We start from the raw sequence: 71,322 nt of genomic DNA on the forward strand, positions 1-71,322 counted from the left end.
GGTACTGGGAGATGAAAAAGCTTGCACAGGATAGAGTAGCATGGAGAGCTGCATCAAACCAGTCTCAGGACTGAAGACCACAACAACAACAACATCTGTGAACTCGCAACTTTACCTTTCTATCTCTTAAAATTACATTATTCTTTACTTATTCGTTTCTTCTGTGGACCGTAGATGTCTTTCCCATCACATTTATAATCACAAATATGGATTTCCTCCAGATGATAGTTGTACTTTCTGTGAACATTATAATAAGGACTCGAAAAATTCTGCACCTTCACTTCATGTGACTCATGTATCTGTTAGTGAAGTGGCGCGTCGGTGCTCTAACTCTCCCCCTTAATGGTCCAGTGTATCCCACAACTGTCTCCCTTCCCTACTGGCACAGTACTCCATCATGACCTGCAAATCAAGGCTCGCTGTGTCCATGCTATCGGCAAACATGGCACAATGGATCTCATTGCTGGCTCCTAAAGAAAATTCCACTAGGCAGACAATCCTGATTGGGAACATTCATCCAGTATCTCGTTCGATGCTTTTATCCTTGTCATCTTCCATTCTGCTACTATGATCCAACTCTCACTGGAGGTCATCCACACGTTAATTTACCAGTGTCTGAGCGACTACAATAAAAGGACTAATGTGGCAAATTGGGCGCTCTCAGTTTTATCAGCATTTAAATATCTCAACATATTTTAATTTGTTTGAGTGTACCTTTCGCTAAGTGTGATGTACCAAAATTCCTCTCCTGTTCAAACACGAGTCAGATTACTCTTCCTTCTCTTCAGGTGTACCTCTGCCCATGGATGTGAGACTTACTGTAAGATCTCAGACTACCTTTGTTCTATAACCATTTGAAGTGGGAAATGTGTTGCCATCCCTTCAGTTTGCAGCTCCTGATGGGTTCGATCACTACAACATTGTCATGAATAATTCTCCTAACTCGGCACAGTCCAAAGTAGGCACAGAAAAATATGTGACTCATGATCTTACTTTTTCGTGATATTTCCTTCATCTTTAACAGAACCTTTCCACCTTCACCAAGCTTAAGCTGTCTTCTCACGCCTTTCTGATTAACTATAAATACACTTTTAACTGGCGCAGACATCCACGTTGATATTACTGCCACGAACTAATTTGTAGCATATGTTCCCCTATTTCCAGCATTTACCGCCCATTAAGGCCTCATAACTCGAATAGCATTCTCACCATCACTGTTCAGTGCTCTTTCTTCTTTCCTCTCCGTCTCAACCACCAGAACAGCTGCATTCGCTGTATCTGTAGCACATATGTTTTCCTGGTGTTTTATCATACATTCTTCGTTCACACTTTGCTACTCACCTCGAATAAACATCACCTTAAGGTATATCTAGCACCGGTTGATCCATCCTTTTGAATGAAGAAGTGTGTAAAACGTGCTAGCGGCCTTTTCTTAAATAATAAACCATACGTACTCTATCTCATCATCTTCGGAGTCGCTAGCCCAAACACCTTCCCATTTGTCGTCATCATCTTCACAACATCCTTCAGTACCTGATCCTCTTCTTCTACCGCTAATTCTGTCCTCGCCTCTGTCGTCAGAACATCTGATGAATCTGCTTCATTACCCTCGTTTTCCTCTTACAAGGAACCTCTTGACTGCCAGGTCGCAAAAGGCCAGTGATGCGTATGCCACATAATGTCTTCCATGCAAGCAAAATATTGGCTGCTAATAGCAACAGGGGTGGGACTGGAGATATACAATGACAAGACCGGCATGAGCCGATGGAGAGTAGTTGAATTGTGTAGACAACGAGTAACTCACAACAGTGCTACAGTGTTAATACAAAGCAGAACAATGGCAACGATAAGCAAACAAAAATTGCATTACATCAACAACAACAGTTGCCGAACTTGACATTTCTTCAGAACGGAAAGGAATTTCGCAGGGTGAGAAAGAAGTGGCAGATGGAATATTAGCATTTCTACGAGACGAGTTAGTAGAATATATGGTTTGTATACGCTCGATTCTGTGGCAATATCCATTAGGAACACAATAATGGTGATATGTGCTTAAGGAGTGAAAGTGATAGTGAAACATGTCGAGCCGTGTAGTTTATCATCCTTGTCGGATAGGGAGCCACAAATCTGGTGCGATACTATCTGACAACTTCCTTCGTAATTCATAGCAGTCGATAAATAAAACTCCGAGGAGTTGTATACCTCCTAACGGCAAGGTCACAGCCTATCCCATTAGACAAATGCGCTGGGTATTCCCGCCTCCACCATCGTTGCATTGATCAATTGACGGGACAGGACTACGTACTTCCACGATTTCTGCACCTTCTCTGCGCTGATCTCTTCTTCCTCCTTGGCTGCCTCAGTCATCTAGTTGATATGGAGACACCCAAGATCATTGAGGAGTCTTTCTACGCCACCTATCACCGTTCTTGCAGGGTGGATGCCTCGCACACCAGTTTCAGTTGTGGACAGTATACTGCTTCACCTCGAAGTGGATTTGCACAGACATGCTAAGAAAAAAATTAAAAATTAAATTTTTAGGTGCAGTCTTCAGGTCTTTAGAGGGCAAAATCTGTTTAAGACAAAGAGACGGATTATGCCAAAGGCTGTTCAGTTGTATGTTAGGAAAGGTAATCATGGAATGGAGGAAAAGAACAGAAGAAGGAATTAAAAACACCGCAATCTGGACGAAAGGATGTAATCTGAGAACTGATTGTTTGGGTTTTGTAAAAGATTTTGCCATCTTAGCTGAACTTGGAGATGGTGAGCAATGCAGATAAATATCGTACAAGAGAGAGCTTTAAAAGCAGACACATATATATTTTGAAAAAACAGTATATGGCAGCTGGGAAGACGGCATCTAAACACACGGAAACTAGTACAGAAGAATGAAGAAAGGTTCAAAAATGGTTCAAATGGCTCTGAGCACTATGGGACTCAACATCTGAGGTCATCAGTCCCCTAGAACTTATAACTACTTAAACCTAACTAACCTAAGGACATCACACACATCCATGCCCGACATAGGATTCGAACCTGCGACCGTTGTAGTCACGCGGTTCCGGACTGAAGTGCCTTGAATCGCACGGCCACCGCGGCCGGCTAATGAAGAAAGGCTGCAAAATTTAAATATCTAGGAAAAATAATGGAGCTGAATGCGCTGGATGAACTTTAAGCTGCATCGTGACATTCATATTACTGATAAAATCTTTGCCAGTGGCGAGTATATCTGATACGAATATCTGTTGTCGAAGTTTTCAGCAATCAGTACTGTTGATACGTCAACGTACTTTCCCATCTCCGTAAATGATAACTCAAACTTAAGATGCTACTTTTTTATGCCTACCGGAAATGGCTATTACACAAGTGATTCGGTTTGGTCGAGTTATAATCAGTGAATCACTTAATCTGTTCAGTGCTGAGTAATGTTACGAAGTAGTTTACAACCTGTACGTATATATATCAGCTGGGTTGTCTGCCTGACATTACTGACTATACGAGATGCTGAAGCTGACCCTGTTGGCTGGCCTGATCGCTGTTGCCGGGGCCCAGACGGCAGTCAACCGGTTCCCGGATGGTTTCCTTTTCGGGGCGGCCACTGCTGCCTTCCAGATCGAAGGAGCGTGGAATGAGGATGGTGAGTATAAACTAACATCTGTGTAAGAGTCTTCTTAATCGTCATGTGGTTTAAATATGAAAGATGGTGGCAAATTAAAACTGTGTGCTGGACCGAGACTCGAAGTCGGGACCCTTGAATTCTGCGGGCAGGTGCTCTATCGAATATTTTTTCTTTTTGTCTGCCGATTTCTTTTTCCGTAGACCCACTTCAGGTGTTGGCCCCTAACGCCCTTACTACCCATAAAATCTATCTAACACACAAACAAAAACAATACCTAGTGCCACTGCCGCTTTCACCCTAAAAACTAAGTAGGGGAGATGTATGCCACCCCATCAGGCTCCGTCTGCAAACTAAAAAGAGATACGCCTCCGATAGTTTTGTAAAAAAGAAAGAGGAATGAAAGAAATGGTACCACGATTTATTTTATTTTATTATGTTAACTATTTTAAAATCTTCTTTCACGGCTGTCCAGATCGTCTTCTCGTTCATCGAGGGTGAAACACCCTACAATTACCGTTGATCTCTCACATCAGCCCATCCTGTGCTATATCTTTAATCTCACACGCTGTAGCCGGTATCGGTGGCCGAGCGGTTCTACGCGCTTCAGTCCGGAACCGCGCGACTGCTACGGTCGCAGGTTCGAATCCTACCTCGGGCATGGATGTGTGTGATGTCCTTAAGTTTAAGTAGTCCTAAGTTCTAGGGGACTGATGACCTCAGATGTTAAGTCCCATAGTGCTCAGGGCCATTTGAACCAGATGAACACCCTGTGCATCCCAATGCTTTGAGGGGCGCATAAACAACGGACCCAAGTAATTAGCAGAGAGCGAACCATTCGACCCTTTGCGCCATAAAACCATGTAGTTGCTCTTTAAATAGAACCATAAATCTAATACAACCATTAAAATTGCTACACCACGAAGATGACGTGCTGCAGACGGGAAATTTAGATGACAGGAAGAAGATGCTGTGATATGCAAATGATTAGCTTTTCAGAGCATTCACACAAGGTTGGCGCCGGTGGCGACATCTACAATGCACTGACATGAGGTAAGTTTCCAACCGATTTCTCATACACAAACAGCAGTTGACCGGCGTTGCCTGGTGAAACGTTGTTGTGATGCCTCGTGTAAGGAGGAGAAATGCGTACCATCACGTTTCCGACTTTGATAAAGGGCGGATTGCGATTGCGGTTTATCGTATCGCGACGTTGCTGCTCGCGTTGGTCGAGATCCAATGACTGTTAACAGAATATGGAATCGGTGGGTTCAGAAGGGTAATACGGAACGTCGTGCTGGATTACCCTTCACGCTGCATCACAGACAGGAGCGCGCGCAATGGTGTACTCAATGACGAACCAGGGTGCACGAACGGCAAAACTTCATTTTTTCGGATGAATGCAGGTTCTGTTTACTGCATCATGATGGTCGCATCCGTGTTTGGCGACAGCACGGTGAACGCACATTGGAAGCGCGTATTCGTCATCGCCATATTGGCGTATCACCCGGCGTGATGATATGGGGTGCCATTGGTTACACGTCTCGGTCACCTCTCGTGCGCTTTGACGGCAGTTCGAACAGTGGACGTTACATTTCAGATGTGTTACGACCCGTGGCTCTACGCTTCATTCGATCACTGCGAAAACCTACATTTCAGCAGGATAATGCACGACCGCATGTTGCAGGTCCTGTGAGCCTTTATGGATGCAGAAAATGTTCGACTGCTGCCCTGGCCAGTACATTCTCCAGATCTCTCACCAATTGAAAACGTCTGGTCAATGGTGGCCGAGCAACTGGCTCGTCACAATACGCCAGTCACTACTTTTGATGAACTGTGGTACCGTGTTGAAGCTGCATGGGCAGCTGTACCTGTACACGCCATCCAAGCTCTGTTTGACTCCATGCCCAGGCGTATCAAGGCCGTTATTACGGCCAGAAGTGGTTGTTCTGGATACTGATTTATCTATGTACCCAAATGGCGTGAAAATGTAATCACATATCAGTTCTAGTATAATATATTTGACCAATGAATACCCGTTTAGCATCTGCATTTCTTCTCGTTGTAGCAGTTTTAATGGCCAGTAGTGTAATTTTGCAACGGCCTCACTAGAAATGTATGACAGCCCCATTCCTTTAACGCACACCGTGGCGTCATGTGGAGCAGCAGGGTGGTATGTGACGTCAGCATGGATCAGTTCTGTGGACTGCACGGACTGAGTCGTCCGTTGGAGCAACAATGGCAGCATGCGACGTCTGAGGAGCCTACAGTCCGCAGCCGTATCACGAACGAAGCGGTGCATGTCAAGTGTCGACAGCTGAGCGTCGGGGCAGAGAGGGTCCTCGGAAGATGCGTAATGTGGGGAAGTTTCCAGTCGTTATCACATACCACAGCCCCCCACCGTGGTGGGAAGGAAAGGCGCGTGTATGTTACTCCACACTCGCTTCCAGCCAACCGCCGGATGTCGGCGTTTAGTCAGCAAACAGTGCTCGCCGCCGATGAGCTACCCAAGTACGACTCACGACTCTCCTCACAGCTTTACTTCCGCCAGTACTTCGTCTCCTACTTTCCAAACTTCTCAGATTTCCTGTGAAACTTGCAAGACCTTCACTCATGGAAGAAAGGATTTTGCGGAGACATGGCTTAGCCATAGTCTGAAGGATGTTTCCGGAATGAAATTTTCACTCTGCAGCGGAGAGTGCGTGAACTTCCTGCCACGCTCCACCAACATACTGACACGCATATGAGTTTATCACTTCAGACAGCTGACAATATGTCTCACGCCGTTTACGCTTTCGCACATTGGTGTAGTGGACTGTACGTAAGGTATGGAAGATGACAGAAAGGCCCACGCTGGACAAGTCACGTATGTATAACATAATGAGAGAACATGATTTTTTTTTCACTTTTAATGTTCCAGTCTGAGCAAGATTTATGTGGTGTACGTACACTGATGAGCAAAAACTTTATGACCACCTTCTTAATTGCTTGTTTGTCCGTCTTTGGACCGAACTACATGACTGATTATGCGTATCACGGATTCGACGGTTCGTTGGTAGGTTTGTGCAGGTGTGTGGCATTATATGTCTAAGTAAAAGTCATGTAATTGGCGTAAATAACGGGGCCGCTAATTTGCTTATGCGTGACGGGGTACGATAGCGACCAGTTGGGTTTACACCAGAGGAATTTGGTCGCCGGGACATCAACGTGACTTCACTATAATGCTCCCCAAACCATTGTAGCATGGTTCTGGCTCCGAGATATGGACAATTATACTGCTAAATGATGACACTGCCTTAGGGGAAACATCAAGCATGAAGGGATGAGGGCGCTTTGCAGCTGTTAGCGTTCCTTCGATTGCTGCCACAGGCTCCATGCAAGTACAGGAGAATGTCTCCCTTAGCATAATACTGCTGCTACCAACCTGCGTCCGTGGTGCGCTGCACTTTTCGAGCCGTCGTTCACCTCGATGACGGCGTTTGTGGAGACGATCTTCGACCTAGTGTAGCGAAAATGTGATTCACCCAAAGAACCGACACGTTTCCACTGATCGACGGTCGAATTCTGATCGTCCCGTGCTCACTGTAATCGTAATTGACGATGTCGTGTTGACATGTGAATACGTAGGGGCGGTCCGCTGCGGAACTCCATGTTCAACGATGTACGATGAACGATGAACGATATGCTCCAGAACACTTGTACGTGCACCAGCATTGCGCTCTTTCTGCAGAGCTACCACAGATCACCATATATTGTACTTTAGAGAGAACAGAAGTCCCCTAACTCCGCGTTCTGTGGAGGGTCGTCCAACCACTAGTGTTGTTCACTGTCCTACCTCTTTCCACGACTAAAGCACGTCAACATTAGACCAGCTTCGCCGTTTTCGAGATGCTCGTTCACAGGCTCTGTGTCACAATAATCTGATCTCTCAAATGTTTTTTATTTCAGTCTCTGACCACCATATCAATTCTTTTGACGATGGCCGGTTTCAGTCAGTAATGACCATCCTCAGATCTTTTCTACACCATGTCTGAGGATGGTCATTACTGACTGAAACCGGTCATCGTCAAAAGAAATGATATTGTGATCAAAGACTGGAATAAAAAAAAACATTTGACAGTATTGGATCACTGTTCAATTATGCGACTATGCCGCAGGTGGTGGAACATGAATTCTGTCAAACTCGCTTATCTAAATGGATTTCCCCATTTTCATTCCCACAACTTCGCTAGGGTTCCCTCCCGTCCGTGTCTGCTCCGCTTACAGAATTTTGCTATCGCGCCACATGCTCACAACACCACCAGGCGGTAACCAGCATCGCTGGACTGTGGTCATGTTTTGGCCTACCAGTGTATGTGATTGCGCACTGCAGTATTGTAACTGTAACAGGGTGATTTTGTATGATTTCTGTACTGGAAATGCAATTCCTAACAGTGGGAGATACTACGAAATCCCGCACAGGCTTTGAATTCTGCAGCCAACAGCAACTGTCAACTGAAAATGATAGCGTTAAAGGCTTACACGAAGACTGTGCTGATGTGTTCAGCATCGTTACGCATCTCTAGAAGTAGAGTTGTGTTCTGCATAAAATCCAGTGTTTTATTCCTGATACCTAAAGCATGAGAGTGGCGGCTGACATCGGAGGTGGGAAATTAAGCGCCGTGGACAGTTGCAAATTACTGTTAGTTGTGCTAAAATATAATATGCTGTATATAAGACGACTAATAGACCGTCTTCCTCTACTGCGAGCTCGTTTGCCACCTCGTTCCCCCTCTGAGACACACACTGGCTGCAATATTCGATTTCCATTCGACTGGGTACGAGCCGATAATTCTCCTTTCAGAAATTTGTTTCCTCCTTTTCTTATCACTCAGTTCTTGCTCTCTTTCTTACTGCTGTCTTCTGCAGAAAACTTCTGGACTCCCTCCGCTCTCAAGCAACTGTTCCTCATTTTCTTCTGCTCTGTGTCCATCTACTTTCTCACAGTCAGGTGACAGGCGATGTAGCGAAATGGCGGTGCCAAAACAGTTTCCTCTGCGTGAGGCGACATTTGAGCCACGTGCTAATGTCCTAATGTTGCCTAGGCATCGTTCGTGGGGCGTCCGTTGGCCTGTGAAGGTCTTTGGTGACGGGTTCATACTCTGAGGTATCTCGGTGGCCCTCTGATGATAAATTCCTGTACTAATGAATCGTGTGAGAGGCGTGGGATATCAATGGTTGTCTGCTCGCAGATCATTGCAGTATGGACTCAGGTTCCTACAGCGGAGTGGAGGAGAACAGTAGCATCATTACCAAGAGCCTCCATTAGAAACTCTCTTTGTAAAACTGCTTTCCACTTAACTGTACCTTAGAAATGACATATATTATAGCAATTGTTCTTTCGCTCACAAGTCTGCTACAGTTCGTGGAATTATAGTTCGTTTGTACGCAGGCAAGGGTGAGAGCATCTGGGACCGCATGCTCCACGAACACCCGGAGTACGGCACGAATGGCGACAACGGCGACGTGGCCTGCGATTCGTACCACAAGTACCAGGAGGACGTGCAGATGCTGAAGGCGATCAACGTGAGTACTCGCTGTTACGTAAATGTGGTATTCAGTGAATCTACATTTCAGTGTCGCGGTAAGCCGTGGCACAATTTGTTGATCTTCTCCCCACATACCAGAACGTACTTCCCTCATACAGTATTTAAGCGATTTAGACTTAGCAACAACGTGTCTATCCTACTTGGTGAATGATTCCTGCTGCCATGGTAGAATACATACAAGATAATGAGTTTAAACCGATGTATCTCCTTTAGGCGTAATTATGCCCTTTGTTTATTTACCTAGAGTAAAAGTAACTTACTGATACCGCGTAAAGATTGCGTGTAGTACTTTAAATGCAATCTGCTCAACAAGTATCACAAAAATGCAGATATTGCGACGGTAAACTAATCTTATCTACCATTTACGATAAATACTTAAACAGGTGATATTGTGATATTAACTCTTCCTGAAAGTTTAAAGTTCACGAAATCTGATCATTTATTCTATCTTTTGTTACTCACGAATTAAGATAACAAAGATACCTAATCGTTTAACGGGGATACTGTGAACAAGACAACGGTTCAAAAATGGTTTAAATGGCTGTGAGCACTATGGGACTTAACTTCTGAGGTCATCAGTCCCCTAGAACTCAGAACTACTTAAACCTAACTAACCTAAGGACATCACACACTTCCATGCCTGAGGCAGGATTCGAACCTGCGACTGTAGCGGTCGCGCGGTTACAGACTGTAGTGCCTAGAACCGCTCGGCTACTAGGGCGGGCAAGACAACGGTCAACTTCAGAGTATCGTTGATAGCTTTCAGAATTCCTGTTTGCATTTTCTATTTATTTTATATATTTTTTTCTTCCATTAAATTATTTTCTATCTTGTTAATAACTTTTACCTACAGTCTGTGTATTAAAACCTATATAAAAAAAGAAACAAATTTTGAATCTTTCGTATGTAAGTACGTGAAGTGTCTTATCTTTCCCTTTGCTTACTTTGTTTGATCTCTGATCCTGGAGAAATAAAAAAGAAAGTTATTTTCTTTTGAAATTAAAGCTTTATCATTCATTAAAGTATGTTCATCGTGTTCACTAATATCAACTGGCTCCTGAATCTTTAAGACAGAATTTTATTCTTTAAGGGCTGTCTGGCAGTTTCACGTTATTGTCACTTAAGATCAATTACATGTGTTGAAATCAAGTAGTGATGTCCTAATTTAGCTTTGCCTACAAAAAAGTTAGTTAGTGCCACCACCACTTGATCCCTAAAAATTTAACAATCAAGAAAATCTCTACCATTCAGACGCTGAAGAATTTGTTACATACTCGATTCTGCTGATCTTGTTGGGCGAAGAGCAAATTAACTCGCTTGAAAAATGAATTTCCCAGTTATGCGGATGTAGTCGCCGCTGCATCAACAAAATTTCCTCTTGAGCATGTACATGCACTTGAGGTAATATATAAACAGATCCTTCACCGTCCGCGAGATCACAAACACTCTCGCTTGAAATGGTTCTGTATAGGACACCCACCCGTATTTCGCACCGGAGCTAATTGGTGCTTACCCCATTCTAATACTATACATGTTATCGATAAATGTTGTGTTTACGACCTTTTGGGGCCTTATCGATCTAACATCCTTTATTATGCAGTATCCTTAAATTGACAAATGAATCGAATTCATTTACCGAATGATAAAGGAACAATATATGCATATTACTCTTTAGAACGGCATGAACTGACTATAGACAGAAAGTTTTAAATTTACTTGACAACCTTTCCGTAGCAACCTAAAGACAACTTCTCCAGTGACTTACCCATTCTCGGTCTGGCAACTTAACTACGGCAGGATCAATATATTACTGTCATCAGAGCCATATTACAGCTCAGGAACGATGAAAATTAGACAAACGCTACTAGTACTCTTAAACAATGTTGTCGCTGCATTCGTTGGCCATGAGTGAAGTGTGCAGCGGCTGACCACACGCTTGCAGTACACCCTTCGCGACCACGGAGCTGCAACATAGGTAGCTACTCTTGGCCCCAACAGTTTGCGTCATCTTTCTCCTTCTTTTTATCTACAATGTATTTGACACAAAATTTGTACATCAAGAAATTTTCAATTTTAGACATCAGTTTTATATTCATGGAGCTCATTTCCCACGGTTTATAAACTAAGAATGGCCGTTAAATGTAGTTATTCCATTAGTTTTAAGCTATGTAAATGACTTTTCTCTTGCTAGATATGCAATTTCGAGACCACCACATTAGCAATACTGTAACCATACTTTTAAGCAGATCCAAATGAGGATGGAGCTTTATAACTAGACTTTTTGTGCCGCCTCTAATATAGTAAATGTTGTTGGACTAATCACTTTCTATACGTGCTCTAACATATGGGCATTTGACATTGGTATTTACAATAAAACCTGATATCCTGTATCTATCTCAGTTATGTCCAGAATTTGCCACACATCACACATTGCATTTAAAGAAATCTGTAGCCCTGTCTGCACTTCTTCAATAATTTTTTTTTCCACTAGCAGATCACATTCTTCTCGTGTAGCAACTATTTTCAGCGAATACTCGGATTTGTATTTTGGACTTCCATTTCCGCTTTCTTTTGCGTACAAGTAAGATATTAGCTAGACAGAAAGGCGTCATTTCTACAATAGGAAATTGTTTAAGTCCTTTTAGTATATTTCTCCTTTTCCTTGAGACCTGTGGAATAAGATGGTACCCAATCCTAGTTTGGCAATAAATATGTTTGACAGTATAGTGTGTAACAACGTTCTAGAATGAGAATAATACATCTTTGACTATAATAGGAAAGCTTATATTGTTGTTGTTGGAGCTTGTGTTAACAATTTTCACACAGTTCACAGGTAAATAATTAAAACTGTAGGCAATCAGAACAAAGTTAATTTTTCTCGGTCTTGATTGGAAGATTTACTTGTACACTGGTCAACGCTTATGTATTCTTCTTACCTCAGCAGGAAAATTGCAGAACACTGTTAATCACAGCAACTATTCTGTAAGCTGTCCAACTGTTTGCACCACACAGAAACGATAGTCACAGAATGCAGGGGAGCATAATGGAAATACTCTTTCTTGGCATTTAATACAAACAGACAGTCTTCCACAGAAGCAAGCACACCATCCATTCTATAATTACAAATCGTGGCCTGCAATCTGGTAACAGCATATTCTTTAGCTTAGGAAAATGTAAAAGTTTCTCATGCACACATATAAAGGACACTTCATAAAATAAATAGATGGTTTCTGATATAATTGTTCAGTTCTTGGCTATTGATTTGACGTATTAATATGATATTTATCTTTATTCTATAACTGGAACTCACCCACATTAAACTGTCTATTCAAAATGTCTAATTGTTGCTCACAATCTCACTGCTGTTTCCTTGGTAGTCGTCTTGCACACAGAGGTCATGGTTTGATGTAAGGTAATTACACATCTCCATTTTGTTAAAAATCCCAGAAAAATCTTGCGTTATATCCAGACCCACAAGGAAATAGTCATCTTACCATAATTGCTTCAGAACTGACCACTTAGATATCTCTTAAACGTACCACATATCTCGCTCTTTAACGTTATAGACCGTCCGTTCCCTAATGGTTCTTGGCAGTCCACTTGTACACAGCTGCAGGCCTCTGACAGCAACATGATACATGTGAAGCCCACATCTCCTGTAAAAGGAGACACAAGACATGTGCAAGTTTGAACACAATAACAAGTATCCACTTGCCTGAGAACTACACATCTGACCACCATCCCCTGACGTCACATACAAGAGACTGGGAGGAAGAAGTCTCTTTTGGACTTAACTTGGAGTTATCTGAAATGAGTGTACGCTTGTACGAAAGTGAAATGTGGACGATGAGCCTTTCAGACAAGAAGAAAATGGAAGGTTTTGAAATGTGGTGCTGAAGAAGAGTGTTGGAAATAAGATGGGCAGACCGAATAACTAATGGGTGAATCCAAAAGAGGAAGAATACTTTGCGGCACAACTTGACTATAAGAGCGGACAGGCTGATGAGACACATTCTGCGGGGTCAGAGAATCACCAAGTTGGTAGTGGAAAGAAGTGTGGGAAGTACAAATTACAGAGGAGACGAAAGCTGAATACAGTAGACAGATTCAGAAGAATATACGTCGCAGTAGCTGTCCAGAGATGACCGGGCTCACTCAGAACGAAAAGGAGAAATGGTTCAAATGGCTTTGAGCACTCTGGTACTTAACATCTGAGGTCATCAGTCCCCTAGAACTTAGAACTACTTAAATCTAACTAACCTAAGGACATCACACACATCCATGCCCGAAGCAGGATTCGAACCTGCGACCGTAGTGGTCGCGTGGTTCCAGACTGAAGCGCCTAGAACCGCTCGGCCACAAAGGAATAGGAGAGCTGCATGAAAGCTTCCTACGTTTTACTTCTCCGGAGTTACAAGAAATTTTTCTGTATGTCACGTCAATTTTTGCTGCAGTTATATCTTATTCAATAAGGTTTCTATACTGTTTCCTCATCCATCCTGATACATTCTACTTTTACTTGCCATTAACTTCGTTCCCTGGCCAGCTATAGTGTTACTTTCTTACCTCATTCATAAGATTCTTGTAATGTTTTTGTTATGTTGTTAAGATTGGGTATTTCTGCGTGATACATAACTCTTTGGAGTTTTGTGTACAAACGATGTTCTGTCGTGCCTTAATTATTTTGCTTTACTACATTTTAATTCTTGTAACTACTTTCATGTCGTTATATAGATCATTGGTCGTTACCTCATATAAATTGCACTACATTTCACACTGTCCTAATTTTGCAGCTTTCTGTTTCGTCGTATACCACCTCTCCTTTATCTTATAGAGATTCAACCTACTGCTTATCGAAGCTGCACTACGTTTTGAGTCTACTTCAGCCCCTTGGCGTGCTCTGCAGTGCAGAAACTCTCTTTTTCTAACGAAGACATACTCAACTTGATATCTTCAGTTCCCTCCTACATATCCAATGTTCTAGTCGATCTATGTTTGCTTTCCAACCACATTGGACTATACTAGTTTTTCATCCCTCTTCACAGTTTCAACAATTTCTCTGCTCATACAGAATATTTTATTAAAGTGTTCGTCATTCTTACAGCGGATAGTTCTGGTAAAAAATAAAAAAATCTTATTAACATATGACCAGAAGAAACATTTTTGAGCTGTGGAACATTTTATCGACTGACAGGCATATGTCTGTTGGCACTAGAGGAGGTGTTCCATGGATTCACTACTTATCGTTACCAGTCCGGCACCCTTGGTTCTCAAAGAATGACAGATTTGTACGAATATCTGGTTGCCTTCGGATTCGGTTACAAGCGTGCCACAGACTTTCCAGTAAGGTGTGCAAGTTGTCAGTGGATCTAGAACATGACGGTGACTTTAATCGTCCTCAGCGTTATAACTGTAAGGGATTAAGATTAGGTGAAAGGGGAGGGGACCTAATCGAGCTATAGACATATCACTACACTTTTGCGTCAGGCACTGTCACACGAGGCGCAGACAGAGCAGTGGTGCACCGTAGTACAGTAAGAGGCTTTATTGCGTGTGTTACGTCTGACAACAGTATTAGTGCTAGAAGCAGAAGTACAGAGGCACACACAAAGAAGTAGAAATGTGTAATGAACGTCAACAAGGAGGCACCCTACACCACTGTGCTTGGGCCGTTCTACGCACAAGTTAAATGGCCCAATATTTGGGCCCAACCATTTGGCCAATATTAACACGCTGAGAATGTGAGGCACTCTTTTCAAATTCCTTGTATATTACTTCTATTTTCTCATCCTCGGCTTGTTTCATGCACATAAAGGCCTGTGCAGTCGTGGCTGGTGCGCTTAGTGTCAGAGCACAAAAGAATCTTTCAGTAATAACGTATCACTTTTGAATTTAAGTGTTTTAAGGCGTCCTTTGCCATGGTGGTTATATTAGAAAGGCCACACAGATATTAATATCTTTTCTGAACCAAAGAAAGCACACGAGATACAGAAAACAGTATATACCAGTACCTAGGATCATGCCGTATTGCTCAGGGAAACGGTTTTGTTAAAAAGATCCGAAGTACCCTTTACCAAAACTGTTTCACTGGGGAAGATCGTGTTGTGGTTCCTCCCTTAAACAGTCGCATGAACTTGAAAATGACAGATATCGGGAATAGTGACCAGGGGATAGAAAGGTAACCGACACCGCTCAACAGAGACAAGGACACTGGACCTAGTGAGACAACCGTACGACATAAGGGTACGCAAAATAAGTCGCTCCTCTTCTAGCGTCTGTAGGTCGCTGGAGGAGCTAAGCGTTCCTAGTAATCGGAAGAAGAGCAGCTCATTCCAGTTTCGAAGAAGGATCGTCGAGTAGACGCACAAAACCACAGGCCTATATCTCTGACGTCGGTCTGTTGCAGAGTTTTGAAACGTGTTTTATGCTCGCGTTTTATGTAATTTCTCGTGACCGAAAGTCTGCCCCGCAGGAATCAACATGAGTACCGGAAACAACGGTCGCGTAAAAACCACCCCCTCTGTTGAACCAGGCGCGCGAGATAGTAAACAACAGGAAATATCGGTGCATCTCGGCAGCGCGGCATAATGAATGAAATACGAGCGTGCGGAATGTCAGACCAGCCATGTGACTGAAGAGTTTCCAGCAAACAGAACACTGTAGGTCATTCTCAACGAAGAGGAATAATCAGACGTAAGAGTAACTTCGGACGTACAGCAACGGACTGTTATAGGACCATTTCTTTTCACAATGTATATGAATGAATTAGTGTACAATGTCGAATGTTCCGTGAGGCTTTTCGCGAACGATGCTGTTGTATACAGGGAAGTCACAATGCTTAGAAAACCCTTGTTCCACCAACACACGAATGTTTCTCATCCGTGTGCGATGTGTACCAGATAGGGTCGATAGAGGAAACTGAGAACATCCGAAGAAGAACGGCGCGTTTCGTTACAGGTTGATTTAGTAAGCGCGGAAGAGTCACTGAGATTCTTAGCTTGTTCTATAGGCGGATGGTGCAGCAGAGGCTTTCTGCATCACAGTATGGTTTACTTTTAGCGTTCCGACAGTGCACGTTCCTGGAAGAGTCAGCCAAGATATTGGTTCCTCCTACGTACGTCTCTCGAAGTCATCGTGAAGGTAAAATTATAAAGACTCCAAATTACACGGAGGCATGCCAGCAATAGTTCTTCCCGCGAACCAATCGTGACTGGAACAGGAAAGGGGGAACTGACTGTAGTGCATAAAGTACCCTACGCCACTCACCGTAAGGTGGCGTGCAAGGTGTAGTTTTTCAATGTAATGTTCTATCACCCATATTTACTCCGACATTCATTCTTTAGGTGGCGTCATTTGACTTTTATGCCTCACAAAATGTTACGATTCTGATCCCCTGCATTGCTTATCCCAGTATTCACGCCTATCCTAACATTTCTTTCAGAAAATTGGACCTCTTTCTGTTTATGAGCTCGTACTGTATACTCATTCAAAATCAGCGTCCCATTAATCTGTCTCACAGACTGGAAGATTTGCAAATCATTAACTGCAAACTGTTAACTTTAATGGCGCGATCTGCATGCAATCCACATAAAATGCATGGTTACTCTGCTATAGCACACAGGGGCGTGGACCCAAAAATAAAGCTTGCAGTTCTGCAGCATTTACTGTAGCTCAACCATCATCACCTGTCGCATGTTCCCACTCAGAGTGACGTCTGCATGTAAATGTGATACATAAATTGCACATTCATTTGAAGATGACAATGAATAAGTTCTGCACTCTATAAGACACATTACTTAAAATACATTACTCGCCATTCAAATTGCTACACCACGAAGATGACGTGCTACAGACGCGAAATTTAACCGACAGGAAGTAGATGCTGTGATATGCAAATGATCAGCTATTCAGAGCATTCACACAGGGTTAGCGCCGGTGGCGATACCTACAACGTGCTGATATGAGGAAAGTTTCCAACCTATTTCTCAAACACAAACAGCAGTTGACCGGCGTTGCCCGGTGAAACGTTGTTGTGATGGCTCCTGCAAGGAGGAGAAAGGCGTACCATCACGTTTCCAACTTTGATAAAGGTCGGATTGTAGCCTATCGCGATTGCGGTTTATCGTATCGCGACATTGCTGCTAGCGTTGGTCGAGATCCAATGACTGCTAGCAGACTAGGTTCAGGAGGGTAATACGGAACGCCGTGCTGGATCCCAACGGCCTCGTATCACTATCAGTCGAGGTGACAGGCATCTTATCCGCATGGCTGTAATGGATCGTGCAGCCACGTCTCGACCCCTGAGTCAACAGATGGGGACGTTTGGAAGACAACAACCATCTGCACGAACAGTTCGACGACGTTTGCAGCAGCATGGACTGTCAGTTCAGTGACTATGGCTGCGGTTACCCTTGACGCTGCATTACAGATAGGTCCGCCTGCAATGATGTACTCAACGACGAACCTGGGTGCACGAATGGCAAAACGTCAATTTTTTCGGATGAATCCAGGTTCTGTTTACAGCGTCGTGATGGTCGTATCCGTGTTTGGGGACATCGCGGTGAACGCACATTGGAAGCGTGTATTCGTCATCGCCATACTAGCATATCACCCTGCATGATGGTATGGGGTGCCAATGGTTACAGGTATCGGTCACCTCTTGTTCGCATTGATGGCACTTTGAACAGTGGACGTTACATTTCAGAAGTGTTACGGCCAGTGGCTGTACCCTTCATTCGATCACTGCGAAACCTGACATTTCGGCAGGATAATGCACGACCGCATGTTGCAGGTGCTGTACGGGCCATTCTGGATGCAGAAAATGTTCGACTGGTGCCCTGGCCAGCACATTCTCCAGATATCTCACCAATTGAAAACGTCTGGTCAATGATGGCCGAGCAACTGGCTCGTCACAACACGCCAGTCACTACTCTTGATGAAGTGTGGTGTTGTGTTGAAGCTGCATCGGCAGCTGTACCTGTACACGCCATCCAAGCTCTATTTGACTCAATGCCCAGGCGTATCAAGGCCTTTACTACGGCCAGAGGTGGTTGTTCTGGGTACTGATTTCTCAGGATCAATGCACCCAAATTGCGTGAAAATGTAATCACATGTCAGTTCTAGTATAATATATTTGTCCAATGGATACCCGTTTGTCAGCTGCATTTCTTCTTGGTTTAGCAGTTTTAATGGCCAGTAGTGCATCATACGAAACACCAGTTGCAATCCTGTTGCCTTAAACCCTTTATTGCCATGTCATGTAATATACATTGTAAAGCTATAACGTGAACTACGTTCTCAGCTATCGACCTAGATGCTACCTCGTCGCTACGTATGAAAAATATACGCTACCAGGAAGAAGTCATGTCGCTGCTACCAAAACAGCTCTCCTCTCTCTTTAGAGTACAAACTTGAGATTCGTTTACAGTAGTATGCCATTCCTCTTTTGTCTCTTCCCTCCTCCTCACTTCCGAGTATGTTGTGCAACCCCACACCATTCATAACGTGGTGCATGTGTGACATCCTTGGGCGTCCTCGACTGTTCTTCCCCTCTATAGCTCCTGCTACATAGTTCCACTGATATTATTGTGTTTCAAAATGTGCCCTACCAGGTTGTCTCTTCTTCTTTTGAGGTGTCTCCAGAGAGATCTGGTTTCTTGTACTCTTGTCAGCACCTCTCCACGGGTAACTCGGTCTTTCCAGCTGATCTTTATCAGCCTTCTACAGCACCAGATCTCCAGAGCTTCTGGCTTTCTTCTCTCCTTTGTACATCAATAATATTTTATGAGTCGCCATTGAATGTACCTAACCACATGAACCATGGACCTTGACGTTGGTGGGAAGACTTGCGTGCCTCAGCGATACAGATAGCCGTACCGCAGGTGCAACCACAACGGAGGGGTATCTGTTGAGAGGCCAGGCAAACGTGTGGTTCCTGAAGAGGGGCAACAGCCTTTTCAGTAGTTGAAGGGGCAACAGTCTGGATGATTGACTGATCTGGCCTTGTAACACTAACCAAAACGGCCTTGCTGTGCTGGTACTGCGAACGGCTGAAAGCAAGGGGAAACTACAGCCGTAATTTTACCCGAGGGCATGCAGCTTTACTGTATGGTTAAATGATGATGGCGTCTTCTTGGGTAAAATATTCCGGAGGTAAAATAGTCCCCCATTCGGATCTCCGGTCGGGGACTACTCAAGAGCACGTCATTATCAGGAGAAAGAAAACTGGCGTTCTACGGATCGGAGCGTGGAATGTCAGATCCCTTAATCGGGCAGGTAGGTTAGAAAATTTAAAAAGGGAAATGGATAGGTTAACGTTAGATATAGTGGGAATTAGTGAAGTTCGGTGGCAGGAGGAACGAGACTTGTGGTCATGTGAATACAGGATTATAAATACAAAATCAAATAGGGGTAATGCAGGAGTAGGTTTAATAATGATTAAAGCAATGGGAATGCGGGTAAGCTACTACAAACAGCACAGCGAACGCATTATTGCGGCCAAGATAGACACGAAGCCCATCCTACTACGGTAGTTCTAGTTTATATGCCAACTGGCTCTGCAGATGATGAAGAAATTGATGAAACGTATGATGAGATAAAAGAAATTATTCAGGTAGTGAAGGGACACGAAAATTTAATAGTCATGGGTGACTGGAATTCGAGAGTAGGAAAAGGGAGAGAAGGAAACATAGTGGGTGAATATGGATTGGGGGAGAGATATGAAAGAGGAAACCGTCTGGTAGAATTTTGCACAGAGCATAACTTAATCATAGCTAATACTTGCTCCAAGAATCATAAAAGAAGGTTGTGTACATGGAAGAATCCTGGAGATACTAGAAGGTATCAGATAGATTATATAATGGTACGACAGAGATTTAGGGACCAGGTTTTAAATTGTAAGACATTTCCAGGGGTAGATGTGGACTCTGACCACAATCTATTGGTTATGAACTGTAGATTAAAACTGAAGAAACTGCAAAAAGTTGGGAATTTAAGGAGATGGGACGTGGATAAACTGAAAGAACCAGAGGTTGTACAGAGTTTCAGGGAGAGCATAAGGGAACAATTGACAGGAATGGGGGAAAGAAATACAGTAGAAGAAGAATGGGTAGCTCTGAGGGATGAAGTAATGAAGGCAGCAGAGGATCAAGTAGGTAAAAAGGGATGGGCTAGTAGAAATCGTTGGTTAACAGAAGAAATATTGAATTTAATTGATGAAAGGAGAAAATATAAAAATGCAGTAAATGAAGCAGGCAAAAAGGAATACAAACGTCTCATAAATGAGATCGATAGGAAGTGCAAAATGGCTAAGCAGGGATGGATAAATGTAAGGATGTGGAGGCTTATCTCACTAGGGGTAAGATAGATACTGCCTACAGGAAAATTAAAGAGAGCTTTGGAGAAAAGAGAACCACTTGTATGAATATCAAGAGCTTTGATGGAAACCCAGTTCTAAGCAAAGAAGGAAAAGGAGAAAGGTGGAAGGAGTATTTAGAGGGTCTATACAAGGGCGATGTACTTGAGGACAATATTATGGGAATGGAAGCGGGTGTAGATGAAGGTGAAATGGGAGATACGATACAGCGTGAAGAGTTTGACAGAGCACTGAAAGACCTGAGTCGAAACAAGGCCCCGGGAGTAGACAACATTCCACTAGAACTACTGACGGTCTTGGGAGAGCCAGTCCTGACAAAACTCTACCATCTGGTGAGCAATATGTATGAGACAGGCGAAATACCCTCAGACTTCAAGAAGAATACAATAATTCCAATCCCAAAGAAACCAGTTGTTGACAGATGTGAAAATTACCGAACTATCAGTTTAACAAGTCACAGCTGCAAAATACTAACGCGAATTCTTTACAGACGAATGGAAAAACTGGTAGAAACCGACCTTGGGTAACATCAGTTTGGATTCCGCAGAAATGTTGGAACATCTGAGGCAATACTGACCCTACGACTTATCTTAGAAAATAGATTAAGGAAAGGCAAACCTACGTTTCTAGCATTTGTAGACTTAGAGAAAGCTTTCGACAATGTTGACTGGAATACTCTCTTTCATATTCTAAAGATGGCAGGGGTAAAATACAGGGAGCGAAAGGCTATTTACAATTTGTACAGAAACCAGATGGCAGTTATAAGAGTCGAGGGGCATGATAGGGAAGCAGCGGTTGGGAAGGGCGTGAGACAGGGTTATAGCCTGTCCCCGATGTTATTCAATCTGTATATTGAGCAAGCAGTAAAGGAAACAAAAGAAATATTCGGAGTAGGTATTAAAATTCATGGAGAAGAAACAAAAACTTTGAGGTTCGCCGATGACATTGTAATTCTGTCAGAGACAGCAAAGGACTTGGAAGAGCAGTTGAACGGAATGGACAGTGTCTTGAAAGGAGGGTATAAGATGAACATCAACAAAAGCAAAACAAGGATAATGGAATGTAGTCGAATTAAGTTGGGTGATGCTGAGGGAATTAGATTAGGAAATGAGACACTTAAAGTGGTAAAGGAGTTTTGCTATTTGGGGAGCAAAATAACTGATGATGGTCGAAGTAGAGAGGGTATAAAATGTAGACCGACAATGGCAAGGAAAGCGTTTCTGAAGAAGAGAAATTTGTTAACATCGAGATAGATTTAAGTGTCAGGAAGTCGTTTCTGAAAGTATTTGTGTGGAGTGTAGCCATGTATGGAAGTGAAACATGGATGATAAATAGTTTGGACAAGAAGAGAATAGAAGCTTGTGAAATGTGGTGCTACAGAAGAATGCTGAAGATTAGATGGGTAGATCACATAACTAATGAGGAGGTATTGAACAGAATTGGGGAGAAGAGGAGTTTGTGGTACAACTTGAGAAGAAGAAAGGACCGGTTGGTAGGACATGTTCTGAGGCATCAAGGGATCACAAATTTAGCATTGGAGGGCAGCGTGGAGGGTAAAAATCGTAGAGGGAGACCAAGAGATGAATACACTAAGCAGATTCAGAAGGGTGTAGGTTGCAGTAAGTACTGGGAGATGAAGAAGCTTGCACAGGATAGAGTAGCATGGAGAGCTGCATCAAACCAGTCTCAGGACTGAAGACAACAACAACAACATTGAATGTATGCATAACGTAATCCACGGTAAGCCGTTTAAATTCGCGTACTCTCAGGTAGACGTGCTAGCAGTTCTCTGACAGAGGGTTTATAGCACCCTTTACAGCAAGACGTTTGCTGGAAATAGGGTCGTCGAACGTTTTCGGTTTGTTGATGTAATAATTTTCTCTGACAGAATGTCCGAATAAAAAAAAAATGTAAAAATGCTATTTCTTTCGGGACACTGTTCCTGTTTCGTTATAACATACCTAACCGTGATTTTTGTTATCATTGTCACATGCCTGCTCCATTCTCCATTCTCGTGAAGTGTTTCGTCCCTTTGCTCAAAGATCAAAATGTATTCTCAACTGTACTCGACTCTCACACGTAGTGTACTACACGCTCTTGTTTATTTATCTATGTCATTTGAAATTTATAGCATAACTTTTGAAAGAGACCTAGAGTATGATTAATATATTCGTACATTCTTCCCGTACTCTTAGAATGAATTGGTCAACAAGGACAGCGGAGCTGTTTTCATAAACTTACTTACGTATTTTATTCTGTTTTGTTTACGGACAGGCGGACGTGTACCGTTTCTCCATTGCCTGGACACGCATCCTGCCCACTGGAGACCTCGACGTCATCAACCAACCGGGCATCGACTACTACAACAATCTCATCAACGAGCTGCTCGCGAACGGAATCCAGCCTCTGGTAAGAGAGAAGCATACATGCAGGTGTGACCAAAGAGTCGTTATGCAATTATAGGTTTCCATATGTAGTCGAACGTTGTTATAAAGTGGTTTCTTTGTCTGTCTACACTGGTTCATTTGTCTTGTGCTAGTAATGCAATGGTACATTAGCGCAAATAATACTGGATCTAGTTTACTGGCCATAAGTATGTAAAAATTAGGGGAGAGGTGGAACTTTCGGGCACATTGTTGTCTTAGATTCAAGTGGTTCAAATGGCTCTAATAACTACGGGACTTAACATCTGAGGTCATCAGTCCCCTAGACTTAGAACCAAGTAAACCTAACTAACCTAAGACATCACACACATCCATGTCCGAGGCAGGATTCGAACCTGCGACCGTAGCAGCCGTGTGGTTCCGGACTGAAGCGCCTAGAACCGTTCGGCCACCGCGGCCGGTTTGTTAAGTCATAAGCTCAAAACTTGTCTATATAGGACACAACGTGTTCTTTCGCAATCTCGGTTACGTGCTATGCCCCATTCATGGTTCGAGTAGTGTGAATCACGTGCCCAGATTTTATTAGACGCCAGTAGAAGATGACCGCTAGGCAACATGAAATTAGGTACTCAGTGTTGTTTAGACCACGACCATGCTTGGGGTTACTCTAAAACAGTGTAACGTTCCAAGTGTACGTTACATGCGGGAATTGCTGGTATAAGAACTGATCCACAAGTAATGTAAGACTTTGGTTTCGTCACTTCAAATCACCTTTCGAAGAGTGAATTGAGGACGAGTTGTCAGTGCCATGATTTGAAGGCAGGAGTGACAGCTTCACGATTACAAGTAGTCTGCGTAAACCAGTTACGTTGGCCAGTGATGCGTTGTGTCTACGGATGGTGTTAAGCCCTTCAGCATCACTAAGGAATGAAGATAGTGCATTGTACCGCCGAAACTGCTAGCCAACAATAAATGACGTCATAAAGACGGCTGTAGGTTTTGAAGAAATCAGGTTCAGCATCAAGTTGCAGTCGTTGTAAGTATCGATCGTAGCAGGATTACCACGTGCAGAGACTATAATCAAGAGAAGTCTATAAAATCATATCATATTCTGCAGAAATATGCTCAAGTCAACAAGTAAGGTTAAGATAATGAGGTGAGCCAGCATTTAGACCCATTTCTGATTGTCTGGTCTAGTCCAGATGACTATTTTCTCTGTGAGCGTCCTGACTCAAGCTGCAATCTACACACTGGTAGGCCATACCACCTTTGCTGCGAAATCGTAATTGCTAGTACACAAAGAGAGAAAACGTGAACAACAACCTGTCTCGAAACGACCGGCCGGTGTGGCCGCGCTTCAGTCTGGAACCGCGAGACCGCTACGGTCGCAGGTTCCAATCCTGCCTCGGGCATGGAAGTTAGGTTCAAGTAGTTCGAAGTTCTAGGGGACTGATGACCACAGATGTTAAGTCCCATAGTGCTCAGAGCCAATTAAACCATTTTTTTTGTCTCGAAACATCGCAATTTCGTTGAGTTCCATGGAATGCATTTTGTCCTCCTATAATAGACATATACAAGGTGATTTTGACAAAAAAAGATAAATTGGAAGAAATGATCCTTGATACGATATAGAGCAAAATAGAATATGAACACTTCTGACGGGAAATTCGCACGAAGAGAAGTACACCCAATTGAAGCTAGAGATAAAAATATTTGACTGTGTAGGTTACAAAGACTGAAAACGTACACGACAATACATCACGGAAGTGGAAATGTTCTGTTTGTACTAGTGTTTTGGATCCACTCTCAAATACGCATTATTTCCAACTTCATGAGAGTGTCTCTCCCTTGAAACGCACTTTTGGCCATGTGTCCACATGACTTCTTGTCCTCTCAGCCATAGTTTCCTGCAGTTTGTCTCCAATTAGCAAAACCACCCTGAACGCTGAGGTAAACCTGATTTTGGAATGGACAGGTAACCACTAGATTTAAGACTGAAAAATGTAATCGATGGACAGCAAGTTATGGGATCTGGAATTTAAGTTCACGAAGCAAACTCGTTGTGCAGGTGACAATGTACCACTGGGACCTGCCGCAAGCGCTGCAGTACATCGGTGGATGGCCAAACCCAATTCTCGCTGACTACTTCGTGGAGTATGCCAGAGTGCTGTTTGAAAACTTTGGAGACAGAGTGAGTATCGATGGCTCCAGTGTTTCTCATATCGGTTCCTGCTCACTGTGATTACGCCTCTGACGGCTGTCGTCTCGCAGGTGAAGATGTGGACCACGTTCAACGAGCCGGAAGTGTTCACCATCGGCTACGCTTCCGCGGAATTTCAGGCTCCGTCACAGAACGCTCCGGGCATCGGCGACTACCTGGCTGCACACACCGTCATCAGAGCACATGGACTCGTCTACCGCCTCTATCAGGAACAGTTCAAGGCCAAGCAGAATGGTATGTTTCTCACTGTTGTTAGATCCTGCACGTATCACGCTTTCTCGAATTAATTCAGTCCGTCAACCTGATGATTACTTTTCGTGGATCATTCACGACTGTTTCCGCATCCTACCAATAGCTCATCTTCAGTGACTGTTTTCATATCGCTGGATTCGAGGAAGGCGGCCTACACCATCACCGAATGGTTCAATAGATTTGACTCCCGTAGTTTCTCTCTGGAAAATTATAAAACTGTTTATAAGGACAAATCTACTATAGTAGATGATGTAAAGGGCCGTATTCCTACTGACTGCGCAGGAACTTCCGCTGAAGTGCTACCGTGCTTACTTCAGGCTTCCAATGACAGACTGGAGCCTTGTAATGAGGCTGGTGGTGGCGTACTGAACACCACACTCGAAGGGCAAACTTCTTTCTTCTTCAGAATCCAAAGTATTTGTTTATTCAGTTTTTTTCGTAAGTTAGTGCTGACACATGGAACAGTATTTACAATTTTCAAACTACAGTTGCTCGTGGACTGCTACCAGAGGAATCCATAACACGAGCACTGACATTCTGTTAATGTCGATGAGCAAGTTCCATTTGAAAATATATACCGTACTGGGTGAACAAGAACTCCACCAAAAAATTTTGGAAGTTGTTAGGAAATATTTTCCAAATATTTTGGTACAAGTTATCTGTGTTCTCCTTACAGGCTAACAACATTTCATTTGCTATCTTAACCGTTGTATCGGTATTATGGTGAAAATTTGCAAGGCAATGCAAATGTCGACGGTATTTCACTCACGGTACTTGCTGTTCACAACAGTAAGGTCTACTTTAATCCTGGTCCTCAGGCTTGCATTCAGTACTCCTCTGTCCAATCTGGGATTTGTTTCTCTGGTAGTGGTAGTTGTACATTAACAGCGGTACATAGCGGCCTGGGCGGGTTTACTGAGGAAGAATAGGCCAATGTGCTTATCTTCTATGGGTTCACTGAATGCAGTGGAAAAGCAGCTATGTCCAGCTGTCCCCACAGTGACAGCAAGCATATCAGAGTAGTTTTGCGTAAATTTTCGCATCCTTTCATGCTACTATGTTTTGCTGATTGTGTATTGTAGGATTTTTCAGTGTTGTGAAAGTATTTTCACGGAAACAAACATAATACTGCTCAGAAAGCTGAATAAATCATAATTATAATATTCTGAACAAGCCATCAGAAACCACAGGTGCGATTTATGTGTGGATGTATGTCCAGCAGAGGGGGTGCATTAGATGGACAGAGGGCGGGGAGGGGGAGTAGGAGATGGAAAGAGAGACAGGGGAGGAAATGTGTTGTATGGATAGTATCGGTTATCGGTATGCTTTGCACGGGCTACACATGCAGATGAGCAAGGCAGAGCAGAGACAGCGGGATTGGGGGAGGGGGGGGGTGGAGGAGAAGAGAAGGAGGAGGAGAAGGAGGAGCTAGAAAGTGAGAGAGGGGGAGAATGAGTAGGACAGAGGAGGTGGATAGAGGAGATGAATAGTAAAACAGGGAGGGGGAGAAGATGAACAGAGAGAGAGTGGATGAGAAGATGGACAGGCAGTGAATGAGAGGATAAGATGAACAGAGAAGGCAAGAGGAGATGTGTGTGAGGAGACTGTAAAGAGGGGACAAACAGACAGGGAGAAGGGGAGGAGAGGGAGATGCAGGAGGCAGGTGGAAGGTGTAGTGGGGTAGTGAACAGGGGATAAGAAAGACAGAGAGAAGGATGTAATAGAGTGAGGGGAGAGGGGGAGTTGGACACAATGAGGAAGGAGGAAGATAGGCTTGGAGTGAGGAGCTGAGGAGATGGAGGGGGAGGACATGGAAAGATAGAGAAAATGAAGAGGAGGATATGGACAGATAGAGCTGGGGAAATGAGGTGGACAGAGATGGGGAGAAAGAGGTGGACACAGTAAGAGGGGAGGAGGAGACATGTGAAATTATGTATCAGATGTGTATGTGGCGAGGGCAGAAGGTATACAGGATGTCTCTACCAAGGGTCGTCTTGCAAATTTTCTCAATTTCGTTTTTGCATTGTGTAGTTGGAGTCAGTCCAAACAATTGCTGCTCGTCTCGTCTTTAATACGATGCCCTTTGTCGACGGAAAGCGTCAGTTTGTTTCCCATTACAAAAAAAATTATTTTTAAACCGCAATTTTACGTGCCCGCTAGATCGGGCGCTCCCAAATTAGTCTAGTCGGATACTCGTTTTATCGACATGTATTAAGAAGGCCAGTAAAACTCTAACTGAAAACAGCAATCCAGGAGCGACTCAGTAGAGCTACGTGGTTGGCGGTGGCTGTAAGCGGGTGCCAGGGTTGTGCTGTCGCTGATGGAGAACTGGCTACAACAGCCAGTTGGAGACATGTCTGTCAAATGCCGTTCCTTCAGTTTGGCCAAAGAGGAAAATATCAGTGTCATACTTAAGAAAAATTAGCACTCCGCAATAAGCTTACTCCTTACGTTTAACTGTATTTGTATATAAACTACGAAAGGCTGCAAATTTTGCAATATTAATTTTTTTCATTCAGCAACCATCAAATAACTAGAGAATGTAATATTTTGATACTTTAACCGTTTTTTTGGAGAACCATATACGAAACCATTTTACTGTAAGTACGCTCAAATTCAATGTATAGTGAATTTTGGACTAATGAAAACAATGAAGAAAATCCCTTCACATTGCAGTCATAGTATTGCTATATTAACTTGACCTTCTAAAATACTCAGAATATCAAACTTATTACTTTCATTTGTCATTATCACTTTCTTGTTTGACGAAAGCTGGTTGCTGCGGCTGCAAACCTCTCTTGTATCATCTCCATAGAGTTCCACGTTGAACAGTTGTTCCACTTAGAAGTAATTTGTGTTGCTGTCTTACAGTGCATGCGTTTGACAGGTTATTGATAGCTTGTAGTAGCTGCTATTTAGTAAACCTACAACTGCCACTAGTTTATTTTGGCAACTTAATCCACATTTTTTGTAATTAATGGTACGATACTTGCAAACTTTCTTCACTACACTACGATGAGCTTCATCAATATGATAATGGAATAATGCACTTTACATTCGTGCACTTCTAAATAATGTATAACTTCCTTCATGCTAAGTACAAGTACTGTATTTCATTATTTTACTAAGTGGAAATCTGTTTCAGGCACCGTAGGAATTACGTTAAGTATAACGGGAAGAAAACCAGTCTCAAACTCCAGTGAAGACTTGGAAGCAGCTGAGAGGAAGTATCAGTTTGATGTAAGTATGGTAGTGTGATCGCTCCTGGGAAAAAAAACTTGAACCCTCATATCTAAATATAAATGCATGATTTCTGAAAAACTGAAACTTTTTGTGAGGGCTGCATTTCTCGTGAATAACATCTTTTCCAATCCGAACCAAGAAGAGTGGAAACGGAGCAGAGTAATCCCAGATGAATAATACTTTAAAGAAAATTTATAGCGACTACAAGCTATTGTTCAGCAACAATAAGTGAACCTTTACAATGACGTTCATGTGGGCGCCTCAGATTCTGCAGACTATTTCATATGTCGGGTACTGGCCTACTTCAATAGCTTACAAATATATCAAAAATAGTACAATTCCGAGAGGTGCCGGTATCCTTTTGCGCAGTAATGGAGTAATTTTGTAGAAGGATTTTGAACAGGCTAGTCATCATATTTCTTAATATTAAATTTTAAGTTAATTTATGATTCTTTTTAAAAAAAAAACTCCAGTCGACAGTGGTAGGATCCAACCCAACGTGACAAAAACACACAAACTCAGAATAAAGTCCGTACTGGACTCTTGAGAACATTGAAGATGTCAGCCAAGGAGAGGAGTAACACGTATACAGCTCCTAGCATTAGTATATCTTTTCATTTTTCATATAGAACTTTTTGCTATGACTGAAATAGTATCTATGACGTGTAATAAGTTTATAAAACTTCTATATACATTTAAAAACTGTATAGCTACTGCGAGATTATAAGTTCATCAGTCATGTAGTCTATCTACGTTTTATTATGTGCATCAATGATACGTTTGAGGAAAGTGCGCTGGTAGTGACAACCGTTTGTCTTGATATTGACCAGGTTGGTCACTACGCACACCCTATCTTCAGCCAGGAGGGGGATTACCCGGCGGTGGTGCGTCAGAGGGTAGACGCTAACAGCGCAGCAGAGGGGCGTCCCCGCTCACGGTTGCCAACTTTCACTCAGGAAGAGATTGAGTACCTCAGAGGTAAATATGCACCCATTAGCAGCGTCATTTCCTTTAAAGCGGAATGTAGAACAACTCATGCTGTGATTTCTTCCACAGAACATAAAATTTAATGAGATTACTTTTTGCGTGTAGTTGCTCTAAGTTTGCACCTTCTTCTATATCTACATATATACTCCGCTAGCCACCAAGCGGTGTGTGGTGGAGGGTACTATTCACGCCAAAGTCATATTTCCTCCCCTCTGTTCCACTCACGGATCGCTCGAGGGAAAAACAACTGTCCGAACTCCTGAGTACGAGCGCTATTTTCCCTTATCTTTGAATGGTGATCATTGCGCGGTTTGAAAGTTAGAGGTAATAATATATGCTCTACATCCTTGGCGAAGATCGGGGTTTTGGAATTTAGTGAGCAGCCTCTTCCGTTTAACGCGTCGTCTATCTGCAAGTGTGTCCCACTTCAAACTTCCTGTTGTGTTGGCAGAAGAGCCAACACCGTGTTGCTAGAGGAGGCCGAAATGCACGCGTTTTAGCTCACGCCAGCTGGCGTGAGGAGGGAAGGACTATACTGACGTGAGGTCTGGAACAAGACAAGGAATTAGAATTCAGAAAGCGGACGTAATTACTTTGATACTTAACTTTAATCCATTAATGATGAACGTCGCGCTTGACGGCACGTGATTCACAATATTATCTGTTAAGAATAGTAACTGAATATGGCGCCTTGCTGGGTCGTAGCAAATGACGTAGCTGATGGCTATGCTAAACTGTCGTCTCGGCAAATGAGAGCATATGTAGACAGTGAACCATCGCTAGCAAAGTTGGCTGTACAACTGGGGCGAGTGCTAGGGAGTCTCTAGACTAGACCTGCCGTGTGGCGGCGCTCGGTCTGCAATCACTGATAGTGACGACACTCAGGTCCGACGTATACTAACGGACCGCGGCCGATTTAAAGGCTACCACCATGGAAGTGTGGTGTCTGGCGGTGACACCACACTTTCTGTGAGATTTGCAGCGCTCTCGCGATGTCTAAATGTACCAGTCACGAATCTTGCCGCTCTTCTTTGGACCTTCTCAATCTCTTAAATCAGACCCAACTGGTAAGGTTCCCATACAGGCGAACAATAAGACTGGACGAACCAACGTATTGTATGCAATTTCCTTCGTTGAAGGACTGCATCGCTTCAGGATTCTACCAATAAACCGCAATCTAGAGTTTGCCTTACCCGTTACTTGTGTAATCTGATCGTTCCATTTGAGATCATTTCGAACAGTCACACCCAGATTCTTGACGGACGTTACCGCTTCCAAAGACTGGGCATTTATTTTGTACTCGTACATTAATGGGGATTTTCGCTTTGTTATACGCATTAGGTCACACTTAATAATATTGAGAGATAACTGCTAGTCATTACACTACGCATTTATTTTCTGCAGATCCTCATTGATTTGTTTATTCTTCTTCTTCAACCTCTTCTTCTTTTTCTTCTTCTTCTTTTTCTTCTTCTCCATCTGTCTCTTTGGAATCAATAGCTATGCTTTCTCAGTATGAGTTGTTCTCAACGACAGTGTTCCACATTAATTGACTGTAGTATGACCTAAAGTATCAAAAAATAAAAGCACGTCACTGGACTGAATGTAAAACATACACTGATGAACTCGTCTAACAGCGTTTGGACCGCCTTTGCAACGTACCTCACAGCAGCAGTCCTGTGCGGTTCAAATGGCTCTGAGCACTATGGGACTTAACTTCTTAGGTAATCAGTCCCCTAGACTTAGAACTACTTAAACTTAACTAACCTAAGGACATCACACACATCCATGCCCGAGGCAGGATTCGAACCTGCGACCGTAGCAGTCTCGCGGTTGCGGACTGCAGCGCCTAGAACCGCAAGGCCACCGCGGCCGGCGTCCTGTGCGGCATGGATTGTAAAAGTTCTCCAAAGTTTTCTGGAGGTATGTGGAAGCAGAGGTGGCATGATACCTGCTGGCTCGTAGGTACAGAGCTGGCGCCCAATAGCGCCCCAGAAGTGTTCCACGAGGTTCAGACTAGGTGAATTTGTTGGTCAAGACTACCAGTTCACTATCATGCTCCTCAAAACCAGATGAGCATGATTCTGGCTGCTTGTCTGTAACATTTATCCTGCTGCAAGAGGCTGGCGCCCCCTGTGGAGACATCAGGCACGAAGCGATGAAGGTGATCCACAATAATGATCATGTAGTTCACATCTGTCATGGTCCCTTCGATTACTGCTACGAGTACCACGGAAGATCAGGTGAATATCCCCTGTAGCACTAAAGGCTATTTCCCTATATTAAAAATATGGTTCGGATTGTTGTTACTTTGTAATTAAAGGCCAAAAGTCATTAAATTCCAAGACTTGGTCGCATGATCGAAAACGCACTGTTATTGCTGAAGCTCTGGTGACGTCACACGCCAGGAGTAACACGAAGCTCTATTTGTGTTACGAGAGTGTTAGCCGTAGTTACTGGTACACATGTACATGAAATGTCTTCGCAGCTGCGAATATGAACAACCGTCGGCTGCATAGTGGGATGACTTCAATGAAAATTTGAGCCGATATTTCCCACTTATCGCCAAGCGGTCGACCAACCCTCGGGCTACCTGAGCACGACTCACGGTGAGACCCAAACTTCGGTATGTCGTCAACCACACATCTACAACCTGTACTCGTACGTCCATTATGTGTACTCCTGTACAGGGGCGACATTTTACTTGAAAGTCACTTGCTCAGTGTCGGCAGATAATTACGATACTTGACTGTTTCCCGGAAATCGTCTTAACTGGTTAATTATGTCATCGTATGTTCAGAACACGTTTATGTGATGCCGCTGACGTCACTGTCTAGTACTTCCGCTGCTTATTCACCTGTGTTACTCCGAATTATGATGCAATGTTCCTTGGAACATGCATCGTATGGAAGTTTCTAGTGTTTTTTTTTTTTCGTACGTTTTTGCAAACGGTGTAGTTATTTAGTGATGGAAAATGCGTTTCCAACTTCTAAGTAAAAGTGGAAAGGAATTTTGTGAAGACTGACTGCGGAATCCTTCGGAAAGTTGATGCGTTTATGCCCTCTTCGTTCTTCTAAACAACCCAGATAATCAAGTTCCGGAAATAAGAAACATGAAAACTGCATTGCATGGTGACTGGTAAGGAAGTACTGTGACACAGCAATAAGTTGCAGAATTATGTTAAAAGTGCGGGAATCTGGAACTGTGTTATTTGTTCCGACCACGCTAAAGGTTTTCCAAGGCTGCTTGTGAAAGCCTGCTCAATAAGACACGTTGGAAACATTTTCATTCAGAGGCTAGTTCTGGCAGTTAAAATTTGTAGTTGTTGCCAGAACGACTACTGTTTTCCAGGTACCTCTTTTCTCAGTTTTCAAATTTTCTGACAGCGTCCTAACACTCGTGGGGATCCGCAGAGCACCGTCGGCTTACATACTGCCATGTTCTGTTCCTCCGTGTCATTAATTTAAATCACCGGAAAATTAGCTCTACGAAATATGCAGTTTACGCAGTAGAACCTTGAAGTATCCATTATTTTACTGCATATGTAATTGATGCTGAAACACTGCGATCTAAAGCTGCTTAAGCAGGACCGACTTTCACTTTTTTATTACATTTCCTCGTCGGTTCCAAGCAGTGTTCAATTTTTCTCTTTGACAGAATCACACAACTTTACAACAGGTTAAATGAAACCTGTTGTAAGTGACAAATTACTGTCTTCAACGACTTGTTTGGGAAGTATAACGCGGTCGGAAGATGTTAAATGGTGTTCCAGAGTCATCTGAACGAGAGATACCTCACGCACGAAATACGGTTTCTTAACTCCAACTTTGTGATGTATCTCAAACTGACCAGGTGTAAAATGTAGTAAATGACAATTTTACTGAAATGTCATATAGAATTTAAAGTTCCTACATAACTGTATTACGAATAAAGTAAACTTAAAAAGACGTCAGTGAAGAGAAGAGGAGGGGAAAAGAAAAACAAACTTTCTCCGAAGGAGAATCGGTCTTGAAAATATTGCATTAGACTTTCAGCATGCTATTTATTAAGCTACAGGCTATAATGTGTTCATACAGATGATGATGATGTTGATGATTTTTGCTTTGTGGGGCGCCCAACTGCGCGGTCATCAGCGCCCGTGTTCATACAGAGTGTCTACTTACATCAAAATGATGCTTACAGAAATAAACTCACGTACTGAGCATTTGATCTTTATGAGCGAGTTGCTACCAAATTTTACTTATCTTCTCGTTCTTTGGAACGCTCAAAAGCAGTTTTTTTCAGGAGCTTTATACTGTAGATGTATTTGTTCAATGGGGTACTACCAACTCAAAATTCCAAAACAAGGCATCACTGCGAATAAGCAGCGGAAATACTAGAGAGTGACGTCACAGGCATCGCATAAGCGTGTTCTGAACGTACGATGACATAAATAACTAACCAGTTAAGACGATTTCCGGGAAACAGTCAAACACCCTATTGTGCCCACAGCGGCCAGTGTCCGTGGTATTTAACACTTTCAGTGCTAGTTTCGATGCTATTCTCAATCATTCCTTTGTAAATGCAAGTAGAGATTCAGGACTTGAGAATGCGCTTCCGACCCTGAAATTAGTCGGAAAACTTTTTGTATATGTGTTTCGTTACTATCGAACAATATGAGGCCACGTACTTCGTCCTTTGACATGCCTTCATTAGGAACGTTATTTGTAGTAGAAGAAAATGGATTCACAACGACATTCAAAGTACCGCGTCAGATTTGCCACAGGGCTGAATCTCCTCTCCCCCTAAGAAATGGAAAAATGAAACTGTTAAAATATACATCATGGGAGAGGAAAAACTGGAGGCAGATCGAAGGTATGATTCTGAAGCGTGAGTAAAGTAAGGTGTAGTACTGAACCTTCAAAGAATGATTCAAGAACACAATGAGCTCATCCGTTTTGGTACATTCTTCGTGAATTGAAATGAAGGTTGCTTTCAAAACTCCTCGACTTTTCATTTAAATCCACACTCTTGAGATAATCAAAATTTAAAAATAGAAGTAATGTCAGTGAACGTCAAGAAAAGAAATGAAATACTTACAGCATCCTATTTCGAGTTTAAAAAGTGGTGTTTATTCTATTTTCACATCCAAAAAGTTGAACTATTGCCCACGATTTTTGATTAAACAATATTCAGCCTACACTGCAGTTTTCCACTGCATTCGAATGAACTTTCAGGGGAAAACCAATAAAGATGAAGATGATATATGAGCATAAATATATATGTGAAATATGTATGTCTGTATGCTGCGAAGCCACGGGCAGAAAGCTTGTTTATTCAAGCTCCTTTATATGCCACTGGTGCCCAGTGACCATGACAGGTTCCACCTTGACTGCTTGTCTGATGTAGAAGAATGGTTTGAGAATGGGTCTAAGACCTGGAAACTAGTAGTAAAGAGAGAAATATAAATATAGAAAATAAATACAACAAACTCTAGGAATGGAACTGTTACTTCCAGAAACATGAAACTGCATTTGTCGCCACGAATTCTGTAACTGAGAGTGTTGTGTCTTGGAACACCTTCCACACTTCGTCTCTAGCTAATCTTGTAGTAGAAGCCAAATATCCTTTCCCACTCCATTTTGAAATAATAGCATACAATTTATGTAAGCTATAGCTTTTTTCTGAAATTGCAAAACTTACCTCCTGGAGTAAAGTTTCGTCTAAATGTGAATAACGGATTCAATGTACAACTTGATCGTATGCCTAAGTACAAACATTCTATTTAAATTTAAAAGCGTTGCAACCGAGAAAATCTTCCCAGTACTGTCTTGCATTATTAATCTGTTACGCACCAATAATCACTTGGAGAAATCAAATTGAGGAAAATTATTATCAACATTTTGAAACGGAAGCTATTGGCAGCCAGCACAGACTTCCACTTTCAAGGCAGGAAAAATTGTTAAGACATTAGAAAGACTCATTTCATTTGCAGAAATGTTCCATGATAGTGCACCTTCTGTTTCGAGGTACAAGATGGTGCACGGTCGACGACATGCAGTGTAACAGCCGACGCGTTATTCAACTACTTTCAGAAATGTACAGAATTTTAATCGCCATGAAACTCTGTAAACAAAGAATTAACAGTATCTTCCGAACAGCACTAATACATCATACAACACTTAAACTACCTATGCAAAGGTTGCACGAAACACAACCTCATGTCTCACAACAGCAGAAACAGTAGAGAGTGTCGGAAGCTTCTTCTGGCTGTTTCAAATGCGCATTTCTTTAACTGGTTTAAAATCAATCAGTGGATTGAAACATGGACGAGAAAACATCACGAGTTGCCTGGTACACTATCCTCCACGTACAACTGTTTCCCCCAACTTCATTTTCAGTGCTGCCTATCTTTGCAATGCGATGTTAACGTAATTATTGTATTTTACAACATTAATAACTGACAATAAAACTGCAGGCTTCATGACAGTGTGAACCATTTCATATTTTTATATGTGGAACAGTTCAAAATCAGGATGTCCAAATCACTGCAAGTGTTATTAAATTATGGCATGCCCCTCGTTCGTTTTCTTCAGCGTTTACTCAGCCTATGGGAAGATGCACTAATGACGGATGTTTGGAATTTCCTGCAACTGGAAACTGTTTTCGGATTACATCTTTCGCCAGACGCCCTTCGTGGCGCCACAAACGTCAGTCACCCTAAGATAGGGACGATGTGTGTACCACTACTTTGGAAAATGTACTGATATTGTGAAGTGTGCTTTCATATTACAGCTCTTCCGGTGTCGTGTTTTGGAGGTGCAGTTAATCTTCAGAAAAGTGTGGAAAGCCGCCTGAAATCGACCGTTAGGTTTTTGGGTGTACTGGAGCAACAGCCTTTCATCAAGCGCGTGGAATACCCCTGTCCCACAAGTCAACCTCCTGCGCATTAAGTTCGACAAGGCTCTCGAATTACTCAGGTCCATTTCACAGAGTGCTGTGTGTAGCTGTATTGAGTTTTAATTCCACTGCGTTCATCAATGGAGCATAGGAGGAAAATATATACATGGCTCTGTACGAGCTGTTGTTAATATCATTTTATCTTTACTGTCATTAGGGAAGTTAAACGTTGGGTGTAGAAGATTCTGTTGTTAAATTCTACCCATATTCAAACTGCCCAGTAACTATTCACGAGACACTTTCATACATATGAATACGTTCAGCGCGACGTGTAGGTCCAAACTGGCGTGGGTCCATGACGGCGGCACACCTTCATAGCATAACACCGGCCTCCTAACGTGGACTCTGACAGCATGGAGCTGCTAGCGTGTAGCCCGGAGCGCGCGGTCAAAGTGATGTTTCAGCTTATTACCTGGCGGAATTTTGGCGTGAGAGGTATTTCCAAACGATAATTCGGAAGAGGGTAGAGTTGTGCACCTTCGCAGCAGCTGAATGGTTGCTGGTTCTCAGGATTCAAGGTATTTAGAGGATACTTCTAGCAAGCGTCGAACGGAATTACTTTTCAAAATGGTGGATTACGTTAGAGGATTTAGTGTAGGGTCTCTGTAAGCAGCACTTGAAATTCATTTTAAGACTTTGAGAAGTGATTTGTCTCATGTTGTTTTACACAGAATCAAGTCCAAAATGTGACTGCCATCCACAGTTTTACTTATAATTTAAGACTGTTAACAATTTATTTCGCCTACCAATTGAATGACGTGAGAGCTCAGCCACAAAAACAACCGCGAAACGAGGTGAAAAGTTTTGCGGTAATTTTATGAGGTAACAGCTGCGTTCCTCGTAGATTTGGTAAACTTTCAGCATAGTTTCAGGATATCTTAAAACTATTATCTTACCTCGTTTTAAGAGGGCTGAAAGTGCCATTTCAAAAGTGCTTGCATGATTTACAGAATTAAGTTAGTGTTGTGTACATACTTCCGCATAGTCAGCACGTACACAATTTTCCCACTAGAGCGCGCCCCGCTAAGCACAACAGCGCAGGCGCAGTGCTCATCCGTCTCTGCACTACGAGATGGCGCTGCCGTAGAGACGGACCAAATTCTGCTTCCGCCGATCCGCGTATTAATGTGTAACGCAGCCAATGAGATTGCTGCTAACGTAGAACCTTTTCTCCTCATGGATCACACTCGCGCAGTGATACATGAATGTGCGAGGTATTATAACGGGTGTACAGACCTCCGATTAGTCAGTCGGCATTAGTCTGTACCAGTCTGCATTAGTCTGTACCAGTCTGTAGTCAAGTTTCAGTCTGCGCCTAATAAGATTACCAAATTCCTGTACATAGCCATGAAGATAAATGTATAGACACTTTTGTCAAGTATCAGAGATATATGTGAGAATAAGATTAACGTACCAATACCAAAGGAACTTCAGATTGTCAATTGTAAATAGGGTCCAGAACCAAGTTAAGTAATTTTTATGGTTGTTATTATTTTAATAAATGTGTGGGAAAATTAATCAAGTTCTGTTTAAAGTTGGTCACCATCAGTCTGCTACTCTAAGCGTGCAAGTGGCATTTCTATCGTCTGACCTAACGGCAGAAGATAAACACGCCACGATAAGACCACGAGACATATTGCTGACACTCACCTACTTCGTTAGAGCGACAAGTCAAATAATCTGATGGTCTGTGTACCGAAGGTCTTACAGTACGCAGACCACAGTTAGTGATTTTATTATTTGTAGATATGTTTAAAAGTCCGGAAAATGTGTTCATCTATCAGAAATGAAACTCTGTTGCAGGTGCATCTGACTTTTTTGGAGTGAATCATTATTTAACGAGCTATGTGAAACCAAGCGACTTTTGGAGTTCTCCATCCAAATGGCACGACGCTGGTGTCGTCAGTGTCAATATTGGGGTAAGTAAGCTGTAGAAGTCCGGCACAGCGTTTCCAGCCGTGGTTTGGGCGATTTGTAATTTTAAGTGGTGTTCGGTGTTGGCTCAGTTGAAATATGTTACGTACTGAAATTTCGTCTTAACACCTGTCGTCGATATGTTACGACGTCACATCTACGGAACAGTACAGACGCTGAACAGACAACACATTATGACCACGTTCTCAATAGTGCGTGGGACCACCTTCGGAACACAAAACAACAGTGGTTCTGGGTCGCCTGCTTTCGACTGGTCCTTGGACGTCTACGTACAAATCACGGAAATATCGTGAACTACGGTTTGTGGGCGCAAAGCTGGCGTCAGAAAACGTCGCAGGCGTCCTCCATTTCGATCAGACGAATTAGACGGCCAAGTTATCGACGTGTGTTGACTGTCTTGCTCCTCGAAGCACTGAAACACTGTTCTGGCCTCATGATATGGACAGTTATCTTACTGGAAGATGCCGTCGCCGTTGGGGGAAGACATCAAACGTGAAGGGATGCAGATTGTCCGCAGTAATGTTCAGGTAGTTTGCAGCAGTGACAATGGAGGAGGAGGAGGAGACTAGTGTTTAACGTCCCGTCGACAACGAGGTCATTAGAGACGGAGCGCAAGCTCGGGTGAGGGAAGGATGGGGAATGAAATCGGCCGTGCCCTTTCAAAGGAACCATCCCGGCATTTGCCTGAAGCGATTTAGGGAAAACACGGAAAACCTAAATCAGGTTGGCCGGAGACGGGATTGAACCGTCGTCCTCCCGAATGCGAGTCCAGTGTGCTAACCACTGCGCCGCCTCGCTCGGTCAGTGACAATGCTTTCGCTTACTACGACATATCGATTTGAAGCCCTGGCTGGTGCTCTCCATATCATAATACACACATCAAGAAAAGTTATACATCACCCTGGTTCCCAGAACTCCTGGAGATAGACGTTGACTGTGGATGTTGTATCACAGACACAGTCCCTTTGACTGTTCAGAATTGTCACTAAACCCGCCCAAAGATGTAAACATCCTTGAATGAGCAGCGCCTATTAGACGGAGGGGGTCCGATAGTCGGTCGGTTCTAGTCATTCCACCAGGAAGATGGTACGCGGCTCGTGTTGTCTGTAGTTCAACCATGCCTAGACGGTCAATACATGGAGGAGATACAGAGAGACAGGAACTGTTGTTGACATGCCTCGTGGAAGGCACCGTAACGGCTGTACGATACGTGAATGCCATCCTCCGACCGATAGTGCAACCATATCAGCAGCATATTAGCGAGGCATTCGTGTTCATGGACGACAATTCGCGCCCCCATCGTGCACATCTTGTGAATGACTTCCTTCAGGATAACAACATCGCTCGACTAGAGTGGCCAGCACGTTCTCCAGACATGAACCCTATCAAAAATGCCTGGGATGCATTGAAAAGGCCTGTTTATGGACGACTTGACCCACCAACCACTCTGAGGGATCTACGTCGGATCGACGTTGAGGAGTGGGTCAATCTGGACCAACAGTGCCTTGATGAACTTGTGGATAGTATGCCACGACGAATACAGACATGCATCAATGCAAGAGGACGTGCTACTGGGTATTAGAGGTGCCGGTGTGTACAGCAATCTGGACCACCACCTCTGAAGATCTCGCTGTATGGTGGTACAATATGCAATGTGTGGTTTTCATGAGCAAAAAATATGGCGGAAATGATGGTTATGTTGATCTCTATTCCAATTTTCTGTACAGGTTTCGGAACTCTCGGAACCGAGGTGATGCAAAACTTTTTTTTGATGTGTGTACTACCGAAATCGGCCTACGTTAGTAGGGCGCTGTGTCTTTAGAATAGCCGTTCTCCTGCATGACAGTGAATCCAAATACGAGCGTCAATCTGTAGCCTATGAGTCATCATTTCCATCGATCCACGCTTCACTCCCGACGATACGGTGAACAAAATTTCAGAAAAATGGCTGTTCAAAAAGAAGTAATTAAAGCGCTCCAACCAAATAACATTACGCCAGAGGAAAACGATGAAAACCAGTGCATGAAGCTCACAGTTTTTATCTATTTTATTGAAAGAAAATAACCTATCAGACCGGTAAGATTTTACAGAAATGTAACATCAGATGTCAGGTCAAGCCATCAGATTGGGAAAGGATAAACGTTCTTCCTTGTCGGTATGTGGGGCATGCAAAATTACTTGTAAGTGTGATGAGTCAGCATTGGAATTAAAAAGAGAAGTGTAAATATGCCTTTGAAGTAATACAAAAGTTTTTGTCTACTAGGGAAAGGAGAAAGATCAGCTGTAGCAGAACACGCTCTTCAGGCTGGAAACCATGATGGTAAATTTTCCGAGACAAAATTTTATCTACATTGACGAACTATAATCGACAGTTATACAAGGTGTTCATAAACTCCCGTTACAAACTTCTAGGACTTGTAGAAGAAACTGAGTACGTAATAAGAGGGTCACTCCAAAAGAAATGCACACTACTTTTTTTTAAATCCATTATTCTACATGTTTGAAAGTTTTACAGTGTGTAGATACATCCTTTAGGAACAATATTTTCATTTTTCCACATAATTTCCATCCCTCTCAACTGCCTTACGCCATCTTGGAACCAGCGCCTGTATATCCACACGGTAAAATTCTGGACCAATTTGTTGGAGCGACTGTTTGGCAGCGTGCACAAGGAAGTCATCATCTTCAAACCTTGTTGCATGAAGAGAGTCTTTCTGTTTCCCAAAGAGATGATAGTCACATGGAGCCAGGTCAGGACTATAAGGCGGGTGTTTCAGTGTTGTCCATCCCAGTTTTGTGATCGCTTCCATGGTTTTTTGACTGATATGTGGCCGTGCATTGTTGTGCAACAGCAAAACATCCTACTTTTGCCGATTTGGTCGAAAATGACTCAGTCGAGCTTGAAGTTTCTACAGTGTCATCACATATGCATCAGAATTTATGGTGGTTCCACTTGGCATGATGTCCACAAGCAAGAGTCCTTCGGAATCGAAAAACATCACAAGCAGGAATGATGTATCTACACACTGTAAAACTTTCACACATGCGGAATGAAAACAGTATTTTTACAAAAGTAGTGTGCATTTCTTTTGGAGTGACCCTCGTATTTAGAATAGGAACCCATGTCGGACACGTTATCCAACTACGCTACGGAGCGTCAAATTTATAAGCACCGGCGCCTGTAAACGTATGTATATAAAGGGTGATTCCGTGATGATGTTAAGACTTATAAGGATGATGTAGACGGATGAATGTATCAATTTGAGTTATGGGTCCCTGTACCGAAAACGAATGAGTCGACAACTACAAGCGAAAATCGTACTGATATCTCTGACAGTGGAATATATGTACCGGTGTTTTTGTTACTAAGACTGTAGGGTAGGGAACTTCCAGAGGTGGTAGTATGGACCAAAACAAGAGAAAATGTCCGTTAAACAAGGGCTCTAAGATGCACAGCTGAGAAGCCATGAGCACTTGTTCATCTTCGCTAGAGCGTAACACATCTCCTCTATAGAACAAATGCTCACAGCTCTCAACGAATGCATTTCAGAGCCCATGTTTACTGCACATTTTTTCTTGTTTTGATCCCTACTGACCCCTCTGGAAGTTGCCTATCCTACAGTCTTGGCAACAACAACACCGGTACATATATTCCACTGTCAGAGGTATCAGTACGGTTTCCGCTTATAGTTGTCGACTCATTCGTTTTCGCTGTAGGGACTCATAACTCAAAGTGATACATATATACTTCTCCCTGATACTGCAAAGCTTGTAACATCATCACGGAAATACCCCTTGTACACATACATACATTTCAAGCGCCGCGCCTGACGCTCTGTAGCGTCGCTGGATGACGTTTCCGGTCAATGGTTCATATGAGAAATACTATGTACGCACTTCCCTTCAAAAGTCCTAGAAGTCTGTAAGGGGAATTTCCGCACACCACGTGTACAGAAGCCCTCTAAAAACAGGGCGCAACGGATATAAGTGCAGATATTTTTATATGCTTTAATATGTACTCACATTATTTTGCTGGTTATTTTTTCTCTGCACCGGACAGTCTTCCCACAAACACGTCACAAACTCTACGACCCGATCTTTTCTGCACCGTCGAAATCGCATCATTAAATGGACTACAGCCGTCAGTACATACTAAAGACTAAGAACTGTGCATCCACGCGTCCAACATCTCTTCTGCTGCCCAGGGGAAAATATGCGTTAATGGTCTTCTTGCCACATATACTTGGAGGTACTAACCAGCCTAAAACATAGCTATACTTATTAGTCTGCAAATAAAATAAATACCGATGTAATGTTTTTCAATACCGAGTGCTCAGTGAGCAATAAAAAGTCTGCACTTACATCCATTACACCCTGTATACAAACACGGCGACAACTCAGATTTCACAGAAAGGAAGAAGCCATGAAACTTAGTGATGTATGGACAGCGGATCTCCAGTATCTATTGATAAGTTTTATCTTTGTCAGTCCAAAGTTCCATAATTAAGTTTTATGTTTGACTAGGATTATCTTTGCCTATCATGTGTAAATCTTTACCGCAGCTCCTTCGCGTGATATTCATATAGCTCTCCATTGGCCGACTGGCCAGTCGCCAAGACTCAGGAGAACCAGGAGTACCTCTGATGATGTTCAACGTAGCTCTGTACAAATAGTGTGGAGCGAAAAAGTTTCATGGACGACGATCATACAACCCATAAGACTGCACCAACAACAAAGACAACCGCTCATGAAAGCCTCCATTGTACGGTGTTGATAAATCCAACAAGTTTCACACCGAGCAGTTCACTAGTAGAGGCTGATGCACGTGGTGAAATAGAGCGGCTGTTATTAATATATGAAAAGGTCTAGAGTGTGAGTCAAGTGGCCGGGGATGGTGATGAAGATGGGGGTGCTTGTAGTGAGGCTATGAGCATTACGTACACAAGCACCTGTCTGATATCACACCTGTGGAAAAATTTGAAGCATCCAGTGGCCTTTCCGATAAAGCCAGACGCAGAATGTGAAGGCCGTGTAAAGTTGTAGATCTGGAGGGGGACAGATATCACCCTCATTGGATAACGGAGATCCTTCATATAAATTCCGAATGGTTCCCTGATGAACATTCCAGCATTCTTATTAGAATCACGTACCAAAATCATCAAGTAGGTGTATCCACACTGAAGCCCCAAAGAAACTGGTATAGGCTTGCTTATTCAAATACAGAGATATCTACACAGGCAGAATACGGCGCTGCGTTCGGCAGCGCCTATATAAGAAGATAAGTGTCTGGCGCAATTGTTAGATCGGTTACTGCTGCTGCAATGGTAGAATATCAACATTTAAGTGAGTTTGAGCGTGGTGTTATAAACGGCGCTCGAGGTAGCGATGAAGTGGGGATTTTCCCATACGATCATTTCGCGAGTGTACCGTGAATATCAGGAATCCGGGAAAACGTCAAATCTCCGACATCGCTGCGACCGGAAAAAGATCCAGCAAGAATGGGACCAACGACGACTGAAGAGAATCGTTCAACGTGACAGGAGTACAACCCTTCCTCAAACTGCTGCAGATTTCAATGCTGAGCCATCAACCATTCAACGAAACATCATTCATATTGGCTTTCGCAGCCTCTTGCTCCCTTGATGACTGCACGACACAAAGCTTTTCGCCTCGTCTGGGCCCATCAACACAGACATTGGATTGTTAATTACTGGAATCATGTCGCCTGGTCTGACGAGTCTCGTTACAAATTTGAACGAGCGGATGAACGTGTGTGGGTATGGAGGCAACCTCATTAATCCTTGGGCCTTGAATGTCAGAAGGGGACTGTTCAAGCTGGTGGAGGCTACGTAACGGTGTGGGGCGTGTGCAGTTGGAGTGATATGGGACCCCTGATACGTCTAGATACGACTCTGACAGGTGACACGTACGTAACCATCCTGTCTGATGACCTCCATCCATTCATGTCCATTGTGAATTCCGAGGGACTTGGGCAATTTAAGCAGGGCAATGCAACACCCAAACGTTCAGAATTGCTACAGAGTGGCTCCAGCAACACTCTTCTGAGTTTAAACATTGTTGTGTCCCTACACATGGACATTACTGAGCATATCTGGAATGCCTCACAATGTGCTGTTCAGAAGAGATCTCCACCCCCTCATACTCTTACGGATTTATGGACATCTGTGCAATTTCCTCCAGCACTACTTCAGACATTGGTCGAGTTCATCCCACGTCGTGTCACGGCACTTCTACGCGTTCCCGGTGGCCCTACACGATATTAGGCAGGTGTACCAGTTTCATTGGCTCCTCAGTGTATAATGCGCTAGTCGCTCGACAACTCATTAGAATATTCGTCAGCAAAGTCCATGTTCGACCAATGGCTATGGCTATCTTTACAATGGCTTTCGTATGCTATACGTTAATGGCATGTCCAGGTTCATCGCTACAGCCACGATCGCATTCGGTTCAAATCCCTCTCCTGTCACCCAGATTTAGGATCTCCTTGATTTCCCTAAATTGTTTCAGTCAAATATTGGTAGGGTTCCTTTGAAAAGGGCATGGCAGATTTGCTTCCCCATCGTTTCGTGATGTTCTCCATCTTTTATGACCGCACTGTCGACAGGACGTTAAAATCTAATCTTTCTTTCTTCTTTCCTATCTTCTGCTAGTATTTCTTTCAACAATAGTTTCCAAAAGTATTACTTAAAAACAGACAATGGGCATTAAAGGACAAGAGACTCAAGTTTAAAAATTAAGATTATTAGATACGAACTATGTAAATAATCAGACCTCCTGACAACGAAGATGTAACAAAAGAAAAAATAACTGAACTTTTATAGCTCAGGAAATAAAATTTAACAAAGCAATTTACAACACTGGATTATAACGAACTACGCTGGTAAACCGATTGGGCAGATTAACCCTTTGACTACCGCCAGGACGTATGTGTCGCACGATAGATTATCAGAAAGCCAACTGTAATTTGTTGCATGTCATTGCTATTTATGGATGTCCCACAGGTAGAGGAAAGCCTGCCAGTGGTTAGTAGAATTTCTATAATTACAGAGTGCACATGTAGCTTGTTCTGTCCTCAAGTTTCATCGTTAACCCTCGTCACCGTATTGTCACACCGAATTACTCTGCATCTGCAGATAGGCAACCCAGTTACCAGATTCGCAAAGCGGGCCTTTGTGCCTTCCCGGACGCATCGTCTTAACGACTTGCACCCACGATTTGACGCTTGCCATATCACAAACGAAACGAATATTGAGCACCTTTAGCGTGAGCTACAATCCTGGAGAAATGGTCTGTCCTCTAATGTGTGTCTCTTCTCGGAATGTAGTTTTTGTATAGTCTTCGTCTGAAATCCTGGAGGTATTTATGAACACTGGTGTACATCCTACCCTCTCCCCTCCCCCAACCCCGCCCTCAAACCCCTTGGAAAACGAAACGGTGGGAAATACTCGTTTCATATTGTTGCTTCTGACTAAGACATTAATTAAAATAACGATACATTAATGTTTTGGAAAAAAAAATTGTAATCATAGAGATAAGACGATGATGGATGCCTGATAGTTGTGACATTATAAAATGAAGTGGAAAAACAGTGATGGGGATGTCTTTCATTTAGCCGTGCTTGGGCAGATTATCTGGTTGATTACTTTTAACGTTCCCCTGTGGATACCTGTTTCATTAAAAGGACGTATGATGTCACGGGAATGAGGAAGAGAAATTTCACACTGCGCATTCTGTGATGTTTTCTACATTCCAGTAACTGGTTTGCAAACATGGTTTCTTGTGATGTCCAATTGTTGAAAAACATTTTTCATATAATGCTAAATGTGCCTTCATTTTCTCGTGTTCCAGTACTATCCTTCGGGATTCCGCGACTTACTGAACTGGCTCGTTAAGGAATACCCTGGTTATCCAATCTTTGTGACAGAAAACGGATTGTCAAATACTGGTGGTCTTAATGACACCGACAGAATCGAGTACTTTACGGTGAGTTACGATTTTTACCTTCGGAAACAGTAAACATTAGTAGTTTACTTCCTTAAAATGAACTCCTTAATGGTTTTAAATATTCATTACAGTCGTACCTGACGGCTCTTCTACAAGCTATCCACGTTGACGGTGTTCCTGTGATTGGCTACACCTGCTGGAGTCTCATGGACGACCTCGAGTGGACGGACGGATTTACGTAAGTCCTTGTGCACGTTCAAGTTTCTTTTCGTTTCCTCTTGATCAAGGCTGAAAAATCGATAAAGCCATTAACTGATCATGGAAATGTGTTCTGAAGTTTTAAGTATTGATGACACAAACATACAAGTTATTAAAACCGTCGCCGAATTTATTATGCCATTTATTAAAGAGAACTTCAGTTTAGTTTTCGTTAGCCATAACACTTCGTTTTGACTGGAAGCAAAACCTGATTCAACGTAAGCAGACTAATAATAACCGGAAATTATTATCCTAATTATTAAAAGTTTTATATCATATTACTCATGAACGCCTACTGGAATATCTGAAGATTTATCACATCTACGATAAATGTCAATCAGGCTTCTAGAAAGCTATTAGGATAGCAGATAAATTGATCAAAGTGGCTCATGAGTTCAAACATCCCACAGATTGACGGGAGAGAGTAATTTATCTCCTTGATTTCAGTGAGGTATCTGGCACCGATGATTTTATTATCCTAATTTTGAAAACGACAGAAACGAGTTTCTCAAACACTGACTTCGGAGGTACAACCAGAAGCACAGAAAGAAACATCAAAAAATCGATTGTGGATTGTCAAAGTACGAATGTGCTCTGAGGGGTCTCTTTGGGTACATTCCTTGCCTCGTTTATTTTCCCTCTTCGTGCTACATAGTCTTTGTTATTACCACTTGCCTCCTGTCCTCGTTGGACAATCCGCTCTCAGGAGTACCCTAGAGTTCAGGATTTTCTCCGTTCATTTTGTCCTTGTGAATGAATGATCTTACCTGTTTTAATATGACTCTCCTCCTGCCGATATCCAGTATTATCGAACTGCCAATAATAAATCACCTAATAAGTCACGTTCGACTTATCACGCATGAATGGTATACTGTGTTCACCATCAATACTCCTACAACACATGGTTCTCAAATTAAACCAACTCTGTGTAACAGTGAATGCTTACCACAAACATGTAACTTCCAGCCACTGCAGTCCACCTTATGAATAATTAGCGTGGATACTATCGGAAAAGTCACAAGCATTCTTTTCTTCATTCAAACTTCTTAGTCACTGGACTCTCCCTCACTTGTTGTCGTGTATCAAATACCTACCAACATTCCGTAATTCCAGCATAAGAACTGGTACTTCCAGCATCTGTCTTGAGCGTAGGCATAGCTCCAAATCTTTCTCCATCTCCCTCTCTCATTACCAAAAGGATATAATATCTCCACAACAAAAATGGAAGTAACACTGATATGTAGATTTATTACACCACCTATCATTAACTAGGACAGAGGTGCTCTCCCAGTGAAGTACTGAGGAGAGACTTGTTCCTCGCTCTTTGAGTACACGTACGAGCGCACACGCTCTTGTTACGTGTCCCCGCTCGAAGAGCGACAACGGAACGGCCCCTCTCCACGCCAGACGTGAAGGGGTATATCTTTCAGTCTCTTCCATTACTCCTTCAGCTCAAGGTGTCAGAAACATCGTCTGCCAATCAGCATTGCTCTTCTAAAACGCGAGAATGACGTTTCGTTTAAGGCTACCAATCCAGAAATCTGTAGTATTGGCGTTTGGCGTTTGCTGTCTCCCTCTGAAAATCTCTGAAACTGCATGCTATATTTGTAAAGAATGCATAGGTTGGGCGCTCCCACACAATGTAGCGGAATTTGCTTTTAAGCCAAACACGGGGTCGTTCCCCCTTTCACTCGGGCAAACGCTGTCCGCTCCACGGGCGGCTGCCGGCCGACGTAGATAGCTCCCTGTGAGCTTCGAATAGTTGAACCACGGTGTGCTTACTTGTTATTTGCATATTGTTTACATGAATTCATACAACATTGACTTTATCTTATCGAGTTTGGGTTCGAACGAAGCGTCTTGATGTGCGGAATATGATTGTGAGGGCGGAATATGTAAGCAATGAAGGTCAGGAGACCATGACTTCTTACAAATGTAGTCACTGATCTTTTCTCTGGGACTGGTGCCATCGCATGTGCAATAAATTACAATTAGCTGAGTGCAGCACAAGCCACAGGCAAAATGTGACCAAGCAGTAAAAAAAAAGACGACCGCCAGTGGTCGAGAACGTGAGCGACATGTCGAAAGTGCAAAGTTGTTGGACATACACATAAGCCAGTGGTAGAATTGCCAGAACCAGGAGACTGTTTCTCCCACGTATGTACACGAAGATTTTGTGGGCCTGCTTGCAGTATCCAAAGAGTATCCGTGTACATTTACGTCTGTTGTTGACAGATACACTCTTTGAGTGGAAGCGACGCCAGGCAGTGGTATATCAGCAGAAACAGCAACAGGAACATTTTTAATGACTGGACTAACGGTTGCGACTGTCTAGCTCATGTCACTACGAATGAAGGGCGAAAATTTGAGTGGAGGCTATTTCTCGAACGCCACCATATGACTAGCCACCTTCTTGCAAGCAACACGGCGGCAAAGCGCGGACGTGTCACTTTAAAAGCCGCGCTTAGGCATGCACCGAGGGAACAGCTGGACCGCCGCTGTTCCACACGCCTTACTGGACCTCCGCACAGCTTTCAGATCAGACATCGATACCGGAAATGGTTTATGGGGGACACTGCACTTCCCGTCGGAGTTTTTTCGGTATAACAGCTGTCAGTTGAACCATGGCTACCGTTTTTATGGAAACAAGTCAAGATGCAAATCTCTAAGCTATGCTCTTCGCGAGCACCCAGCCACGGAAATCAGAAAGTTTTCATCCACAACGACCTTAAAACTTGCTCACATGTGATGCTAAGGATAGATGTAGTACGCCCACCGTTACGACCGCCATAATTTAGACCTTCCTTAAATGCGATGAACATATTCTGCAAATAATGTGCAACGACAAACTACTAACGGTATCGCTGGAAGCCAACACCAGACGGGAAACCTGGGACTCCACATCAACGATTTCAAACCAACCCTCCAGTTGGGCTGGTCAGTCAACCCGTGTCACGCATAAATACCCGCACAGTGTTGGCAGGAGGGGGGGGGGGGGGGGTGCGTAGGGCTACATGGGAAGGAAACATCGACTTTGGATAATAATTTAAAGTGCCGACGTTACATTTTCTCTTTGTACTTTTTGACAGTTCTTTGTTTACTTACGTTACATGCGTATTACTGAGTTATTGCCGCATGTTTTACACAGGAATCTTATAAGATGTTGTAGTTCTTATACTAGTGCATATACAGGTACGTGATGCGCAGTACATCAGTTCTTATGTCATACTTCTTTACGAACTTTTTCAAACTATTTGGGTTGTGTGAGTTTTTCGTTAAATGGTTACGCTCATACTTACTACCGTTTGGAACAGAATTTCATTTTTTCTTTCCAGTGAAACCTCTTAAAACGTGGTGTGGAGTCCAATTGTATCTGTTTTTATACCACAGACGCGCTAATAACACTCAAATGAGGGTTCCTCATCATCCGGCTACCACCAAGTTATTCTGTTTTTCTTTCTTTCTTTTTTTTCGTTGTGTTGATTGCTTGGTGGTTCTTGACCGACTGCGTCTCCGTTGTGTGCACACGCGCCCACATTTTACCATACGTCCTTTCCCTCTGGCGCGTCTGCGCCTCTCTAACACAGAGCGACTTTCTCCCTGCTATCCTCGATCTACTGGTACATCATTTTCAGTATACAGGAAACCTAAGCATGGATCCGTAATTTTCTATTCGTAATAGAAGCCAATCCACGTAACTCCCGGCACTTATTAAAAAATCGCGTTTACACTGTCATTTAGAATATTCAGTATACACAAAAGCATCGAGAAAATTATGTTATGTAAAAGTAATCTGTCACTATAAGTAGTGCTAGAATCAGTACACTTGTCTGTCAAAGCCTTACCAGTTTTAAACGTTTGCAGCAAGAAGCTAGGGCTGTACGAGGTGGATTTCGACAGCCCGAACAGAACCAGGACGCCAAGGGCCTCTGCAGCTTTCATGTCGGAGATCTTCGAGACTAAGGAGCTGCCTCAGGAATACTTGCGCTACAGTCTCCCCTGAACTACAACTTATCTTGGTCTGCTCTTTATATGACCTTATGTACTGCAAAATAAAGAACTTTGGCTAAGTCTTAATCATTGACGTTCTTTCCTTGTGTGGTAGCGAATGCAATCCGCAGAATCACAGCAGTTCGTTATTGAGACCTTCATCTGGCAGTGGCATTTCCGTTTTGAGACTATCTGAATTCTGATTCCATGTTGCTCATCCGCACATAGTTCTTAAAATTTTACTACGTGAAATGCTTTAAGATAACGAAATTAGAGTCCATGGGAAACGGAAAGCAGTGGATTACGTCTGTAAAGAAATTAAAATCGATAGTACTAAATTTTCCGTACGTTTACATTTCAAAAATTCCTTAGTAAGCATGAAAACCAGGTAACACATGTAGTAGTAACTGCAAGAAGCTAAACTCCCACATTACTCGTATATACCGTTCTATGTAATGACCTGATACAGGGACAGATGAAGCCTGACGTATTAAAATTCCACTAAGGAATAAAACGTAAAACATATTAAACACGAATGGTACGCCACAGATTTTACCAACAAAGTACGCTGAGAGCGTAAGATAAACTTTTACATTACATTCGTTGTACAAAAATGTTCAAATGAGTAAATTTCTAAGAGACCAAACTGCTGAGGTCATCGGTCCCTAGACTTACACACTGCTTAAACTATCTGATGCTAAGAGCAACACACACACCCATGCCCGAGGGAGGACTCGAACCTCCGACGGCAGGAGCCGCGCAGTCAGTGACGTGGCGCCTCTAACCGCGTTCGTTGTACACTGATTGCACGTGCATTTCAATATAATTCCATTTGCACAGTTTGTAAAATCCACGTAAACATAAGAAACTACACTAAATTGCAAGATTTCAGTAAACTTAGCACTTCGGGGTAATATTCGGAACAACGCTGATGTTCAACAAACGGACAGTGCAGATAAAGACAAGTGAAACACGAGGACTGAACAAAGCTTAACGACTAAGCGAGAAACACATGTAAACTCGTCACTCGGTATATAGAAATCAGCTGCAGCTTTAAGCCCGGTGTCACAACTTTGACATTATGAAAGACGGTGACATTATGAAAAACGGTGCGTAACAAAGGCAATACAACAATCACATGTGCTGTGAAGTGGCGTGAATTGAGGTCGCACATATGTCTCGTCTGCAATGGAAATTCCTTCGAAACAGATTTTACAGCCGACAAAACATTAAATAACAAGTAAATAATATGGAAGAAGGGAAGAAAAAAAGGAAGCTATTTAGAACATTGAAACTACATCAGTAATTAAGTAATCAGGTCCTCATGGAAGGTAAGACCGCTTTGAACGTCACAGTCTACAAATCTCACCAGGTATGTTCTGCAGGCACCAGCAGTTCAAAGTAGCTTTCAAGGAACTGTGAAGTTAGAATACTTCACACACAAAGCACGATAACAGCGATAGCAGTGTCATGTGCTAGAAAGTAAGTCGTAGGAGCAACTGGGTACTAAACACAGAAACATTTGTATCTACCACTGACCCACACTCGCACCGAACTACTCGGCCTGAAATAAGTAAAATGGTTCAAATGGCTCTGAGCACTATGGGACTCAACTGCTGAGGTCATTAGTCCCCTAGAACTGAGAACTAGTTAAACCTAACTAACCTAAGGACATCACAAACATCCATGCCCGAAGCAGGATTCGAACCTGCGACCGTAGCGGTCTTGCGGTTCCAGACTGCAGCGCCTTTAACCGCACGGCCACTTCGGCCGGCTTGAAATAAGTAGCAGAGGATCTGAAATGGCGGGAGTTAAAGTATAACGGCTGCAGAAGAATCGCAAGGTCAGAACAGGTAGAAGGCGGCAGCAAATCCTTTTGGAGCAGAAGCCATTATGTGACATAATATCAGTGATGAGCAAGAGAAAGTGTATGGGTTTACCCTAAAATTCCCGGTATAACGTATCTTGTACCAAGAATCACTGTCGCCGGATAAATTAACCCAAGCGAGCTGTTCGGAATGAACAGGAATAGCTCAAAAAACTTTTAGTGCTTGTCCATATCTGATTCCATTAAACGCCATTTTCCTCATTCTTACTGGTTAATGTGTGTTGATCGCCTTCACAGGTGAATGTAAGTCAGTTAAGTCAACCACACCAGAAATACTGCAGTTTAATTACTATGTTATGGTAATAAACATCACTGCCCCCACCCCCCGAGCCATTGACCTTAACGAATTGGGAAGCCTTTCGTGCCTCAACGAAGCAGATAGCCGTACAGTAAGTGCAACCACAACAGATGGGTGTCTGTGGGGAGGTCAGACTAACCCATCGCTCCTGAAGATTAGCAGCCTTTCAATAGTTGCTGGGGACGTACTCAAGATGGTTGACAGATCTGGCCTTGAACCTATGCCATCTGGCCTTGCTGTGTTGGCACTGCGAAAGCAAGCGAAACTACAGCATTTCTTCTTTTACTGAAGGCATGTAGCTCTACCGTATGACTTAATGATGATGTCTTCCTTTAGCGTTAAATATTTCGGAGGGAAAATAACGCCTCATTTGCATCTCTGGACTGGGAATACTCAGGAGAATGTCATCGCGTTAAAACAGGTCGGAGCGTGTAATGTTAGAACCCCCAACTCAATAGGTGCGTTAGAAAATTTAGAACGGGAGGTGGGTAGGTTAGACCTAGTGGGAACTAGTGAAGTGCTGTGCCATGGAGAAGAAGACTTCTGGTCAGGTCAGTACAGGGTTGTCACAAGAAAATTGGTTGTAATGCAGGAGTACTCATAATAGTGAATAACAGAATAAGAACGCGGGAAAGCTACCATGTATAGCATAGTGAACGCATTATCGTAGCCAAGATAGATAAGAAGCCAAGAAGGAATACGGGTTAATGAGAGAACTAGTTCCGTAGATGCAAAAGAGACTGAAAGAACGTATGATTAGATGAAGAAAATTATTAAATAGTTAAGGGTGACGAAAATTTAATTGTAATGGGGGACTGGAAATCGGTAGTGGGGAAGGAAAGAGAAGGAAACATAGGGGGAGAAGACTGTGGAAAAGGAATGACAGGGGATCCTGCCAGCTGGAAATTTGCACAGAGTATAAATTAATCATTACTTACACTTGGTTTAAGAGTCGTGAAAGAAGGCTGTACGCGTGGAAGAGACCAGAAGACACCGGAAGGTTTCTGACTTATTGTACACTAGTTACCAATAAAATTGCTACACCAGGAAGATGACGTGCTACAGACGCGAAATTTAACAGACAGGGAGAAGGTGCTGTGATATGCAAATGATTAGCTTTTCAGAGCATTCACACAAGGTTGGCGCCGGTGGCGACACTTACAACGTGCTGACATGAGGAAAGATTCCAACCGATTTCTATACACAAACAGCAGTTGACCGGCGTTTCCTGGTGAAACGTTGTTGTGATGCCTCGTGTAAGGAAGAAAAATGCGTACCATCACGTTTCCGACTTTGATAAAGGTCGGATTGTAGCCTATCGCGATTGCAGTTTATCGTATCGTGACATTGCTGCTCGCATTGGTCGAGATCCAATGACTGTTAGCAGAATATGGAATCGGTGGGTTCAGGAGGGTAATATGGAACGCCGTGCTGGATCCCAGCGGCCTCGTATCACTAGCAGTCGAGATGACAGGCATCTTATCCGCATGGCTGTAACGGATCGTGAAGCCACGTCTCGATCCCTGAGTCAACAGATGGGGACGTTTGCAAGACAACAACCATCTGCACGAACAGTTCGACGACGTTTGCAACGGTATGGACTATCAGCTCGGATACCATGGCTGCGGTTACCCTTGAAGCTGCATCGCAGACAGGAGCGCCTGCGATGGTGTACTCAACGACAAACCTGGGTGCACGAATGGCAAAACGTCATTTTTTCGGATGAATTCAGGTTTTGTTTATAGCATCATGATGGTCGCATCCGTGTTTGGCGACATCGCGGTGAACGCACATTGGAAGAGTGTATTCGTCTTCGCCATACTGGCGTATCACCCGGCGTGATGGTATGGGGTGCCACTTGTTACACGTCTCGGTCACCTCTTGTTCGCATTGACGGAACTTTCAACAGTGGACGTTACATTTAACATATGTTACGACCCTTGGCTCTACCCTTTATTCGATCCCTGCGAAACCCTACATTTCAGCAGGATAATGCACGACCGCATGTTGCAGATCCTGTACGGGCCTTTCTGGATACAGAAAATGTTCGACTGCTGTCCTGGCCAGCACATTCTCCAGATCTCTCACCAATTGAAAACGTCTGGTCAATGATGGCCGAGCCACTGGCTCGTCACAATACGCCAGTCACTACTCTTGATGAACTGTGGTATCGTGTTGAAGTTGCGTGGGCAGCTGTACCTGTACACACCATCCAAGCTCTGTTTGACTCAATGCCCAGGCGTACCAAGGCCGTTATTACGGCCAGAAGTGGTTGTTCTGGGTACTGATTTCTCAGGATCTATGCACCCAAATTGCGTGAAAATGTAATCACATGTCAGTTCTAGTGTAATATATTTGTCCAATGAATACCCATTTATCATCTGCATTTCTTCTTGGTGTAGCAATTTTAATGGACAGTAGTGTATAATGTTAAAATAGATTTTGAAACCAGGTTTTAAACTCGGCGTTCCAGGCGCATGTGTGAACTCTTTCACTGATTACGAACGGCAGATTAAAAGCAAAGAAGTTGCAGAAAGGTATAGTGATACGGAGTTAGGACTAAGATAAACTGAAGATATTATATTGTTGAGAGTTTTGCGGGACGCATCAGACAACATTGGACTGAAACGGGGTAAAGGAGTACACTGCAAACGAAACAGTAGCTTTAAGAGGAATTAGGAAGGCAACATGACACCACACGGGTAAATAAGCAATGTGTACTAGAAATTGTAACGTTATGTGTGTGTCCATCGACCGAATTTAACTGGATAAGTTCTCCAGAGAATGAAAGACTGAGTGAAATTGGAAAAGTCGTGTGATATGACGTGACCTGTTCTGGCGCAGAGCGCCAAAGATTACTATTGCGATCCGATATACTCAAAGGCGGTCAAAGTTATTTCTTAAGCTCGACCGCGGTGAAACAAAATGTGAGATACAATGTGAAAACAAAATGTGTACTAAATCATATACCAATTTCGTTTTGTCTCTCTGTATGTGTAGACGCGCGTTATTACAGTTCATTGTAATTTACAATTAAAAATATGTAATGTGAATAGTTTCGATGTGAAATGTCTCAATACATCAAGAAGTACGACATATAAAAAAAGCAATGGATATTTGCCTGTTTCTGAGGAGTTGTAATTATTAGCACAAAGGCTGGTTTATGTGGCATTGTCAGCCACGATAATTTGTGAAAAAATGTTTAAAGTAAGTTTCTCTATAGCTTTTTTTTTTTCTTTCGAATAACCCATTTGGAGGGTCCGATGAATCAACTTTGGCTATTCTTCATTGTATTAGATTTCTTCAGTTTCCAAATTTCCTTCATCCTTTTAGAGTGTTGTTCCCTTTCTTCTTGAGTCCACTTTCGTCTAGTTATTTTCTTTCTCTCCTGAAATTCTGCCTTTTGAACTGCCTTTCTGAAATGTGTTCTGTTTTCTATTGTGTCTATTGTAACTCCAGCATTTTCAATGTCCTTTTCAGTCTCTATGAACCATGCTGGCTTGGATTTGTAGCTATTGAGTAATGTGAATATCCGCTTGGTTAGTCTGTTGTTATCCATTCTGAATATATGTCCAAAAAACTGTAGTCTCCTCTTCCTCATTACATCAGTTAGTTTCTCCGTTTTCAGATATAGCTCTCTGTTTGGTCTTAACCTGTATTCAGCATTATCGTTTCTGTTAGCTCCCAGTATTTTCCTTAAAATTCTTCTTTCGACCTTCTCTAGTTTCTCAAGATCTCCATTTCTTATTAGTTTAAGTGTTTCTGCCGCATAGAGAGCTTCAGGTCTGGCCACTGTTTGGTAGTGTCTTAATTTCGTGTTCCAGGACAAGGATTTTTTATTATAAACGTTTTTGGTCATATGAAACACTCTTTCCATTTTGTGCACTCTAGTTTCTATAGCTATCTTTTCTTTGGCATTGCATGTAATCCACTCTCCTAGGTATTTAAAGGAATCTGTTTTGTGTATTGTGTTGTTGTCAACTGCAATATTTTGAGGAGCATCACAGATGTTTGTCATAAACTTTGTTTTTTCATAGGATATTTGTAGTCCTACTTTGGCTGCTTGTTTTTGTAGTTCTCTTATTTGTTCTTGGGCATTGTCTAGTGAATCTGTAATCAATGCCATGTCATCTGCGAAGGCTAAACAGTCGACAGTGATCTTCAAAAAATGGTTCAAATGGCTCTGAGCACTATGGGACTCAACATCTTAGGTCATAAGTCCCCTAGAACTTAGAACTACTTAAACCTAACTAACCTAAGGACATCACACACACCCATGCCCGAGGCAGGATTCGAACCTGCGACCGTAGCAGTCCCGCGGCTCCGGACTGCAGCGACAGAACCGCTAGACCACCGCGGCCGGAGACAGTGATCTTGTTTGGATTTCTCCCTAGTTGAATCCCTTTAGTATTGATGGCCTTCCTCCATTCTCGAACGACCTTCTCCAAGACACAATTGAAAAGCAGAGGTGATAGACCATCTCCCTGTCGAACACCTCGCACAAAACATCAGGTACCATAGTTAACAGCAAAATACTCTCTCCATTTCCACTCATTCAAATTATTTATAATAATATAAAATACCTGTGTAATATAGGAAATACTGAATTTAGCTGATGAAAGGAGGAAAGCAAAAATGCTGCAAATGGAACAGGCAAAAGGGGAATACAGATGTCTAAAAATGAAGTTGGTAAATGGTCAAAATGTCTAAGTAGGAATGTCTGGAGGATAAATACAAGGTTGTAGAAAAAAATGGCTCTGAGCACTATGGGACTCAACTTCTGAGGTCATTAGTCCCCTAGAACTTAGAACTAGTTAAACCTAACTAACCTAAGGACATCACAAACATCCATGCCCGAGGCAGGATTCGAACCTCCGACCGCAGCGGTCTTGCGGTTCCAGACTGCAGCGCCTTTAACCGCACGGCCACTTCGGCCGGCCAAGGTTGTAGAAGCATGTATAAACAGGGGAAAGGTAGATGCCACCAACAGGGGAATAAAAAAGACCTTTGAAGAATGGAGAAACGACAGCTGTGTGAATATGAAAAGTTCAGGTAGCAAGCTAGTGGTAAGCAAAGAAAGTAAAGCGAAAAGGTGGATGCAGCGTATAGAGGGCCAATATATAAAGAAAACAAACTGGAGGACAATGTTATAGATGGAAAGAGGAAGTAGCTGAAAGTGAGATGGGTGATGTGACACTGCGTGGATAATTTGACAGAGCACTGAAAGACCTAATTATAAACTGGGACCAAGTAATAGACAATCTTTCAGAATTAGTAAGATCCATGGGAGAGCAAGTTGTGACAACATTATTCAATCTTGTATGCAAGATATACGAGATCTGGGGAATGCCCTCAGACTCCAGGAAGAATGTACTAATTTCGGTTCCAAAGAACGCAAGTACTCGCAAGTGTGAATACCACCGAACCATCCATTTAACAAGTCATGGCTGCAGATTATTAACAACAATTATTTACAGAAGAATGGAAAACTGAAAGAAGCCGGCCTCAGGGAAGATCGGTTACAGTTCCAGATAAATATAGGAACAAGTGAGGCAATACTGACACTAAAACTCATTGTAGACGAGTTGTCGAAGAGAGGCAGATGTAAGTAGTGAAACAAGGGCGAGGCGGGGGGAGGGTGTTTCTGGATCAATTTGAATGTCAAATTCATATCAAATTAATTATGTAATTTAACTCATTGATCAATTAATTAACCACACCACTTTATGATGCCAAGGGTTTTCTCCAGCCGCCACGTAGGTCTCCCTCAGGCAACTCCGAGTCCCTTCACCACCCTTACACTCCCCTCTCATCCCCTCTCCCTCCCCATTCCCCTGGAAATGGCAGAAAACTAAGATTTTGACGGTAAATGTTGTGTGTTCACCTTGAGGTCCAGAGACCAAATGACCTACTTCACAACACCACCGCCAGAGGGCACTGTTGACATTGTCACATTCCCCCTTCCATCCCTTCCCCATTCCCATCCCCTTCCTATCCTCTACTACCCTCCCCCACTTGGAAACTGGCGGGAAAAGAACCCTGTCTGTGCTGAGCTGCCACACTGGACTGACATAAGTCTAATATTTTGTACGCAGAGGAGCATATTGCTTATTTAAATAATTTGAGTTGCCATTGATCGAGCACTAGATAGTATCTCCAGCAAGTTTCATCAACAATTGCTAGTCGTGGAGTGGATATTTTCGCTATTAGTCCAGCACTGGAGAGTTGCTCCGGCCAGCCCAGCCGATAGTCCTGTATGGGAAGGATAGGTGATGGTTGTTGCTGTTGTTGTACTCTTCAGTCCAGCTCTCCATGCTACTCTATCCTGTGCAAGCTTCTTCATCTCTCAGTACCCACTGCAACCTACATCCTTCTGAATCTGTTTAGTGTATTCATCTCTTGGTCTCCCTCTACGATTTTTACCCTCCACGCTACCCTCCAATACTAAATTGGTGATCCCATGATGCCACAGAATATGTCCTACCGAGCGATCCCTTCTTCTAGTCAAGTTGTGCCACAAATTCCTCTTCTCCCCAATTCTATTCAGTACCTCCTCATTTGTTACGCGATCTACCCATCTAATCTTCCACATTCTTCTGTAGCACCACACTGCAAAAGCTTCTATTCTCTTCTTGTCTAAACTATTTATCGTCCACGTTTCACTTCCATACATGGCTAAACTCCATACAAATACTCTCGGAAACGACTTCCTGACACTTAAATCTATACTCGATGTTAGCAAACTTCTGTTCTTCAGAAACGCTTTCCTTGCCATTGACAGTACATTTTATATCCTCTCTCATTTTTGAGACGTTTTTATTCCTTTTTGCCTGCTTCATTTACTGCATTTCTGTATTTTCTCCTTTCGTCAATTAAATTCAATATCTCTTTTGTTACCCAATGATTTCCAGTAGCCCTTGTGTTTTTACCTACTTGATCGTCTGCTGCCTTCACTATTTCATCTCTCAAAGCTACCCATTCTTCTTCTATTGTATTTCTTTCTCCCATTCTTGTCAATGGTTCCCTAATGCTCTCCCTGAAACACTCTAATATCTCTGGTTCTGTCAGTTTATCCCATCTCCTTAAATTCCCACCTTTCTGCAGTTTCTTCAGTTTTAATCTACAGTTCATAACCAATATATTGTGGTCAGAGTCCACATCTGCCCCCATTCCGTATTCACCTACTACGTTTTCTTCTCTTCCTTTTCCTACTATCGAATTCCAGTCACCTACGACTATTAAATTTTCGTCTCCCTTCACTATCTGAATAAGTTCTTTTATATCATACATTTCATCAATCTCTTAGTCATCTGCGGAGTTAGTTGGCATATAAACTTGTACTACTGTGGTTGGCGTGGGCTTCGTATCTATCTTGGCCACAATAATGCGTTCACTACGCTGTTTGTAGTATTTTACCCACATTCCTATTTTTTTATTCATTATTAAACCTACTCCTGCATTACACCTATTTGATTTTGTATTTATGACCCTGTATTCACCTGATCGGAAGTCTTGTTCCTCCTGCCACCGAACTTCACTAATTCCCACTATATCTAACTTTAATCTATCCATTTCACTTTTTAAATTTTCTAACCTACCTACCCGATTAAGAGACCTGACATTCCACGCTCCGATCCGTGGAATGCCAGATTTGTTTCTCCTGATCACAATGTCCTCCTGAGTAGTCCCCACCTGGAGATCCGAATGGGGGACTATTTTACCTCCGGACTATTTTACCCAAGGGGACACCATCATCATTTAACGATCAAGGGCAGGGGCAGGTATGGTTCAAAATGGTTCAAATGGCTCTAAGCAGTATTGGACTTAACATCTGTGGTCATCAGTCCCCTAGAACTTAGAACTACTTAAACCTAACTAACCTAAGGACATCACACACATCCATGCCCGAGGCAGGATTCGAACCTGCAACCGCAGTGGTCGCGCAGTTCCAGACTGAAGCGCCTAGAACCGCACGGTCACACCTGCCGGCGGGCAGGTATGCACTCAGGGGCAAACCTATTGTTCTTCTTTGATTGACAGGTACTTAACCTGTTGTTCTCCTTTGATTGACAGGTACTTAACCTATTGTTCTGTTAAGTGGTTTTACATATCACCCCCATTTCTTTAAATTATTGTACTGCCTTTAATATTAAATTAAGTAATTAGTTATGTCCTCCCACCATTTTATGGTACACTTTTCGAATTTCACATGCTTCTTTGTCACCCTCCCCATTAAACTACTGTAGTGTATTTACACAAAAATGATGCAGATTACCCTATTGTTCTGCACTTAACCTGCCATTCTGCTCCATTTCACCCACTCACGCACCCCCTCCCCCCCAACTATTGTCCTGCTAACACCAAGTTGATACAAAAAATTCATGCAAATTAATTAAATCGCTATTTTTCATATGTATGGGGTAGTTTTTCTTAATTCGCAGCATCCTATTGGTCGGTGAAATCGATGGAATACAGTTAACAAAAGACGCTAAAAAAACACATCCCACCACTCGACGTCCGACGCCGCCCCTTCCCCCACTGCAGAAGCCGCCGCCACCACTGTGCCCGCCCTCGACCCCAGCTCGGCCACCTCCACAACAGCATCGCTCTGGCGTCCATAGACCGCCCTCCCTCAGGCTAGCGGGTTAGGGCTGCAGCAACCAGGCTGCTCGCAGTGACCCGATTCTGGAGCGTCTCCTCCTCTGCCGTCACGTCCTCGCCAAACACGTGAGGTACAGCACACACCCGTGTCCACCTCGACACAGAACTTCAAGGCACGCTCACCGATCCCATATGCGAAACGCCTCCAGGCAGCATGTGTGTTTACCGTTTCTGTCACTATACCTATGGATACTGATGTCACAGACCGCACTATAGAAACCTGTTCCAGAATAGCACAGGCTTCTTTCTCCCTAGCGATCCTAACAGAACATACAAGATACCCCAGCGTGACTGACACCTCGCCGCGAAACGTTCGTGTGGTGACTCACCATCTAAATGGTTCTCAATGTTATTCTGACATCACATGGCTATGTAAAAAAATAAGAACCGATTCGACCTCTCGGACATTGCATAGTGTCCCAGAAATAGTTAATGCTCTCTTTCTTGGTGTCTTGGCTTGTATGCACGGAAATTCTTGCCCTAACAGAACATGTTTACGAAAATAGCGCGGAATAACGCCGAATGCATTCTTCCTCATGGTCCTACTGTGGCATCCCGCCCATCACGTGTTACTCTTCCTGCTTTCAACATACACAAACGTTCTCACTGCCAAAAGTCTGTGCACGCTCTCGAAAACTCTGTTACTCATAAAAGCATTCTTGTTGTTTGGAAAGAGAGCACTTTCTAAGCACAGATGGGGGTGATTCAGAACAATTGCCACAAACAGAATTCGAAGCACTGTCATACAGAAAAGAAAAAAAATTGCCAGAATTTTCGGTATCCTACAGCTACAAGTCAGGAAATGTACTAATGCCACAGTGGTGGATGAGTGACGGCATCCCTGCCAGGGATGGATGGTCTGCTTCAACCTGTCTTTTGAATAGAGCATTACGATTGTATTTTGTACAGATCATCATATTGCACCGCCAATTAAACCCTGCAATGTGCCCCACATACAGTCAAATACAGAAAGACTCTCACTCAATTACACTGCTAGCCCACTGAGGACATGAGCTTGAATATTAGAGAGTGAAACCAATCTCTAACCCAGCAATGTATCACCATGTACCATCTCGATGTAGTAAACATACAAAATCGCTCCTTTTACATCATTCGTACATATGCCACAAAGACAGACAGCATCATATACACTCCTCGCAGCACTAGATATCCCCCTGCGAAGTCGGTGGTCATCCAGACCCGGAGGGTGACCAGAGAGTGCCCTCAGCGGACAGAAGTCACTCTCAGAACTGTTCTACAAATTCGGGCTCGGTTCCCCTCCCTCCCTCCCCCCAGCACAAACACGTTACTTTTTCTGGTCCGGACATGCTTCCTTCCTTGCTTGCTTTTCTACAGCCTTTCCAGACTCTGGGATTACAAGAAAAATATATTTTCGTATGGTTCGACACAGCTGCAACCTACAGATCTCTTGTGCAACATAATTCTCAATACATAGACTGAAAGTTATATCTCTACAAACCCGAACCTTTAGCGAGGTGGAGTGTGCTGTAGATCACTGACTAACTAGAAACTTGTCCCTCCTGCGAAGACATTTACGTGAGAACTCGAAACAAATAGAGGAAACTGATATCTCCAATCGCGAATACCGACGTCGGTGATGTAGCAGATTCCAAATCATCCCTATAATTTGTAAGGTCAGTTAAGGTGTTTCTCATATCTAGAGAACCAGCAAACTTGTTTTTCACCTGCTAGATGCACACACCACAATCGATCTTCTCTCAACTAAATAATGGCGCGAAATGTACAGAAGCAGTCAACCGAACAATCTATATGGGAGCGAATAACGTTCATCGCAGACGCACCTCCATATTCAATCTTCTCAAATTTCCACTCGATCACGAAAGCTATGCAACACATGTGAGACCTGAGTTTCTCCTGGCGTATACAACTTTCAAATAACTTCCGGGAATTCAGCCAGGTAACACTTTCAGCGACCGCCGATATTTCGGCGGGAGAACACCCCGCCATTTTCAAGGCAAACTGCAACGGACAGGCGACGTACATGCAAATTTAATACCTCGGTTCTCGGACCCAAGCAGGAAAGATAACACACACACACTGAACACTAGTGCCACCAAAGATGGCCAAAGTCAGAGCTATCGATAGTGAGACTATGAATTCGCAGGTGAGGTAGCATTGAGTCTGTCCCTCTGTTTCTTGACAAGGGAGAGAGCCGGATTCCAAACAGAGTTTAAACAGAAACCTCCATCCCTGTTAACGAGGTTGCTCGCTAATTTAATCTCAACTGCCTCCCGAATCACACTGTCCCAATAGCTGGACGTGCATGCCAATATCTCGGTGTTATTATATAACATGGAGTGACCAGTATCCAAGCAATGTTCGGCAATAGCAGATCTATTTGGCTGCTGTAATCGTGTGTGCCGTTTATGCTCAGTACATCTGTCCTCCACGGTCCTGATAGTTTGACCAATATATGCCATGCCGCAGCTACAAGGGACACGATATACACCCGCCTTACGCAGTCCAAGATCATCCTTAACGGAACTCAAAAGTGCTCTAATTTTAGATGGAGGTCGGAAAACACATTTCACATCGTATTTCCGTAAAATACGACCGATCTTATTGGACGTGTTTCCTACGTAAGGCAAGAAGGCAGTAGACTTAGGTGTTGACTCAGAATTATCATCAATCACCTGATGTACAGTTGGTCGATAGCGCAACGCACGTTCAATCTGTCTATCACTGTAACCATTTTGACGAAATGTAACTTCAAGATGGGACAGCTCAGCTGGCAAAGTCTCAGCGTCAGAAACGATATGTGCCCTGTGTACCAAGGTACGAAGTACCCCTTCACGCTGAGCCGAATGGTGACAACTATTAGCTTGTAAGTACAAGTCGGTGTGAGTACGTTTCCTGTAGACTGCATGTCCCAATGATCCATCATCCTTCCTCCTAACCAACACGTCGAGAAAGGGAAGGCAACCATCCTTTTCCACCTCCATCGTGAAACGAATGTTCGGGTGGATCGAGTTCAGATGTTCTAGAAAGACATTCAAATTCTTCCTACCGTGAAGCCAAACAACGAAGGTATCGTCAACGTATCTATAGAAACAGGCGGGTTTTAAAGGCGCCGACTCCAATGCACGTTCCTCGAAGTCTTCCATAAACAAATTTGCGATCACAGGAGACAACGGACTACCCATCGCAACTCCATCTGTCTGCTCGTAATACTGGTCATTAAATAAAAAGTAATTGGATGTCAACACATGCCTAAAGAGATTAGTTAAATCAGCACCAAACCTGGCTTCAATTAACCGCAACGAATCAGACAGAGGAACACGAGTGAAGAGAGAGACCACATCGAAACTCACTAAAATATCAGAGTCATTCAGCCTCAGTCCCTCCAAACGACGTAAAAAATCAGCTGAGTTCCTGATATGATGTTCACACCGTCCTACTTGTGGACTCAACAGAGATGCAAGATGCTTGGATACACTGTCCCAACAGCTGGACGTGCATGCCAATATCTCGGTGTTATTATATAACATGGAGTGACCAGTATCCAAGCAATGTTCGGCAATAGCAGATCTATTTGGCTGCTGTAATCGTGTGTGCCGTTTATGCTCAGTACATCTGTCCTCCACGGTCCTGATAGTTTGACCAATATATGCCATGCCGCAGCTACAAGGGACACGATATACACCCGCCTTACGCAGTCCAAGATCATCCTTAACGGAACTCAAAAGTGCTCTAATTTTAGATGGAGGTCGGAAAACACATTTCACATCGTATTTCCGTAAAATACGACCGATCTTATTGGACGTGTTTCCTACGTAAGGCAAGAAGGCAGTAGACTTAGGTGTTGACTCAGAATTATCATCAATCACCTGATGTACAGTTGGTCGATAGCGCAACGCACGTTCAATCTGTCTATCACTGTAACCATTTTGACGAAATGTAGCTTCAAGATGGGACAGCTCAGCTGGCAAAGTTTACTATCTGATTCAACGTATCGCAGAATCGATGCTGACCCCACGAAAAGTGTTGAGAGAAAGACCAACAGCCTCCTGAAGAAAAGTGGTTTGTCGCAGGACACAATCAAGAGGCTTAACACCTATAGTGCGGTTCCCCCTAGGTTATATGGCCTTCCAAAGGTTCATAAGGAAGGGGTTCCTTTCCGTCCTATAGTGAGTAACATCGGCGCCCCGACATATCGTGTATCCAAGCATCTTGCATCTCTGTTGAGTCCACAAGTAGGACGGTGTGAACATCATATCAGGAACTCAGCTGATTTTTTACGTCGTTTGGAGGGACTGAGGCTGAATGACTCTGATATTTTAGTGAGTTTCGATGTGGTCTCTCTCTTCACTCGTGTTCCTCTGTCTGATTCGTTGCGGTTAATTGAAGCCAGGTTTGGTGCTGATTTAACTAATCTCTTTAGGCATGTGTTGACATCCACTTACTTTTTATTTAATGACCAGTATTACGAGCAGACAGATGGAGTTGCGATGGGTAGTCCGTTGTCTCCTGTGATCGCAAATTTGTTTATGGAAGACTTCGAGGAACGTGCATTGGAGTCGGCGCCTTTAAAACCCGCCTGTTTCTATAGATACGTTGATGATACCTTCTTTGTTTGGCCTCACGGTAGGGAGAATTTGAATGTCTTTCTAGAACATCTGAACTCGATCCACCCGAACATTCGTTTTACGATGGAGGTGGAAAAGGATGGTTGCCTTCCCTTTCTCGACGTGTTGGTTAGGAGGAAGGATGATGGATCATTGGGACATGCAGTCTACAGGAAACGTACTCACACCGACTTGTACTTACAAGCTAATAGTTGTCACCATTCGGCTCAGCGTGAAGGGGTACTTCGTACCTTGGTACACAGGGCACATATCGTTTCTGACGCTGAGACTTTGCCAGCTGAGCTGTCCCATCTTGAAGTTACATTTCGTCAAAATGGTTACAGTGATAGACAGATTGAACGTGCGTTGCGCTATCGACCAACTGTACATCAGGCGATTGATGATAATTCTGAGTCAACACCTAAGTCTACTGCCTTCTTGCCTTACGTAGGAAACACGTCCAATAAGATCGGTCGTATTTTACGGAAATACGATGTGAAATGTGTTTTCCGACCTCCATCTAAAATTAGAGCACTTTTGAGTTCCGTTAAGGATGATCTTGGACTGCGTAAGGCGGGTGTATATCGTGTCCCTTGTAGCTGCGGCATGGCATATATTGGTCAAACTATCAGGACCGTGGAGGACAGATGTACTGAGCATAAACGGCACACACGATTACAGCAGCCAAATAGATCTGCTATTGCCGAACATTGCTTGGATACTGGTCACTCCATGTTATATAATAACACCGAGATATTGGCATGCACGTCCAGCTATTGGGACAGTGTGATTCGGGAGGCAGTTGAGATTAAATTAGCGAGCAACCTCGTTAACAGGGATGGAGGTTTCTGTTTAAACTCTGTTTGGAATCCGGCTCTCTCCCTTGTCAAGAAACAGAGGGACAGACTCAATGCTACCTCACCTGCGAATTCATAGTCTCACTATCGATAGCTCTGACTTTGGCCATCTTTGGTGGCACTAGTGTTCAGTGTGTGTGTGTTATCTTTCCTGCTTGGGTCCGAGAACCGAGGTATTAAATTTGCATGTACGTCGCCTGTCCGTTGCAGTTTGCCTTGAAAATGGCGGGGTGTTCTCCTGCCGAAATATCAGCGGTCGCTGAAAGTGTTACCTGGCTGAATTCCCGGAAGTTATTTGGAAATATGCAACACATACTAAATATTAGTTCGCTATTCGGTCGTCTACAGGACAACACGGTTAAGTCATCTACATTCCTACACTCCAACAGCCCTCTCCAGTCTGACAGCTCCTAACGTTAATGGGAAACGTGGATGATTCACGCGTAGGGTACTTACACTGCATGCATAGGCAGAATCATCATCCTTAGAAACCACCCTCATATATATTTTATGCCTTTGCTTACAACTAAATGTTAGGATTGCTGTCTCAATTGAATGACATTCGACAATGAGCGAAGTATCGGATATACACCCTACTGAGGGCATGGGCTCTGGAAATAGAAATATATGCAACATCGTTATCACTTTAGATTTCCGTCTGCTATCACAGTATTCCAAAGTCATCTCCTTTGCACATGTCGGAACACAAACACATATTTTATAAGCCTGATGCTCAAGGTGAACCTATCACCCATCCCCTATTACTACTAAGTATAGTACTTGACCAGTAAATGATTCCAGACGATACAAAATAATACTGAGAGAAAATTAGCTATGGGTGGACATGTCTCATAAGTTTTTCTTGCGAGTGTTACCACTGTTTCTTAGAAAGAACGGCGCAATCGGCCAGATGTTAAAAAACCCGATAGCAACAACTACTGTATGCGACTGTCATAAACGCTCTTGGTTATACAGGTGCACACAAGTATCCATGTTAAAAGTTATACTGGCTTTATAGATCGAGGTATGGCATTACCTCCGAATGAATTGGTTCTTCCGGAAAAATACCGCGACGGTGATCGTAGGAGTGTGTATTATCACACCAGCAGTGTGATTATACATAGCCCACGATGCACCCTCGTAATAAAATTATCGAATTTTGCAACTGATTCGGCTAAGCAGTGTGGTATGAAACAGGTATTTGCAACCACCTGACACCGCCGCCACCAGATATTTCTCCAGTATTTGTAACGCATTCTGTCCCGATGCCATATCATATTTCTGGCACTCCCATACCTCGAAACGAGTCACCTTTCTCGAACCTATCTGTTACAGTAAAATTCCAACGTGATTTTAGGCAGTCCTTACGCATCCTGCGACTGCTCCCATTCCTGCAGCTTTGCGCACGTGATCGAGCTCTACATTTAAACTCATCTGTCATAGTCATGGAATAGCTGATGACTCTACGCTCCGTTTCGACTGATTCATCGAATTGCAGTCATGTACGCGATCGCGGTTTCGGTGCTATCCACCCCAGAAAGTGTTGTCCATCCACCAAAACTCTTTCTCCAACTCAAACAAGCGATGTTGGTCAATCATTATGTGGTAACCAACAGCGTGCCAGTGGACGAATCGGATGGAAAAGACACCATCGATGTACTCTAATAATAAGCATCACAGCTGGCAGTGTGATCAATTTTAGCAATTTTATAGTAATTTCAACACTGACCAATGATGGGAGAGCATGTTTCCCAATTACAGTATCGTAGCTAAACCACCCCTTCTCCGCTTTGAGAGTATCATTGCAAACGTGGATAGATGACTGTGCAGTACATCCATTCATTGTTAATTATCGAACACATACGCCATCAAAGTGTATCAGACAGTGCTCTACATATTTCTAACACCTCGAGCATAGTGCTTAATTTACGATCCATCTCTCTGCGTGTGGGAGTCACAGAGCATTCTCGCTATCTTAGGGTAAAATTAGAGAGTGAAAGACCCTCCTCACACTGTCACTGACCAACCCGCCCTGCAGCACTGTTGCCGATGTAAACTGCAACCAACCAGAAGTAGGCCACTACACCCCACGTTACGTGAATGAATGGAGATGTTCGAGTCCTCACTCATCCAAATACACAAGATTTCTCAAGATGAGCCCATGTCGAGGAGGTTAGCACCCCTTATAGGTGTATAGTAACAGATTTGAAAGTGTCGTGATGTAATAGCAGACGGTTAAGAAGAACAAGAATCGGATTATTTTTATGCGTGGTGGAGCTCCAGATGGATGTTCTACGCATTTTTACGTAAATCAACCAAGCTATCAACTCTAAAGTATTGTTCTGGAGTCGAGGGTCAGTACCTGGAAGGTATTGGTAAGAAAGAGCATAAACACACGCACTCCTCAGGCTACAACTTTCTGCACTTACAACGGGCTATGATGTTACATCGGTTGCGTTTCCAACCTATCAGTCGTATGGAATGTAGCGCTGTAAATATTCCAATATAAGAAATATATTTCAAGCGGATGACATACATCCTTCTTGCAGGTTTCTCTACGATAAACTATGGTAACAAACTGTAAAACGAAAAAACTACTTCCTTAAAACGGTGGCTCTGTGTGATACATGCATAATATAGCTTTCCATAGATGTATAGCGTCCACTGCCCACATCCGATCATGGTTCAGAAATTACACTATGCCCACATCAGTCCTATACAAAATGATCCTTAGTAACGGAGAATACCTCTTACAAGGAAACAGATAAACGCGTAGCAGCGGCGTCCGACATCTGAAATCACAAGTAATACCGCCACTAACTCTGTAAACAGCATTACCTGTCAAGCAGATGTAGACACAGGGGACTGCAGTGTCTCATAAACACCTATCGCTAACTTAGTTATGAAACTGAGGTCTCGAGTTTACACCCAAGATGCGACAGGGGGATGGAGTACTTCGCATAAATCAAAGTTCGTTTAGAGGAATGTGCCACGTTTCATCACACATGAGATGGAAGTCCTCTGATGACCAACAAGTTTGCCATTAACGATCGAAAATAGACAGTGCTTTAAATTACATACAGAACACGTGACTGTATACGAGTCGAACGCAGGTTATGTCAAGTGACTGATCCATTCTGACAGAACAGTGGAAAAATTGACTTGCAGCAACATCCCATTCTCTAGAACGCATCATCAGTCTACCATTAAATCGTACCTCGCTACAGCTAAATCTCTATCGATCACCCCGTCCACTCTCTGTTATCCTTTAACACAGATGCAAGTAAGTTTCAGAGGTGAATGGTTCTCTGTCTTCCTGAAAAGCATCAAATACAGTAGTCAACTCGCGTGTGTCACTGGTACCTCAATAGATATACAGTATAATGCTGCCTCAATGGACAAAAATTGACTGCTTCCCTCATTCCTTTCGCTTCCATGACGATGTTTTCTCGGATTGCTCTTGCTGCAGTATATTTGTTCCCATGTACATATTGTTCTGCACCAACCAGAAGATAAGCAAGTACTTGCTCAATTTCGTGGAATTTATATTAGGTCAATTTATACCTACCCTCCCCCCCCCCCCCCAAATCATTTTTCGCAATTATACCTATTTTATGGCAGTTCTATCCATGTGATCGTGTAACAACCTCTCGTTCTGTTTTCTAAAGTACTAAATGTAGTACAGCTACCAACACGTAGCCCAAATACACTGATCGGAGGGGGGGGGGGGGAGGCGGCTTAGTATACCACAGTACTCGATTGTATCCAGTCATCCACACGTTTGGAGAGCGTTTGCCCTGTTTTCTGTATGTCTACGTATGTGCATGTGTCGTGGAAGGTCCCCAGGACCGGTAATAGAGCCGTGTTAGCGTTCAAGTGTGGACCTGCTGCGTGTTGTATCCGGAACGATGTTGGGGTGCTCATCCACAATATGGGTTTGAAGGTGGATCCGAGATATTTCTATTTCCAGAGCCTTCAGCAGGGTGTATTTCGGTGTAAATTGTTCGGTCGAGTCCTTCCTCGCACTTGACTTCTTTATTTAGTTGAGAGGAGATCGATTGTGGTGCGTGTATCTAGATAGCAGGCGGAAGACACGTTTGCCGGTTGTCTAGATATGAGAAAGTGGTTATTTGACTTTGTAAATTATAGGGCGTGATTTGGAACCTGCTAAATCACAGGAATCTGTATTCGTGAGTGAAAATATCGGTTTGGACGTAAATGCGTTCGCAGAAGTGATGAAGTGATAAGTTTCTAAGTCG

The 71,322-nt window shown here is 43.2% G+C and overlaps 1 protein-coding gene across 1 annotated transcript; it reads left to right on the forward strand.

Moving 5' to 3' along the window:
- The first annotated feature begins 3,501 nt into the window (after nt 1–3,501).
- Nucleotides 3,502–50,765, forward strand: LOC124805388 (myrosinase 1-like). The gene is made up of 11 exons (XM_047265950.1): nt 3,502–3,637; nt 9,048–9,181; nt 22,853–22,987; nt 25,031–25,153; nt 25,234–25,417; nt 28,581–28,675; nt 29,509–29,656; nt 38,408–38,523; nt 46,409–46,543; nt 46,636–46,742; nt 50,627–50,765. The coding sequence occupies exons 1-11, from the start codon at nt 3,502–3,504 to the stop codon at nt 50,763–50,765; spliced, it is 1,452 nt and encodes a 483-aa protein (XP_047121906.1).
- The last annotated feature ends 20,557 nt before the right edge of the window (nt 50,766–71,322 follow it).

The sequence above is a fragment of the Schistocerca piceifrons genome, chromosome 7 (assembly GCF_021461385.2).
Source record: "Schistocerca piceifrons isolate TAMUIC-IGC-003096 chromosome 7, iqSchPice1.1, whole genome shotgun sequence".
Taxonomy (NCBI): Eukaryota; Metazoa; Arthropoda; class Insecta; order Orthoptera; family Acrididae; genus Schistocerca; species Schistocerca piceifrons.

What these genes read in the sequence shown, in the direction of transcription:
- LOC124805388 (XM_047265950.1), top strand. Translation starts at nt 3,502, where the DNA reads ATGCTGAAGCTGACCCTGTTGGCTGGCCTGATCGCTGTTGCCGGGGCC. An exon ending in AGATGCTGAAGGCGATCAAC is followed by an intron (nt 9,182 to 22,852) that starts GTGAGTACTCGC and finishes GTTTACGGACAG; the next exon opens with GCGGACGTGTACCGTTTCTC. An exon ending in TCGTCAGTGTCAATATTGGG is followed by an intron (nt 38,524 to 46,408) that starts GTAAGTAAGCTG and finishes CTCGTGTTCCAG; the next exon opens with TACTATCCTTCGGGATTCCG.